At 33.0% G+C, this 72089-nt stretch overlaps 1 protein-coding gene across 1 annotated transcript; it reads left to right on the top strand.

Annotated features, from left to right (window-relative positions):
* The first annotated feature begins 18914 nt into the window (after positions 1 to 18914).
* LOC143239326 (homeobox protein engrailed-like) lies at positions 18915 to 49946 on the top strand. Its single transcript, XM_076480296.1, has 2 exons — positions 18915 to 19642; positions 47345 to 49946. The coding sequence occupies exons 1-2, from the start codon at positions 19219 to 19221 to the stop codon at positions 47674 to 47676; spliced, it is 756 nt and encodes a 251-aa protein (XP_076336411.1). The 5' UTR covers positions 18915 to 19218; the 3' UTR covers positions 47677 to 49946.
* The last annotated feature ends 22143 nt before the right edge of the window (positions 49947 to 72089 follow it).

Below are 72089 nucleotides of genomic sequence, written 5' to 3'. Positions count from 1 at the left end.
GCCTATGAAGCTAGGTTTATTTTTTCTTCGGTTATTGTACCTAACAACAACATAGGTTTGTGTTAAATTTTTTTTACAATTTATACAGTAATACGGTATACCAGCTGTACTGCGTTACTTGGTCGGCAGTACAGTAGATAAACAGTGGTTACGTGAGTAGATGACGTCATGAAATTCCTCTTTACTGCATTTTTATCATTTTGTCTGCATTTGGCACAATAAATCACAATTCTCCTTGTTCTTAATGGACTTGAGATAGAATTTTCCTTTGTCCATGTCTTGTCAGTATCTCCATCATTACACCTGTTACCACCCATTATGCCATACCAGTACGTAACACTGACTAAAAAATCAGTATTTTTATGGTAGGTAGTTAAGAGTGAATCAACTTTTTTTACACTTTTAAACTTTTTTAAAGGTTTGTGGTAAATATGTTTGGTGGTAAAAAATATTGTAGATCCTGAAGTTGGCATCTCAGTCATATAATAATCACACATTTCTAAGAATAGCATAATGAAACATTATACGTCAAAATCAGTAACTAGTATTACTAAAATAACGAAAAGGGGAATTTTTGCTCAAAACGTAAAAAGAAAACAAGACTAGAAACAACATTCTTTTCCAATTTTAGATTGTAAACGTTCATATTAAGCCTAACAGCATTTTCTATGTAATTGAATAAGTCAATATTTTAAAACGAATTAAAAAACGGTGAATTTTAAGTTCTGCATTACTTACAGAAATGAAAAAACTTAGCACACAATCAGAATAATGTGTACAATTAGTAAAATAAATGAAGAACAATCAACACACATATAGAATAGTGTAAAATTAGTACGATGAATGAACAAAATTAACGCATATAGAATAATGTAAAATTAAAACGATTAATGAACAAAATTAACGTATACAGAATAATGTAAAATTAGAGTGATGAATGAACAAAATTAACGCATATAGAATAATTTACGATTAGTACTATGAATGAGAAAAATCAACACGCATACAGAAGAATATATAATTAATATGGAACATATGTCAGTACATTTTTTTCAGTGAATATCGTAAACTACTATTGTTCAGATTAAGAGAATGTTGTTATGCTTAAGATAAGATGGTAAAAATTCTGATTACCATGTTCTTCACATACAAATGGAATTTGAATTAGTAGATATATTATTATATGAATTTAGTTTATTTCATATTCCAGTTATTCTAGTGTTCATGAAACACTTATATTTTGACTGCAGTTCATTAACTCCACTTATGGTAGCTGTAACAAACATACTAGAAAACTATTTTGAATTTTTGATGAAATTGTAACAGCATTGTATTAAATAATGGCAGACAACTCCTGCTTTATTTATTTCAACACGAATATCACCACACGCTTTGACCTGATAGGAATATATCAAAATATACAAAACTTTCAAGACCCCGAATATTCAACTGAAAGAGGGTGTTTGATCTAAATGTCGTGTTATAAAAAGTTCTGCTTATGCACAGTAAACTTGGGTTTATTTTTATAATTTTGAATATATCTTTTATGATATATATTTTAATTTACCAGTTAGGACTAAAACTTTACATAGCTTAGTGATGAACGGATTTACTGAAATATATTAACAACCAGATTATTTTCTATGTATATTTAAGTTTTCGTGTTTCAAACGTTTAATGTTAACTAGCACAGTTGTTTCAAATTTATTTAATGTGTTTTTTTCATAGAACAAAAGCTACACCTCACTACATAACCTACCACGTCGAACTTACTAGATATATATTGCCTTCATGAAGAGATGTGGTGAAAACTATTTGGCCCGGCATGACCAGGTGGGTTAAGGCGTTCGACTCGTAATCTGAAGGTCGGGATTCGAATCCCCACCGCACCAAATATGCTCGCCCTTTCAGCCGTGAGGGCGTTATAATGTGATTGGCAATCCCACTATTCGATGGTAAAAGAGTAGCTCAAGAGTTGGCGGTGGATGGTGATGACTAACTGCCTTCTCTCTAGTCTTACACTGCTAAATTAGAGAATGCTAGCGCAGATAGCCTTAAGTAGCTTTGCGCGAAATTCAAAAGATAAACACTAAGTTACATAAAATAAATATGAAGACATTGACCTACAGAAGGTAATGTCAAGATTATAAAAAAAATCAGAAGTATCAATGTTTTGACAGCTGAATGAAGAAGAGTAAAATTCTGAAACACGACCTGTAGTGTTGTAAAAACAGTTTCATGTAACCTTCCGCAACAAGAAGTGCATGATAGATTGCATGGTCAAGACACGCGCTAACAGTAACAAAACTTTGAGTACAGATCTTTTTTGTACAATATACAAAGGGGCGCGGCTATGGATCGCTTCACATAATACAACACTCAGCATGAGTTACAACTTTTCTCTAAAAGGAATGTAACTTGTTTCATAAATTACTTAACAATTAACAAATAATAAACATTTAAATAAATGTTTGTGTATCTTTGGCAATTAAGAATGTCTTATATCCAAACGTAACTGTTTTTAAATGTTGGAGTATAAAAATGTTTAGTGTGTCAAAGACGAAACTGAAAACTGTCAGCTCGCAGCCCAAGTAGGAACTCAGAGGTGTAAAGCGATGCATTCGAATTCTCATTTTAAACATATTTTTATTCAGTGGTATTTGCTAGAGTTAATAACTTATAAGTGAACGTCTGTATATGCTAGATATTGAAGCTTAATGACATTTGGTCAACTACATTTTTGTCTGTGAAACTTGTTTCAATATTTTAAAGCACAACAGTACACCATGATAGACAAGTCTATTTGCGTGGATGCTTAACTTTGTGTATGAAGTAATTTCTACAGAAGTTATGAAAATATCTCACATTTTTGCCCACGCTTGAGTAATTAAATGTCTTAATTGTATTGTATAATTCTCTTATTAGTTATTCTAAACCGACATAAAATACCCACGCTATGCTCCAGATTTCACAGGCCTCTTCATGATTCACAGAGGTCCCAAAGTAGCGATCGACTTTCTCTACTATACACAATTACTTCTGTAGCTACCTCATGGTGGAGGGGCGTATCCGAAAAATCAAAACAAAAACAGTTGGAACACCAGCCCGTGATACCTGTGCATATCTGTTGAGTTTGGTCCCACTATTTTATGAGTGGAGTTAGAAACAGAAATTCAAATATGCCCCTCCCTCAAATCCGAGAGAACTAAAAATTGGACGCCCATTAGATTCAGTTTTATGCAAACTATTTAATTGTGACACAGGAAACGTTTACTTTGCAACCAGTTCTAGCTGGGCCGTTTCGCACACGCTAATAAAAACTAGATAACTTACAGCCTGTAAGAATTGACATAAATCTGAGTAACAAACTAGCATATGTAACACATTAAGATTACCAAAATTAAATATTCAATGAATAATCTAAGTTGTACTATAAATATTTTTGAGGATATAGGCGTACCAGCTTTTTACGGTATTTAATAAATTCTCAAGCTGTCTTAAAAATAGACATATGCGTGTTAATCAAAGCATAATATTAAGAAAGTGCATCGTTTTATATGTTTAATTTTTTATCACAATTTGTTAAATTATGTTTTTATATAAATATATTTATATAATATAAATATTTATCAATTTATATATTTAATTATGAAGATTGTACAAAGTTAGATCAATTTCAACATCAAGAAGAAAGACAGCATACATCGCCATCTTTTCACCTTTGATGGTATTTACAAATAACTTTTTAGACGACAACGTAGTGTCATTTAGTTTTTTTTATTAAACCGTTAATATACAGTTAGTAATAGTTTGAAGCTCTTTAAACATCCGACAGACTTAAGATTTGATGAACATGCTTATTACCTAAGTTTTTATATAGAATCCCTGATATTATTTTGCAGAAGGTAGTTCCTGTAGCAACAGATCTGGTTCTTCAAAATGATACAACTGTTAATGAAATAAGCTTTCACTGAGTTATTAAGTTTTGATACTAATAAGTCGAATTTCAATATCAACACGTTGTTGCTATTTCGTAATTAACATCTAATTTAGCGAGCTTTTATGATATCACGAATAACAAAAGTTGAATAATTGCCCAGTTTTGATTCGGTACTTAAAAGAAAAAGAAAAAAACACAAAAGGGAATCCTGAATAGCCGCGGCTGTGATAAGATCTCGATCGCTCAAGAGACAGAGATATGAGTTAAAGTGTATACTTGAAAAAAAATCTAAAGAAACATTCTATGAGCCGCTGTGCCGTGATTAATAACATGTGAATTTGTTTTTAAGAGTATTTAATAAAACAATAGCTCTATCATATTTCGAATGATTGTCGTTATTTTAATAAAAAAATAGATAGTGTGAAAATAGTTTTCATTGAACTTTATTTAACAATTTTTAATATTTTAAAATTGTATCTACACCCTCATCAAATGAGATATGATATTCGATACCTACAAGTCTATCCCAGGCTCCTACTTAGGAGGTTAACTCAACTCCTGAAGCGGGCATTGCTTTCCACGTAGTTATCCCATTTCTATATAATTATCATTTTATTAATAACTAAGTAATATTTTGAAACTTGTCTCGTTGTTTATGGCTTAAAAATACCGAAAAAATGTTATAGGTTGGGTTTGAATTTCGCGCAAAGTTACACGAAGGCTACTTGCGCTAGTCGTCCTTAAGTTAACAGTGTAAGACTAGAGAGGAGGCAGCTAGTCATCCTCACCCACCGCCAACTCTTGGGCTACTCTTTTACCAATAAACAGTGGAACTGACCATACATTATAACGCCTTCACGGCTGAAATGGCGAGCATGTTTGGTGGGACGGGGATTCGAACGCGGGACCCTCAGATTACGAGTCGATAGCCTTAACCACTTGGCCACGATGTGAGTCCGAAGACATATCGCTGTACTACTGGGGGACAATGTTATGGGAACTAAAGTTATTTAGACGATTCAAGAGATACATATTCGAATGTTTTGTAGAATGAGTAGAATCTACACCCAGTCTTCGATTTGTTATAATAAATATATGTGCACATTATCAACAATATCATGCAAGATTGGTATATACTATCTAACAATAACGTTTACTTTGGACACAAAGAGATGTTGATTCAGAAACACTCAGTCGCCCTACTGCTGTTTTACATTAATTAAATTCTTATCACATTTCTCCGCACAGGACATTTATTATAAATTAAGTATGTAGCTAAACACGCACACATACACAGATGCATGTTGAAAAACCAGTAGTCCAAGGATTTTACACACGTTATCGACCTGCTAGCCTTCCGATAGGATCAACTGAGTTCTTTCAGCCTCAGATCAATAAACATGAAGATAAATAAGACGTTAAATGAATACTGCACGGAAAACTCTTTAGAGTTTGTATTATTGTACCTTTAAAAATCTACGCACGTTTATTTAGATTTAAAGTGTCTGTTTTCAGAGGAAGTTCTGAAGTCACCGTGTTAATTTATATGCAATAAAATAGTTCGTATATGTAGATATATGCATATAAAGGAACACCTCTTAAAAGAATTGTCACAAATTTTCGATATTATCTTTATATATTGTACTAACTGTCCTATACACACAGATACCTCATGTGACAAAGCACGCCATATATAATGCCGCGTGCCACATTTATTCAAACATTACGTCACGTGACAGTGCACGAATCAGCATGAGCTCAGGTTATCGCACCGGAAGCTTATCACGTGACTTTGTTTAAGCTAATAAGCTGTTTATTTAGCAAGAATGATAATATAGATTTGATGCACACTAATAAACTCATATTTCTTACAAATCCATTTATTTAACACTCCTACGAAAAGACGTTCCTAGTCCTGATTTCTCCAAGCCCGTTCCCTGGCTGTGGTTTCGCTAGATAGTAGACAGGGACAGTGGGAATCTCGTTAATCCATTCATTAATGGATTTAAATGGCAATTTCATTTAAATACAAAATTATTAGCCTAATATTAATAACCTTTTAAGTTGCTCTGGGGCCTATTAGGCCCCACTTTTCGTAGGAGTTTTAAAGTATTTTAAACAGAATTTACACGCCTAAGACCGAAATATTATAATCAATACACTTGATGTGATAAAGTGTGAAAAACAGTTATTGTGGAATATAAACATACATCGTAGTCTGTACATAATACGACTATAAATTTTCGTATAAATGTCAGGACTCTAGTTCACGTACAACAAAATACGATTACATTTATCACTCTAACTTGTGAAAAGCGAAGAACTTCAAATCAGTTCTAGCTTTTCATAAACTGTAGAGTTATATCCTGTTGTTGCTACAGAATTTACACAATATTATTTTGTAAATGATTTGTGTTTTTTTTTGTTTTTTTTTGCAAAGCCACAGCGGGCCATCTGTTAAATCCCCCGAGGGGAATCGAACCCCTGATATTAGTGTTGTAGATCTGAAAACTTATCCTCTGTACCAGCGGGGGACTGAATGACTTGTATAATTATTGAAGGCAAAACAAAACCTTTTATGCAAAATATAAGTTGTTAAAAAACGTAATAGTAATTCACTTTCTTAAAAAGCTTAGATTTATTAAGTTTTTCACGTACACATATTATTAGTGTGATTTTAATAGGCAATGGAAGAGGGACCAGTAAAAAACAAATGTCCCTGCACAATTAATGAACAGTAAGAGAGGTCTTGCAGGCTGCAGAGTTCAGTCTCAAGAGACAATAATATCGTAATAATACAGGTGATGTCACTATAACAAATAGTATACCTTCAACAAAAAAGACTATATAATTATACGTATGAATACTGTGTGTAAATAAAGACATACAATTTAGAACTATTTAGTTTTGTTTGTTTAGTAGAATTCCGCGCAAAGCTACGCAAGGGCTATCAATGCTAGCCGTCCCTAATTTAGTAGTGTAAGGCTAGAGGGGCGGTAACTAGTCATCACCAATCACCGCCAACTCTTGGGCTACTCTTTTATCAACGAAAGTGGGACTAACCGAAACATTATAACGCCCCCATGGCTGAAAAAGCGAGCATGTTTGTTATGACGGGGATTCGAACCCGCAACCCTCAGGTTACGAGTCGAGTGCCTTAACCACCTGGCCATGCCGGGCTAATTTAGTAAGGAAGAGAGATCCATACATAAAAAAAACAAGAAAAAAAGGTAGTTCTCTAGTCAAATACACAAACTACACTAGTTTTTGTTTACATGGTTTGTTCATTACGTATAAAACATGGATCCTATTAATATTTTCCAGAAATAAAAGTGGCAAACGATTTTTTATTCTCCTAAATGTTACGTCCGTCTAGAATAAATCTGTAAAGTTTCATTCGCCGATTTTGTCTACTTTTGCTTCCAAAACCACGAGAAGTTTTTCAGAAATTTTTAAAATGTTCAAGACCACATCTTTGTTCGGCAATTAAGAAAACAGTGCAGCTCAGCTTTTTTTTTTTTAAATATCGAAACGAATGTTCACACTTTTATAAAGTTTGATGGCCATAAATGTAAAATCTGATGGAAGAAGATTTCAAAACAACCCGCGTTTCGCTGGTAAAAGAAATGAAATATGGTGGTTATCAAGGAAGGAAACACTGGACTAAACGCTTGTAATGCGAGCAACGTGAGAAGACGTCCAATGAATCTATGCTTGAACTCTCGCAAAATTTACGAGTTTACGCTAGAGTTAGCGCCATGGAGTGATTACAATGCAGGTCTACTGAGCTGAAGCAGTTATCTATAGTTGTAAATAAACATTTATTCCTGAAAACATGTCACATCAGATGTAAGACAGAAAGAGCATCGATTAATAATAATAATAAACTATCTTCATTCGGTCACTATCCTTCCCAGAGTTCCTTTTACTCATCTCAAATTAAAGTGTTATCCGGTTTCATTGTTGCTTGTACCCCGCTGGCATAACGGTATGATTTTTTATTTACAAAGTTAAACTCATGGTTTCGATTCAATTCGGTGGGCACAGCAGACAGTCTGATGTTACTTTGCTATAAGAACACACACACACACTCATTGTTGCTTCAGGCTTTTAAAGGTAACGTTTTCTCAAATATCATGTACGCTACTTGATAATTGTGTATAATATTAGTAATATTATTTCCTTTTATTAATGTGCTGTAAAAGTAATGCAAATTAAATTTTACAGACTAGGAATAAGATGATAACGTGAGTAATGCCACATAACTTTATTTTACTGTGTCTATATGGTACCACCTTCTGCTTGGCCTAAAACAAACTATTTACTTCTCTCAAGCACCCTGATGGACTAATAATGACGAATATATAGTTTAATAAGCCTATGAAAGATAAAAAGACTATAGCGTAAGTGTCACGTGCCATGGTTAACTGTTCGCTTTCCAAACATTCCGGTGTGATCCTTTTATAAGAGTGCAGTGTGATTCTTTGGTTGTAGAACAATACACTGTGATTATTCTGTGCATTACAGAATATTGTCATTGTATACTTACAATAATACTGCGTGACCTTTCTATATATTCACAGAACACTGTAATGTGATCCTTTTATACACTAATAAAATACTATAGGGCGGAGGTTGCTAAACTGTGGTCCTTGAATAGTGCTAAAGGGAGTCCACAGACTTTCAGAGTAACGAATTAAATAAAATGCTAAGACATTATAAAACTAATATAGTAATACAAAAAATACCAAATTAACAATTGTAATTAACATAAATTACACTGCACAACAAAGTTTTGCTTCTTGAACACTGTTGGGTGTTCCTTATAGATCTTTGGCTGCTGTTCACGAAAATCACATCCAAATTTGCCCATCACGTACCGTTTTATCGAAATCGTCAGTTTCACCAGGATATTACTACAATGGAAAAACGATGTCAGGGCAACTGAAATCCGTCAATGCTTGCTGACCACTGTTAGACACTGCAACGTGATGCACCGGACATTGAATACAAACGAAAATCAGGAGCAAAACACTTTTAATTATGTTGAAGTTAATAGCGTATTTAGAAACATAAACGCAATTAAATACGTTATTGCCATTATTAAACGTTATTCTCAGAGTTTCTACGTGATGAAGCAAAACCAAAACTATATTTGTGCATACCCACCAGGTACCTGTCACAATCAGCAAAAACTTTTCAAAAAAATTGTTGTGCAGTGTTATCTAAATTCGCTGTGCATCTGGCACCATTGCCTGTCTTATAAAAAAAACAAAACAGGACAGTTAATTTCCAGTTGTATTGACGCATATATAATCAAAGTATAGAAATAAGATAAACTTGGAGCCCGGACCTTCGTTTGAAACTATCAGTTATTGACCAAGAAATTCGCAAGACTGTTTAAGCAAAGCTGTATGATCGTTCACATTAAAGTAAGTCGTAAGATTAAAAAAAACAAGAACTTTTTCCATATTTCAACCTCTTTTCATTGTTCGTTTCTTAAAATTAGAATCAAACTGTAAAAGTAGTAAAATACGCATGTGATTCACAAGTACTTACGATAAAAACTATTTTTTTACGGGAGGGTCCGCCAATACAGTACAGAAGTTGAAGGGGTCCGCTGGTTGTCAAAGTTTGGGAACCACTGCTATAGGGTGATCATTTCCTATACTTGTACAGCACTATAGCATGATTCTTCTGTGTATTTACAGAACGATATATCCTTATGCATACTCACGAAACACCGTGTTTTGGCTATGCGCGTAGAATAGTGTAAGATAAATAAGGACGCCAGCACAGAACAATATACTGGTATGTTACATGACTTTTAGTTTAATCATATACAGTGTTTTCACGGATAACTAGTAGCTGGTATAATATAATCTGGAATGTTATTACAGAAATCTTCTTAAAATTTAAAGAGACTTTAAGCGAATTTTTTTATACATAGTTACACTTATCGATTAATCGGTAGACAAGCTGACAAGTAGATATAGATACTTAGGTAATAACTTCAGTTATATATTTTTCTTCTTAGCTTAAGGACTATTAATTAATTAAAATATAAGATACCCTGAAATACCTCGGTGGAAATTAATTTTCTCCTCTTCTCCCACGTACATTCTTTTCTCGAATATGCCCCAGGATAAACAATATCTATGAAACTTTGACTTTTAATGCTTTCCTCAGAGCGACGTTATGTTTGGAGTTACAAATACTCCATGATTAAAACATATACAACTATTTAAAGCTCAGTAAAAGTCGCCATAGGAAAACCACGTTCAGGAGAAAAGGTCAATTGTACCGTAAAGAACAACTTTACTTTTATGGAAGTTTATTTACGAGAACTGTTATGAGTTATTCTTTGTGATGTTCTTTATGTAGGGATCCTATCTGCATGCGGTTAACCATGGCTCAGGATATCACGATAGTCGCAATCTAGATCACAAACACGCTTGTCGAATGAAAGAAGCCTATATCCTTCGCATAAAAACAATACAACTTGTCTTAATATACTTTTCTCGTGACGTCAGTGCCTGACCATATGGGAAGTTACTAACGCCAGCGACTACACTAACTACTTGAAATATACGATAATTGTGTGTATTTCAAAAAAGGTTTGAGTTACGAAAACGTTAAGGCTTTGTTTGATTATTACATGCCATGTATTCATGAGATAAAATTGTATTGTATATGCAGGAAAATTTTAAAGAAAGGTTTAACTTTATATTTTGTTCCATTTGTTCTAATTAGTTGCTGTAATAAGAAGGTTAAACAAAGAAAGGGTAATGATTATTGGAATGGTAAAACAATGGGCGTGTGGTTTAGGAACATTTAACAAAGTTCAGCATTTGTAAGAAATTTGTCCTTATACTTCAATGTAAAAGATGGCGCTGCTGTTGTGTTGAACGTAGGTTGAGTTCGTTCTGTTCGAGGAAATGCAAACTTTGCTACATATAAAGTGATATAAAATTTATTTCATCATACATCTTTTTCACACATTTTTTGGTTCGTGTAATTTTGTACAAGATTGTGCATCGTGGAAGTGTCAGAACTAATGCTGAATAGTTACAGACACTGTGTAGTGTTGTAGTGTTAGCTGACTCATATTTAAATTATCCAAACATATTTTTATATGTACATTTATTAATAAAACAAACGCGACAAACTTATTTATTACAGCTTATGATAAATAAATATTTGACAAATACGAAAATTGATCAAAAAGGTGGTCACAGAGCTGATGACTGTTTCACATCGCTGTAGTGTGGAGTGCAAGGGGGTGAGTTCATGGTGCCACACTTCGATTAAAGCTTCCTGCAGTTTCAGGATGCTTCTCGGTTTTTCCTTTTACACTTTGTTATTCATTACCATATAAAAGTTTCGATATCGTTGTGATATGAGCTGTTGTCTAGTTATTGTAATGTCTTGATCTTCTCCCTTAGAAGATAGTCCTGAAGCCATGAAATGAAACGTAGGATGTCTTTTCAATACACGTAGAGTGAAATTTTCTCTTTATTTCACGTCTATCGCACTCAGTACATAAATACTGCCAAAATGTTTAGTCTTGTGTTGTGGAGCAGTGTTATCCTGGAAAATACACTGGTTAGCTCCACCGAAGCGATCCAGAATTACTGGCTTTAACCAAGACTCGAGGATCTGGATGATTTTATCGGTACTATAGCGCCTTTCATAAAATGTGTGTGCCCCACACTCTGGCTAGTGATGTATCCCCTTGTCACATGACTCTGTAACCCTGAACGTGCATCACAGTTGCAACTAAACACGTCTTATAAAGTACTTTTCATCAGACCCGCGCAGGTTGAGCTTTGTCTGAAAAGATCACCTTGCTCCACATCGTTTCAGTCCAGCCAACATCTTGTTTTGGTCGATGGAGCTTCATATTATTGGTGAAGAGGGTTTATTGTGTTGTTTTTTTTTCTTGACAGTACTGCTGGGAACCGCAAAAATCAGATTGGGTCAGACGACGCACGCTTCTTGACTTTTCAAGTCACTATACATTAATTTAAACAAGATGGAAATTTGATATCAAATTGCTGTATTTTATCATCAAATAACTGGTGATTATGTACATGAAAACATAAACAGAAAAAAAATCACTTAGTCTCAAGATCATACCCATATTACAGCCAACTGAAAACTACAATTTTACTGTAAAATAACTTTTAGTCAAAACCAGTTAATTGGAACTGGGTGTTTTTGTATCAATTGGAAATTTTAACTTCTTATTTCAAATACTCCTTCATGGACGTATCAACAAAAATTTATCATAAATAAAACTTTTGTTTTAACGAATATTAATGATGTGTACATTCACTTCAGTTTATTACACAGATAATTTTATTAAATAATAAAATTCTTTAAGAAACTACTGAATATTATTGATGTTAACGTCTTATGAGCCAGCTTTAACTATCTTCTCAACTTCAAAGTTATACACTGTTTTGAGTTTCAATGTTGAATATATTACAAAAACACTAATAATTACGTAATAAATAATTTTCTTAACTTAGACAAGTTTGTTTTCACGATTAAGTATATCTGTTTTTCCATGAAGGAAATATCAAACCGGTTCATTTTCTTACACTTACCTACAATCTCTCCTTACAAATACCTAAAATTTAAAATAGAATTTGTAAATAAGTGTAAGACATCTCTATGTAAACTTATTTCCCTCCAAACTGGACAGGCTTTGACTCGTTTTGTCGAGAATCTAAATTTCAGGAACATTTCCATGAAACGCACTTTCCTGTATTCGATATTACCTTTATCGATTCTGATATTATTACAGGTTTTAATAGAGTCTATCTTGTTTGTCTTAATATAAGCAAGATCATATATTTTTAAAACCGACTCACTATCTATGGATCTAGATATTGAAGTTTATTTCTCACGCTAGCATTATGTTTTAGTTTCCATATTAAAATAAGTTTCTTGCTAAATTTGTTAAAACGATATTTTGGCAATACTTTAAAGCAAGAAAAAAAATAATCAGAAAAGAGTCATAAACTTTATTGTTTAGTCTAACAATATAAATAGAAAAAATGGGAATTTAAAAAGACTGCAAATATAGATCATAAAAAGTAAGAAAACAAGACTGGAGATACTTTAGACATTATTTACTGAAACTACAAACCCTTTGTTTGGCTCAATGCTGTTACTTAGAATTATATGTGACGAAGTCAAAATAAATATTTATAATTTAAGTAAAAAATGTCTACAGTATCTCCGGCCTTGTTTATTTACTTACTTTACGAGTCCTATTTGCAGGATTTTAAAATTCCTAATTTTTTATTTGTTCTGTTTGCTAACTTTCCCATGCTTAACTATGGGCAAAGGTTTAATCGATGTATGATAAATGGTTAAGTTGAAAAGGGGACTAGGTATCGTCAAAACATTCCAAAGCTAAATTGAATCAAAGATTATATTTTCAAGCCTACAACTAGGGACTAAAACAGAGTAAACAATATAGACTGAAAATAGTGTCTACATTATTTTCTCAAGGAACAAATTCTTATTTTGACTCCATGTCTACTGTACTTATCGATTTTAGTATATTATATTAGAACTTTAGTGAGATTCCTGGACAAACCCTATTATGAATCACGATAGTGGTTCATGATGATAGTTAACCTTATACATTTTAATGATAATAAACATAGCTAATAGCTAATTGGAACGGTTCATGTTGATTTACTGTCGCTATGGACTGTTTGATCGTATTCTTCGAGATATAAAATGTTAAGCTGCATCCGAAGATTGCTATAGAAACTTATTTGAGAATATATTAAACATTTATAGTTTGCCTTCCGCCAGTACAGCGGTAAGTCTATGGATTTACAACGCTAAAATCAGGGGTTCGATTTCCCTCGGTGGGCTCAGCAGATAGCTCATGTGGCTTTGCTATAAGAAAAACACACACACACAATTTATAGTTTATGTGTGACTAAACTGTCTATAAAATAATGCATAACAACAGGCTAATATATGTTTACACTAAGGCACAACTCCCACTAAACGTGTATCAAATTTAATCAGTAGAAAAGCTGCCTTTTCAAATAAAATGTATACTCTACAACAACGCTTTAAATAAACCGGTGCCTTTTAAAGTAATTACTCTATAAATGTGTATAATAAAATTCAATATTATGTGTATTGATGTTTTTCACTCCTTCACTTCAATCATAATACAGGGGTTGGCTTCCTAAAGATACCGATTGCATAGTGTACAAAACACTGCGTATCCACATACTACAGTCATCTAACGCTTATCTATTATTGAACGGTAATTCCTGTTTTACCCTGTTCTTGTGCTTTAAAAAGAAATAGTGGTTATTTCTAAAAAGGCTAATTTCAAGAGGTAACGATAACATCCTTTACACTAGAATTAGGTAAATTATAGGAAAAACAAATAAACTTTTCAATACACTTACGACGTTCACAATACCCTATTTAGCATTCTACAGAAAGTTTGGGTCTACTATGTTGAGCTATTTCTATTTTAGACTGGTAAAAGAATAATAAAAATAATTACATACTGGTTGTTTTAAGCTGATTTTCTTTTCATCCCAAGTCTAACATGTATGTTTTTTGTGTGAAATTTTATATGTGAATAGCCTTAACAATCAACAGTTCATATTTTAATGTGTTGTTTGAACAAAATCTTTACTGTTCAAGCTGATTTTTGCCCGAACGTTCTATTAGGGTTTAAGGTTTTATTCAATTCCTTCCGATCGATCTCTATTATGAACCACTATAATGATTTGCAATGTCCTTAATGTTGCAGCAGTTCGCAGTGAAATTTGGCTACAGCGTGTCCAAAAATTGTTTCATAGAGCAGTATGACAAAGTAAAGATATGCACCTAAACGTTGGTATGTTTATTGATCTTTTTAACAACTGAAGTGATAGTTGTAGCTGCATCACATAATATTATCACTCAAACTATTCTTTAGAAGCAAGTTTGTTCTTTCAAACTATGTTCTTACGCGTTATTTAATGGAAACTGAAACATGATAGCTTGCTTTGTTCGGTGGAGTACGAACTGGTCTCTTTTCTTAGGTATGACCGACTGTTCAACTCAGACAGGAGATAATAAATATAAGATACGTTGTACTTGTCAAACCCTTCGCCAAGTCGCAGATGATTAGACTTCCTAATTCGAAGTTGTCTTTATTCCACTTCTCAAATTAATCTGGTTATTTCTTTCCCCTGGTTGTCACTTTGTATTGTTAGGTCTAGCTTGATTTCGTCTGACTGGTCGGGTATGCAAGACAGACAGTACGTTTACTGTGCAGAGACGTTTTGTCTCAGAACAGAGCACTAGATATCTGGTATGTCTTGACATGTAACATATACTTAAAAGCACGTACATTTTAAATTTTGGTTGTCTTCGTAAATTAGAAAAATATTCTTTATCTTAAATATCACAGTCTTAACAATATAACAAGCTATCACCAGTGCGTTTTAAATCTTAAATTAACCAGTTTATTTTATGTTTTACTTGGAAATGCAACCCCCCATTTAAAATAAAGCTATGGTAATTAAGTCCTTGACTCATATAGACCTATCTTATTGGACAGTTAGCAAAATAGTAAACAGGGTCACAAAGTAAGAGTTACAAGTTTCAGGGTCACAAAGTAGAAGTTACAAGTTTCAAGCCACACTTCGAAACCTGCAACTGCTTGACAAAAAGATGACGGAAGAGCCTGGAATCAGAGAACCTAACCAGGCCACACATCTGTCAAATCTCCTAATGGAAACCTGGAATCAGAGAACCTCACCAGGCCACACATCTGTCAAATCTCCTAATGGAAAATGTTCAAATGATTTTTCGTGTCTATAATTCACTTACTTGTTGTTTGTTATTAAGTACAAAGATACATAAAGGGCTATTTGTGCTCTACCAACCAGGCGTATCAAAACCCGATTTCTAGCGGTAAAATTCCGCAGACACGCCGCTGTGCCACTGGAGGATGGAGGCAGTTTGCTTAAAAACAGCCTTGTAAGTCAAAGATTATGTAAAATGTGATGAATGTTTGTCACGATGTGTGACTTAACATTCGTCTTGTCATCTTTCTCTGTTACAATAGTAACTGCAGTGTCGATCCATCACAATGAGCACGGTTGATCATGGAGAAAGTAGTTCAAAGGGCAGCTCGAGTCTAACACATCACTTTTATAGTGCGACTAATCTTGAATATTAGTTCAGGAAATGAGCACACAATTTGATTAATTAGTTACTAGAATTTACATCTTAAGTCTTGGTAATAGCCTTCAATTACTCCTGTAATATCTTGAGACTTGGTAATAGCCTTCAACTACTGCTGTAACATCTTGAGACCTGGTAATATCCTTCAAGTACTGTGTAACATCTTTGAGTCTTGGTAATAGTCTTCAAATACTGCTGTAGTTAATTTCAAATACATAAAAATGCAATACAGTTTTCATTCTATATATGATTTATCTAATGATACTATCACAAAACTGACTGAATCTCTTTACTAAGATGCCATGCCACGACAAATTAGCCAACATTTCATGACTTTTAAGCTTTAGATAACATTTCAATTTATTATTAATTAGAACCTCTTATACACCATACATTACCAGAGTTTCTAGTTTATATAATATTTATAAGTCTTCAAAGAAAAATAATAACCTTATGATAATTTAAGTAAAGACATAATTTCACTTAGTACAGTAAACAATAAATTAACCTTATATTCATTTAGTTCTCTCTTCATGCTGAAAGTCTCCTATGAGAGAGGTCAAATTGTCTGTTAACAATTACATGCAACTCTTTAACGGTCTAGAACATGAAGGTAACAAAACTAAGCCAATTTTAACTCAGTTATAATGCTTTCAATAATTTTTACTTGTTAACCTTCAAGGAGGAGATTCAGTTTAGTAGGGAAAACATTAAATCTTACCAGTGGTCCAACTATAAAAGATGCCTCCCCAGCATGAAAAGTAACTGGGCCCCGTACGTTTACTTCCACTTAAATTGTGGTTGTGATTCTGGTTTGTTCCAGCCCCCTACGCAATTGTGGGGGATAATTAAGTCACTATATACCACTAACTTTTAGGCCAGCTTAACAACCTGAAGCCTTCGACTCGTAATCCGAGGGTCGCGGGTTCGAATCACCGTCACACCAAACATGCTCACCCTTTCAGCCGTGATTGTGTTATATTGTGACGGTCAATCCCACTATTCGTTGGTAAAAGAGTTGGCGGTGGGTGGTGATGACTAGCTGCCTTCCCTCTATTCTTATACTGCTAAATAAGGATGGCTAGCACAGATAGCCCTCGTGTAGCTTTGTACGAAAGTAAAAAAAGAAACTGAACGTTGTCTTTGATCCCCCAGCTATCACTATCGCCATTATTTAACTAATTAAATAAAAGCTTATTTTTATATAATTTTTAGAGTAAGGGCTATTTCAAATGAAACAGCTCTTCATAATTTTCAAATTTAAGTAAACAATTCGAAATATACGCGGACAAACACCACCTATCATATCATCTTGTAATAGGAGTAATTACATAAAGCTTTAGCAGACAAATCATTTCAAGGCTAGAATTATTTCTTATTTCAAATCAAATATAACAGTAGCATTTTATAGAGCTGGTACTTTTTATGATGAAACTAAAGTGTTTCACCTTATAAGTAAAAAAATTTTAAATTAAAATAAACTCTTTTAGTTTACTAACTACAAGGATTTTCTATATTTCAATTACTTTGTTTGATCTGACAAAAGACATTTATTTTTCGTAAAAAATGAAGGAGGTTGGTGGAAGAGGTTTACTTTTAATAATGTGTTAAAATGTTTGATATAACGAAATGTATTCATTCTTATAGGGAAACTAAATATTGTTTTAACGTCACTGTAGGATAAGAAAACCTTAAATATGAACTTGATTCTACAGTAGAATAACAAAACCTTAAATATAAACTTGGTTCTCCAGTCTGTAAGCATTATTATTATTATTATTTTAACATCAAATTAAAGTGTTGAAATTTACGAAAGATATGTGTTCGTAAATCTTCAAGACAAACGTCTGGTCTGAAAAAAAATCATTCACAAATAACATACCTTTTCTTTCAAGTTGCTGTAATCATAACACATTTTATACTGAAATGTCATTAACATTTAAAACCAATTTCAGAATGAAGTAACTTTTACTCCTAAAATCTGTTCGTTGCTTTCTAATGTTTCGTTTCATCTATATTCTAAGAACTTATGAGTGAAGGTAATATTGCAACTACACTACAACTCTCGACGAGGCCTTTCGCTCAATATCAGAGCTCATAAGGCCAACTGATATACAAGAAATATAGTAGTGGTCTAGTCGCTATTCGTATCACCCAGAAGAGCTTTCAATATTTAAGTTTCTGGTGCATAATGAGTATTTATTTAAATATATTCTATAACAGGTGAGAAATACTTCACAACGTTAATAAAACTTCCAGTATTGCGTACAATATGCATATATAATAATATAATAGAAATATATTTAAACAGTGTTTCAAAATAAAATTTGAATTTCGGTAAAAGTTTCTAAATGACTTAAAATAGCACTTGATTTAAAACAAATGCCATTTGAGTTGAAAAGGGATCAGTCAAGATTCTAGCGATTTTATAAGTATTAGAATTTTCAGAAACTAGTTGATGATACGTATAGTAATACTATTGTTTGTTATTTCCTTTCATTTCCAAATTTTGACTGTAATAACAGAAGGATCTGGGATTATCACATTATTACAAAAATTAATTAATCATACGAGGAGTCCTTTGCTTCAAACATGATTATGCCTCTTGACTAACAAGTTAATAACGAGAACCAACACCAAAGCTAAAGCGCAGTAAGCTGAAAGCTGTCTTCATTTTGATTGGTCAGTGTAAGTCGGCCTTCGCGCGCAGAGGCGGACTCTTAGTTTTAAGATTCAAGCAGCCCACTACAAAATCTATCTTTAGTGACTCTTGGATATAAAATGCACTCATCGTTCTACTGCATTCCTTATAAATACACTGGCCGACAGTTCTGACCTTAGGATCATATGATACGTGACACTTCTGTGCCTGCTAAACGTTTCTGTCATTTCTCTCCACCAGTATTTGATCTAAGCCGCTTCACCGTGTCTTGACGGCTGGGGGTCGGCTACTGTCAACTGTTTTGCTTGTAACGTTTTAAACAAGACGTGCAGAGAATTAAGTTCGAATATAAGTTAGTTGGACGTAAGATAGCAGCGCGGTAGAAATGGCACTGGATACTAATCATCCCCATTCCAGTCCTATGCCGCATGAGCTGACAAAGAACACTGATAAATACGATGGAAAAAATGATTTGCATTCCGCCAGTCCTAGTAAATTTTCTTCTCATGATAACAACTATATATTAATGCCATCCGCAGGTACTGTGAAGTCGTTGAAATTTTCCATTGAAAATATTTTATCTCCAGACTTTGGTAGGGGATCCAAAGAACGACGTAACACCTCTATTGATACCCCTTCTTCGGCCAGACCGAAGAGAGTGGTTATCATATCTCAAGGACCACTAACCAAACATGTAGAGACGACTGTACCCACCTTTCCAACACCAAAAAAGAGGACCAGTATTGATGGTACCTCACTCTGGCCAGCATGGGTCTTCTGTACCCGGTACTCAGACAGACCGTCTTCAGGTGAGTTTCATATCTAAACTGTTGTATATGTGTGTGCGCGTAAGTAAATAGTTAGTCTCTGCGTGATAGAAGTGAAAATTGTTAACAAAACCTTTGAATCACGTTAACACCTTCTGTTACGATATCTGAAGAAAAAATTAAAGAAACATGGCTTCACTTCAGTAGTGTTTACGTACTTCAATGACATTGAAGATTTGCGGACTCGCGTACTTATATTCACACTGATGTGAGATTACTTATTAATGGTTATTAGACCCAGTAGAAGACGCTCCTGTTTCGTAATTGCAAGCAACTATTAAAATCTTTTGTCGTCTTTGTGCAAGAACATTCAATGTAAAAAAAGAAATGTTTTTGATTAACTCTAGCAATATTGTTTTATAATCACACTCATACAGATTCATATATAAAATTAAAATATTTCGAATATTTCCTTAAACAGTCATTGGATTTGAAACGATTTAGTCATTGCGAATAAAATTTATTTTTTTGTTTGTTTTGAATTTTCGAGCAAAGCTATACGAAAACTATCTGCGCTAGCCGTCCCTATTTTAGCGGTGTAAGACCAGAGGGAAGGTAACTAGTTATTACTACCCACTGCCAACTCTTGGGCTACTCTTTTACCGACAAATAGTGGGATTAGCCGTAACTTATAACGCCGACACGACTGAAAGAGTGAACCCGCGACCTCAGATTACGAGTCGATCGCTCTAACCACATGCCCATGCCGGGCCGAAATATATTTACACTGATATTTGGAGCGGTAATATTTCAACAGAAAGGTCCATCAGAGTGAAACTAGTAAAATTCAATATATTTACTGAGAGAGTTAATTCATTCTGTGTTAAAATATTGTGGCCTTAATGCATGAAAATTAACACAATTTTTTATATTTTTTATATTCTATGGTGTCGTGTTTTAAAAATTTTTTATTTATTTTTTGTAGGTGAGGTAGCTTTTATACCTTAGATTTTGTCGTTCGTATTTATTAATAGAATAGAGTAGGTCATAACGAACCTTCTACTAAAGGAAAATGAAACTACAAGTCACAATAGGATTAAGCTGTAATAGTTAAATAAGTGTCACGATAGAAATGTTCAAAGTGTCCAAACCACAACATTTATTAAGCTGAGGTCGCTAAATCAGTGTTACGATAGAAATGTTCAAAGTGTCCAAACCACAAGCCACAACATTTATTAAGCTGTGGTCGCTGAATCAGTGTAACGATAGAAATGTTCAAAGTGTCCTTTACGTTATCATTACACGATGAACATCTTTAAAACGTCCCATATACTACAATAGAAATAGTATTTTTACTATTTGTATCGTGACATTAGTTAGGGTCTAGCTTATAAATGCAATATGTATTAATGAGATACTATTAGTGGAAACAAATTTCAGAACTTTTTACAGTGAAAGTCAGTCCATGACGTAAAGGTTTTGGCATCTTTCGTACATCACACTAACCAGATTTATAACACGACAGAACTGTTAACAAAGATACATGTGTTAAGTTACCTGTGTTGTACAACCTATAATTCAGAGACACCACCTCTTCGGAAACACGTTTAGCCTGTTTCGTCTTCTAGCATATACTTGACAAAGTTTCTGAAAATTTTTAACAAAATGTATGCTGTAGTTAAATATCTTACTGCTTCTTCTTGTATTGCTTTTAATATCCAAATACCTTGTTGTAGTACTGCCGTGTTTATTAATTATTGTGCTGTAAAGCAAATAAATATCTATTGCGACCATGAGCTCGAGCTTAAAGCTCCCGCACGCTCAAGACAACATGTTAAAAGACGGTTACAATAAATTTAATAATATACCTGACTGTGGTATATATATTGAGGTATACTTCTACACTGCCTAACTTATCGTTGGCTTGCAGAAAAAATGTCTGGGGATAATTTGCTTATCTCTTGTGAGGTTAATGCTGGTAAATGTAACGTTGCAAAACACTAGTTCCTATAATAGTGTTTAAACTTTCAAAAAAGTTCACATTGTATTTAAAAAAGTCGTTTTCGTCTTCTCGTCATTTATCATACTGTTATGGAGAAATATATATTTTGAAAAATATAAACTTTAAGGGTAAATTATCTACACTTTGTATTTCTATTTACAAGTTTAATGACGAAAATAATTCAAAGGGGTGCAACTAACGTTTAGATGTGTTTTCACTGTGGATATTGCTGTAACTTAACAGTGTACCTTGTAGGATTCGATCCCTAGTCAAATGTGGTGAGAAATAGGTTTAAGGTTACTTGAGTAGTAAAATGTGTTTCTTATTAGTGGTAGGTAATTAGCATAGAAAATGCTAATTCGAAATGTGTAACTAACGTTTGGATGTGTTTTCATTGTGGATATTGTTGTAACTCAACAGTTGTACCTTGGAGGACTCGATCTCTACTGAAAAGAAGTGAGAAATATGTTTGAGGTTACTTGGGTAATAAAAGATGTCTATTAGTGGTAGCTAATCAGTTTATAAAATTGCTAATTTTTTCTCATCTCAAGAGAAACAGCTGTTTCATGAATACCACAAAGTACATGCAGAAATGATGTATGTATAATACATAGTTTTCATCACAGAAAACATGTACAGTTGTAAAACTCTTTCATAAAACTTTAAAATCAAAACAAGAAATAAGCTGGTATTTAAGATGACTATGATGTCGACATTTATGATTAAGTTGTCAAGCATTGAGGTCATATTTAACCTTAGGAACAGCACTTATCGTCAAGAATATCTATAGTCCACTGTTTAAATGACCTCAAAAGATGCTAGTTTCATACTCTATTTTTTGGAATATAATAATTTGCTCATTTAACTGGTTAAGTATTAATGTCATTTAATTTAAAACAAAAAAGTCTAGAGAAGTGAAAATATACCATACTTCAGGTTCTTTTCATCTTCTTTCTTCTGGTACAAAAATCCTAAAGCAAGACAGTCTATGTACATCGTCTGACAGTTTCCAGTTATCATACATGGAATTACGGTAATAGAGGTGTTCGACTGGAGTGATGGATGTTAACACACAGACACACATATTTAATGGATCATCTGTACAGTAAGAACTTTATCTTATACATATGTTATAAATCTCAGAACAATTACGGTTTTCGTACTTACTGTCAGCAGGAACACGTTTAAATTCTAAAAGTTATTAAAAACAAGAAATGTGTTTAAATGGCGTGAAAGTACTCCATATCCATTTCTTCTTCCAGATTTTACATTAGTTTGTGTTCACCATACTACAGTGTGCGAATGTGCAACTACTGTGGAAAATGGCCATCATTATGGCGTGGTAAGAACACACATCTTTCACTTTATTTCACTTTATGTCCCTCGCTGGATCGATTTCCCTCGGTGGGCTCAACAGATAGCCCAATGTGACTCTACTATAAGAAAAACACACACACTTACACTTTATACTTATAAATTCCCATAAAACATAAGAAATATACCACCTACTATATTGTTTTATGTACAATTTTATAATTGTTAAGCTACAATAAAAAGGTTAAGTTCTTTTTTTTAAGTGTTAATAATGAAGTTTAAGTGTGTTGTTCTTTCCTTTAATGTTTTATTGTATTTTATGGCGGAATAAAACCATTCGATATTAATTCTTGCATTAATATATTTATTTTAGGTATGAATAATTGTATAATATCACAAATCTAACAATGTCCAAGAAGTTATGAATGTATGACAAATAGTCCGTGCAATACATGTTGCAACATTATAATTTAGTGGGGAATATCCATATATTTGAAACCTGAAATAATTGCTTTTATAAAAAAAATGCTAATACTACTAAATTTTCCTAATATCAATACTTAACAATTTTGATTCAATGTCTAACAAGGAAGTATTTTTAATGTGTAGAATATCGAGGCAAATATTACCAATATAATTACTAATTTGTAAATTATTAACACTGATTAGTAGACTAGTAGTATTAATACCAATTAGTAGATCTATATATATTGTTAATATTATTAACAACAAGGTTTGATTTTCTACTTTTATACATACATCAATAAATTGATTTATAAACGAATTCACCACCATTATCAAATCATTAAGCGGTATAGTTTTAAATAATCTACTGAAATCGTATGTTTGAAATGCATTTGATTTTGTGCTATATTTAATTTTTCAAGGTTTTGAAAAAGATTCATTATTTTTAACTATCCAACAATTATATTTTGTTATATTTTAATAAATATCTTTTTCAGTAATTTACTTAATAAAACCACAGATTGTTTTGTTTGTTTATTTGTTTGTTTTTTTGAATTTCGCGCAAAGCTACCGAGGGCTATCTGCGCTAGCCGTCCCTAATTTAGCAGTGTAAGACCAGAGGAAAGGCAGCTAGACATCACCACCCACCGCCAACTCTTGGGCTACTCTTTTACCAATGAATAGTGAGATTGACCGTAACATTATAACGCCCCCATGCCTGAAAGGGCGAGCATGTTTGGTGCGACCGGGATTCGAACCCGCGACCCTCGGATTACGAGTCGAACGTCTTAACACGCTTGACCATGCCGGGCCCCCACAGATTGTTTCAGAATAATTTTCACCGAACTAGAAATTTGATGGAAGATTCATTACTCTTATTATTATTTTTAACAGAAAACTAAATATAATTAAGTATGTATGTAGTTTTCACACACGCACTCATTTTTCCAGTGTACACAAATTTGATTTTTACGCTTGCTTTGTGAAAATTATTTCATTGTACACGTTAATATAGTAACCAATTCTGGTATTAACTTTAAATACGTTTCTCTATAAACTCTAGAGCTCAGAAATATCCGAAAACATGTCCATATTAAACTTCATTTCTAAGATTTTGTTTTAAAGAGTAATGATTATAATAAAACATTTTTTTTAATATTTGCTTAGGCATGCAAGTATAATTGTTCTATAGAAGAAAGATATTTACAGTAAACTGGTTTCAGTTTTAACCATTTAACCTGTTATAACATAGAACATTAGTTTGCTGTTAACAGATTAAAACTGTACAACTACAGTAAATGCTAGGCTTAGATTTAAAGTTTGTGTCAACTAGTTTTAAGAAAATATAAGTCTTACAACCCTATAAAATATAGTACTTTCTTTTTATAAGCCTTACAACATCATAAAATATATTGCTTATCTTTGATAAGCCTAACAATGTTATAAAGGATATTACGTTAATAAGCCTAACAACTTTATATAGGATATTACTTTGACAAGCCTAACAACGTTATAAAGGATATTACTTTGATAAGCCTAACAACGTTATAAAGGTTTTTACTTTGATAAGCCTAACAACTTTATGAAGGACATGTGCATGCTTGCCGATTTATAAAACATCAAGATAACATACTAATTTTCTTTACATGCAATTATCAATTAATTGATTACTATTATTAAAAAGTTCCTACTGCTTACATTAATGTTATATTACGTCTTTCCTGCTACTTTTAGGTTATATATAAATTAAATAGTACCTACGGAACATGTTGATTTCCTTTCAGCAATAAACAAGAGCTATACACGTTCGAGAACTGAGGTTATTTATAGATAATGCCTGCCAACCATTTTGATAATGGTGTATTAATACTAATTTATATTTAGATTCATATAGAATTTAAGAGATTTATTTGACTGATGTATTTAAACAATAACGTCAACCTTGCAGTTTATTCTGTCACCATAACTTTGTATTTATTTCATTAATTTTTTTGAATCACCAGCGTGTGTATATATATATATATATACACCTAAAGGGTTGACCAGTGATATATGATAAGCTATTTTACCTGGATATGCGCTCATGATCTGCGGTAATGAAGATGGAAGGAGGGGAGTTAAGAAATATAATTAATGATCACCTGATTATCGTAACTCATACATAACGCATCAGTGATGAGAAAGCGTTTCTAAGACAACATTTGTAAACAAGTCTTCTTTAGTCCCTTACCGGCCGAAGTTACGATATTGTGTAGAACACAGTTTAAACTGTATCTACAAACTTCCTACACGTTTCGAATATTCAACACTATAAAATCTTATTTGGTATAAAAATACAATTACATCCTGAAGAAAGTATTTCGGAAGTATATATATACATAATTTTAAAGGAAAACGAAATGAGAGGTAAGCCGAATGTATTCTAGTTGTGTTGAAAATGAAGTCCCAAAACTTTCAGTTAGATTATGTTATACACGTGTTTCAGAGTGAGATATAGTTCTATTTATGTAAGTTTGATCAGGAGTTTATATAACGAAAGTAAAATATCGTATTCCTGATGATTATGTAGTAAGATTTGTACGTGTGTGTTTTCTTATAGCATAGCCACATCAGGCTCTCTGCTGAGTCTACCAAGAGTAATCGAACCGCTGATTTTAGCGTTCTGATCGGCAGACTTACCACTGTACCAGCGGGAAACAGTAATATGTCGACACATGTGGAGTATATGAAGCTCTTCCCGGTCTCACAGTAACTTATTTCATCGTTATACATCAAATTTTCATGTAAAATAATTTCATTATATTTTGAGACTGGAGACAATCTCTTTGTTAAATATTTATTCTAGGCTGTTAAATGATGGATTTAGGTTTTCATTTTTAATCTGGGTTTTATGAGGCTAAGATTGCTAACTATCTTTCCAAAATAGGTAAAAGAAACGTACAAACCCTTAACAAAAATACCACAAACTCTCAGTAAGTCTTCTACTTTGTTTTATATAATAAACAAGAAGTTATGATGAATTTCTGAAAGGGTTTAATTTCCATCCTTTCTCACTAAACAGTGCCGTCCATTTTAGTTCTCGTGTCTTCTTATCTAAGTGATATGTAGAAAGGTTATACTTGTGGGTTTTGTCCGTGACTTTTCGCTCTATAAAGACTGTAAAGTTTAGAGTGCTCTTTAATCACTGATAAAGATATTATAATAAAGCTCAGTTTTTGCCCGTCCTGAAAATGTGCGAGCACCTTACTATATAAGTGAATATACGCGCGCAATTAGTTCCAAAAAATATAAAGAAACGATGGATGTAAATATACTTTACTAGACATTTTGTACAACAACGTACTGATAGCATATTACAATTTTTTTTGTAAAGACTAATGTTTGGTCGTACAGCAACATTGTAAGTTTATCCAACGATAGTTTTAAGAATGGTATAATTTATCCATAACTAAATTAAAATGAAAACATACACAAGCTAAAGTGTTAATTTATCTTTATATCCAATAAAAGTCGTACTTGATAACGACTTAATTAATACTAGTTTGATCAGAAAGGTTTTAAGGGTTTCTGCTAGCATATTTATTATTTGGTAAATTTCCTTCCTGTATTTGTGGAATAACAGGGTGTTGAACTAACGGAATAAATAATTTATTCATTGGCACAAAGTCCCGTTTTTATTAATCTAACTATCCATTTAAACGCCCTCTACCTGGCTATTGTACATTTATTATGGTGCCGTGTGCGTGGAAGTCACTAATGTCTTTTACAATACACATAACTTATCTAATATAGTTCGTAATATAGCCTCATTCCTTTTCACTGATTTACTGATATTATAGCCTGAATGTTTTGTTTTTCTTTCTTATTTTATAGATCTTATCATTTCTAGAAGTATTTAAGGGACATCTTCCAAATTTAGCAAGTGTAAATGCAGCTCTTTGAATACGTCGAAAATATCTAATGGAAATTGAAACATTATAACCAATATTATTAGACATAATATGTAGATATCAACAGTTATGAATAATACCTGTACTTTACTGTACATTTCTGATGTGGAGATGATAAAACTATTACGTTGTAGAAATTATTTGCTCTATTTTAACACTTTTCATAATCACATTTCAATATTAAATCAAGTTCAGAAACTTAGCTATTTCGTTTGCTTTTATACTGACACAATAGAACTGTTTCTTGTAAAGCAGCTTAAAAATGGATATAGAATAGTCGGACTGGGCAAACAACACCCCAAGTTTTGGAATTTCAACGACTTTTTTGTTTGTAGTACGATAAGAAGTAAACTCATCATGTTAGCTGGCGTAACTTTCTCGTTTCTTTTTAAAATTAGCACAGTTCGGTTTGGAAGTACCACATTCATTCGAAAGAATGTTTTCTTTTTGTGGAGATGGAACTGAAACTAGACACTTTCTTCTCATTCAAAGAAATAAGCAATTTCTGTTGAAAATTATTTATATTTTCTGGAAGGAAATTCTGAGACATAAAAGTATATTACATCTTCTTCGTTTTTATTTCAGTAATAAAGAGAAGATTTTGTAATTTGTGTTTATGACTATAGCTTTTCGTTTACTAGGAACAAACTGGACAGGTGGTTTTGTAATGTTTTTCTGTGTTTTTAGAAAGTGAAATAATTCATTGATATTTTGTATTAAGAAAGACATTTCCTGTTATTTTTTTATTCTAGATTTGTTTTTCTTTATTACCTTCAACAGTAATCAATATCCCTAAAAATCACAGGAGGTCCATACAAACACACATTTATATATCTTACTTATAAGGCACTATTGTATTTTTATAAGCGTAATTTCATTTTTTGTAAGCCATCTTTTGTAATTTAAATTTGTACATTTTGTACAAAATTACACATTAAGTGTTGTAGAACATTATTATATACTTACATATATATGTCTACAATACTGTGCAATACGTTACTTGTTCATAGACGATTAAAATCAGCACTATAAAACAAAAATGAAGTTAATACAAACCAGAAAAAATATAAAATTGAAACTAAAAATTATGCCTCTATTATTATTCCTTGTTGACGTCATTAAGTCATAAAGGATAATGCTTGTTGTCATAGCACCCAAATACGTTGTGGATATTCAATCTATCAGGAAAATCCAAACGCCGATATATCAGGTTGTGCCTGATAGATTAAATATCCACAACGTATTTAAGTGCTATGACAACAAACATTACTCTTTGTGACTTAATGAAGACAATAAGGAACGGAAACATAATTTTATTATATTGTTTCTGGTTTATATATATATATATATGGCAGAGGATTTATTTAGGACATGTTTTTATTATAATTGGTTTCTTCATTACTAGCATAGCTTAGAATGGGTATGCCACTGTGTTTGAAAATGATATTTTTTGTTTTTAACAAGACTTACTAAAAAACCAATTATTGCAATATTATATGCTGTGAGTACTAGCTAATTTAAAAGTAATAATTATATCTGATTTGTAAAATATCTTTCGTCGGTATCTCTTCAAATAATAAGTGATGATTGATCAGATGAAAGTTTGATTTAAAGCAAACTTAAGTATGATAACACGCTATTTTCTTAACATGAGGAGAACTTGCCATCAACCATGCTGTTTACTTACAATAAGTTTCTACACATCCTTAAGATGAACTGAATATACATGTTTATGACATCAAAATGGCTAATTAATCTGTTTCAGGACTATGGAAATGAAGTTTACCTGCACCAACACCATCTCTTTCTTTACAAACAGTAAACTTATTTTTCTATTTTCCTCTCACCAATACATTATTGTAAAAATTTAACATAAACAAGGTAACACGCGGTGAAACGTTGTGTTCTATGTGTATAAATTACAAAAATGTTGTGCTGATTACATCGTTTCTAAAAGCTGCAGCAGCTCGAATAATGTTCGAAACGGCGTATTTGTTATCGAACTTTTTAACTAATAAAGATTTGTAATCTACTATATAATACACGTGAATAGTGGGATACGCCCTAAGAGGCTTTGATTGAAAACCGTTATCGAACTGTCTCCAGACTGATCCGGCCCGGCATGGCCAGGTGGTTAAGGCACTCGATTCATAATCCGAGTGTTGAGGGTTAGAATCCCCGTTACACCAAACATGCTCGCCCTTTCAGCCGTGGGGGCATTATAATGTGACGATATGATCTCTTTTTTCTACTTCTGTGTGTATTCAATACTGTCTAAGCTTCTGCAAGATAACCTTGAACAATAAAAACTGGGCTCGTAAGCCACTGATGTTGCTTAAGTTAATAAAAACAGCTGAACATGTTTCACCAAGGAAACGAGAGTTATTAAATCATGAGATATGGTGTGCTCAATTTGTCTCCATCGAGTTAAAATATTTATTTGGATTAGTCCATGTTAGTTGTAGTGACGTCGATACAACGAGGTCATTACTTTGTGCAAGTTTGTCTAGTCCTCGGGGAATACCGTGCATTATTTGTTTGTTTTTTAATTCTGCGCAAAGCTACACGAGGGCTATTTGCACTAGTCGTCCCTAATTTAGCAGTGTAAGACTAGAGGTAAGGCAGCTAGTCATCACCACCCACCTCCTACTCTTGAGCTACTTTTTTATCAACGAATAGTGAGATTGTCTGATACATTATGACGTCCCCATGGCTGAAAGGGCGAGCATGTTTGGTGTGACGGGGATTCCAACCCGCAATCCTCAGATTACGACTCGAGCGCTTTTACCACCTGGCCATGGTGGACCCAAATACCGTGTATCTAGGTCACTCTTTGTGTTTTGCTGCTGTCCCTGAGCTTAAAGTGCTGAGTTCTAGACAATGAACCTTAGTGAACCGGAGTCATTAACTCACAGTGTCTGAAGATAAAGCTCTTACAATTTACAAACTGTCAATATTCAACTAGCCCGAGAGAAAGAAAACACCTGGTTATTTTGAGTTTTTGTAGATTGTGATTTCTACAATGTTACATGCTTCTATGGTTACCCAAGATACTGGAATGTCGTACGTGGCTAGTCTGACAGCAATAACAATAAGACTGTTCTAATCCAGATGATATACGACTCTTACCTCCAACGCATTATGCACTGTTAACTTAACCATTCCATTTGCCACAAAATATTTGTTTATTAAGGATTATTCAATCCAAACAGATAATTTTCGACCATACTACCACTGACTGGCAGGTTCTTTTCTGAAGGACACCAGCAACAGACTGTTCAACCAAAAGTGTATTCGCGGGAGGTCGCTACGAGTAACCCAGTCAGTGAAAGGAGGGGCGGTCTTCTGTGGGTGATTTTGGCTAATTGTGATAAATGACTCTTTTCAGCAGTGAACGTTCACAACTTTTATCTCAAAGCTACAATCTTTATAGGTGTAACTTCCACTGAAGTGGAATACCAAATTTAAGTTTACAACTTTATTTGTTTTATTTTGTAACCAGATCAATGTCGCATTTGAACATTTTAATAAATGCATTTATACAACTGTTTCCTCATTTTCATCATAGTGTTAATAAACGTAGATATGCTTTAATTTTTATGTTATGTTTTGCAGAAACAGTTTTAGTGTACTACAGAACTAAAGTTAATATTTTGTTACTGTAACTGTATATTGCAAATTATGCATTTATTAACTAATTCATTTTCGTTTGTTTTAACTGAAGCATATTTAACATATTTCCTTGACTAATAACATTTTATCACGACTGTTCTTAGGTACAAAATATTTACTGACATCAACGCTTTGTTTCTGTCTTTATCAGAACTTCTTTTTTCGCTGTCATTGCAGCACATCACAAAGTTTAAGAAATGAGCTGAATGTTGCGATGTATTAAGACATAATTTAAAGAAAAACCTCATTCTGAAACCACTAAATAATGAAAGGTTGACATCATTAATGACATTATTTATGGATTAGTAGTATTTGAATTTTGAGGGAAAAAAGTAATTCATTTTGTTCTTAACCTTATTAATGAGTTACTAGTCAGTGGTATGTTTAATTTACAGTTATTTGTAATATTCTTTACTGGTTAATATGTTTTGTTGAACTTAACGTTTTTCCATACAAAATAATATTGCTTTCAGCGTAATTAACTGAATGGTCTAGTTTTATAAGAAATGTGGATTTTCCGGTGAAAATTATATCATTGTTAAGTATTTACTTAAATGTTTGCATGAAAAATTTTAGATTTAATTTGTATATGATAAAAGAATGAGTAATTATGTAACTCTCACCACGAGCTCTTGACAACCATCAGAGAAACTTTACCATTTTAGCCTCAACCCCAGGGTCTTTGGAAAGGTTGCTACACAAGATTGCTCTGACTTGTGTTGCTTGTTTAAAGGTAGCAGAAGATTGTAGTTGACTTTATGTTTCACTTTGAATATGCAGATAGATTATGGCTAAAGTTATTCGAATGAACTACATGAAATATCTGTTTTATAAATAATTTTGAAAACTTTAAAAGTCACGTTTAATCGCCAGAACTTGGCGAAACATTAGGAACCAATAAGGCTAAAATTTGTAACATAAATCACATAAACTGCAGAAATGTTTTTCACACTTTCTCTTAAGGTGGGTCTTAAGTCTTCGGATTTACAACGCTAGAATCAATGGTTCGATTCTCCTCGGTGGGCACAGCAGATAGTTCGATGTAGCCTTGCTGTAAGAAAAACACATAAACATACCGTCCATTTCGGATTCAAAGTAAGAGGAGTGTTGTCACCTCAATCTTCTGTCTTACAAGTCACTGCCATAGAGACCTGAGGTATTGGAATCCATCAGTTGGGCCGGATGATAAAAAATAGAAAATTCACTAAAATGCTATTTATATATACAGTATAATATTTTAAGTATAATATTTCAGACTAAAATAAAGAGCTGGGTGAAAATAGCAATTCAAATTTACCTTTTGTCCTCACAAGTCACTGACCAAATGGTCTCTTGGTTTCTAATGCTTCTTTAAATGTTGGCATTTAAAATGTAACTACATCATGAAGAGATGTGCCCTCAGAAGTATTGTGGACTAAATCTCTAAAAGTTATTATTAGCGAATCTACTTAACCAAAGAGTCTTATTTTCACTATATGTTTCCATTGTTAAATCGGCTGTTGTTGTCAAATAAAAACTACTTATTATTACGAGCCTTTTTGATGGTGTTTCTTCTCTGGAGTATAGTGTGTCGCGACCCTGATTAAATTTTAAGTTGTTTTTACCATCATTTTACTTAATAATTTTCTTAACATAATATTTAGGGACAACAAGAGACCTGTTAGTCCATCTCGACTATCCCATCTTCTAAGATAGCCTAAAGCTACTAAGTAATAAAAAAGAATTAAAACCAGCCCTAAAACCCATATATCTTTCAAACTTTAGTTTAAACTAGCTCAAAATTGCTGCCTCCTCAATACCCATAGGCAATTCATACAATAGGCCTACTACCCTATTTGAAAAATAAAGTTGTCCAAGTTGAAGACAGCATCTACCTTGCCTAAATTTATATTTGTGTTTCTTAGTTCTATAAGTCTCGCTGTTAACTATGAAAAATGTTGATGCATCAACATTATAAGTTTCTTTGAAATATATTGAATGTATGTTATAACTGTGTTTGTGAGGTGGTATATTGTACAACTACTTTAATTCATATATTTATTTTATTAGTGCTCTTAGAAAAAAGTGGACTGTAGTTGCACGGCCAAATTGAGCTTCAGGAATTACTTGTGTTTGTCAGTTGGAGTTATTGTTAGTAGAGTACATTCACAAAAAATAGGGTAGATTTAAGAGTTTGACTGTCAAGAAAAGTGCTGATGAAGTTAAACCTCCGTACATTCCATGAAATGCACTTACACTACACTACACTTCAAATCTGCGTGTTTTCTTATAGCAAAGTCACATCGGGCTATCTTCTGAACCCACCGAGGGGAATCGAACCCCTGATTTTAGCGTTGTAAATCCGTAGACATACCGCTGTACAAGCGGGGGCCAAAAATTAATATATTTCTTTTGTTTGAATTTCGCGCAAAGCTACTCGAAGGCTATATGCGCTAGTCGTCCCTAATTTAGCAGTGTAAGACTAGAGGGAAAGTAGTTAATCATCACCACCTACCGCCAACTCTTTGGCTACTCTTTTACCAACGACTAGTGGGATTGACCGTCACGTTATAACGCCCCCACGGTTTAAAGGGCGAGCATGTTTTTGGTGCGACCGGGATTCGAACCCACGACCTTCGGGTTACGAGTCGAACGCCTTAACACGCTTGGTCATGCCGAGCCACACTCCCTTCAAATCTAAACTATTAATCGTAGGTTTAACCAGAGATGCTGGAAAACAAAATATCTTCTTCAGTGTTATAACCCTTTGTAACCACAAGACCATATCGTTCCAATCACATATCTTTTGTACTGCGAGCTTTTGATTCGTGTTTGTTCACGTTAGATGCAATCTGAAGCTCATCTTTTTTAAGATTTATGGTGTAATTTCTTTCCATAAAACTAACAGGAAAGTCAAAGTGCTTTACTTAGGTCCTGGACATTTTCTGAATATTATAGAGCTTTATCTTGAGAATATTCAAGTAGAAACTCAACTGACGTTGATTCTACTGTACCAGATATCTCGCTCCAAGGCTGAAAAATTAGAATACAGAATACAAGTGTAGAGTTACCATCCAACGGTTGGGAAAAGTAAACAGTGATTGAGAAAGCGAAACTGTTATTAATCAAGTGAAGAACAGTCAGGAGAAACGTTCCATTTGAGCCAGAATTATACGAATCTGAAGATGAAGCGCCACAATAGAAACGGTAGAAGCTTTGACTTCACAACTTCTGTAATGAGATGTTGTGAAGAAAACTATTTATCGTGTACTGAGAAGTTGTTTGTTGTCAGTTGTCTAAATATACATCCAATTCAACACAAACTATTTGCTGAAGTGCAAATACGCTCCAAGTGATATGCGTAGTATTAATAAAAATCCAGAATTATGAAGCGGCTAGAAACAGTGGAAGGTGAAATTACGTTAAGTGAATGAAAAGAAATATATATTCTTCAATTTCTTCAGTTTTTGCGAATAATAAAACTATTCATTAAGTTTTTTGGGTGGCCTGAGTCAACTTCCATTTACACTGATCGCAATACACCATATTAGTTGTTACGCATAAAGCACAAACTACACAAAGTTGTATTGTCCTGGACCGATGCTGAAACTAAATTCTCTTTACTTCAAGACTAAACTTAAACAGAGCAAGCAATAAATGCCATAAAACAAGATGTTAATACAACTTTGATTAAAACGTACACCAGTTTTGTTTTAAAGTTTTCACTTCATTCCCATTTTTATATCAGGTTAGAGACCTTAGAAGGTCACTGTGATGGATTTATTATTATATTTCGATGTTTGTTTTAATCGAATATATATATTTATTTAGAAATGTATGTAACGTATGTTGTTAAACGTGCATTGTGAAATTCTCACCTATTCACTAAATTTATAGAAGATTTTCGAGCGTAAGATTCAACAATGTATATATATATATGTGTGTAACTACAAACTAGTATTTTTGTCTTAGCTGAGCTTTTTTAAAAAATTTCCTCTCAAACTTAAAAAAGCTAACCAACGCAACGCAAAGAGACAATATAAATATTGTTGGTTTGCTACAGTTGTTATACTATAAACCTCAAAGAATATAAGTATAATACTCATTGCACTTGGGGATATAGCAATTTTTCACCTAGTGACAAAATGGGTGTTTTTTAATAGCAAAGTCACATCGAGCTATCTGTTAAGTTCAGCGAGGGGAACCGAACCGCTGATTTTAGCATTGTAAATCCGTAGACTTACTGCTGTACCAGTGGGGGACAGTGACGCTGCTTAAGAATTGCTTAGGAGCATTAATATAAATGAAGCAATGTTGGAGATACCGACGTATTTAGTTTGAAAATATAAACGTACAAGCTCTGTATATGAAAGATATATTTCGTTATGTTTTCACTGCTTTGTGTATATAAGAATACTTGCAACGTTGAAAATAACTGCATGTACTTATAAATAACATGTACTTAAGACACAATTTTTCAATTTGTTTTATCTGATTATCCTAATTATATAAAATATTCATAAGTGTCTAAGTAAGAAAACGTTATGAATTTTGATGTAGGTTGTACATGTAGAGTTTCGGATGTCTTTTCAAAATTTCTTGACGTCATGAGGCCAAATAAATAGCCGCCCCATGTGGGTTTGCTATAAAAACAAGTTAATAATACATTAAAAACTCGTTACTGTTAAATTTAGAGGCAGAACATAAACCGTTAAACAATTTTATAAAAATAGATACAAAGATTGATGTATCAGCGGTTCGGTTCCCCTCGCTGAACTTAACAGATAGCTCGATGTGACTTTGCTATTAAAAAACACCCATTTTGTCACTAGGTGAAAAGTGAGATTTTCAAGAGAGGTTCTACTGATACTAAAATATTCACGCAGATTTGTGTCCTTTCTCACCATCTGACAACAACTGGTTTCATGAAACAAACCGATACTGTGTTATAACGAAACTGTTACTAGTCTTAATTTCAAAGACTAATTAAATTAAATTTAGGAAAGGATTTCTGTAATTATTAGTTCTAGGAAAAATACAACAGTCGTAGAATTACTATTTGGGAAACAAGACGAGATAATGTCTTGCCATGTTATTTTACTCCATAACAAAATCCACTTATAACGTATATATCTCCAATAATCGCTGTTACCTAGAAGTCAGTTACTATACTTAAGTAAATTGAACGCGTACACCTTAAGGGTTTTGATTGTCTGTTTTGAATTTTGCGCAAAGCTATATGCAGTTATCTGCACTAATTTAGCAGTATAAGACTAGAAGGAAAGCAGCTCATCATCATCACCCACCGCCAACTTTTGGACTACTCTTTTATCAACGAACGTCACTTTGTAACGCCCAAACAGATGAATGGGCGAGAATGTTTGGTGTGACGGGAACTCGAACACGCAACCCTCAGTTTATGAATCGAGCGTCCCAACCACGCCAGGCCGTCGCCTTACGGGTACTAAAAGTAATGTAAGAAATGATACGCAGATACGTATGTATCTGTTGAACATACATACTACCTCACAGATAGTCATTTACTATTCTGAGATGTACGACTTAGTTGAATAGACAGATAACCCAGTTATACACGTATATCTTTATAATAATTTCCAGATAACAGTTATTCCACAATTAATTAATTAATTTACTCAGTACTAGTTCGGTCGGTACACCAATATAACAAGTTTCTATACACCACCTTGGTTGGATAGAAATGTGCTCTATAACTTTGAAACAAGTACCATAGTATATTTTTTTTTACATTTAATTTTCTTGATAACTGAAGTGTTTTAAGTTTTATCAACTAAAATGCTCAGTTTATTTCTTTTTTGATATCTGTTGTCTAGTTAATGAAAACAAAGGTTTGTTTGGAATTTATCTTTTTCGTTCTTAACTTTCGTTTGTTTCTCACTCGAGAGAAATAGACCTACGAGTTAATATTACTGGTTGTAATTTATATCCCTTTATGATTTTGTGTATTTGTAGCTCATAATTATGTAGGTTTATTTTCTTACTATAGACCAGCTGTGTCAAGTAATAATTAGTATCCAGTAACATCGATTATCTACAGAATGCTTTCACAAGTAAAATGTAATCTTAAAAGTACATAATGTAAAAAAAAAATTGCATGAAATTGTTTTCGATACAATTTCGATATTTTAAGTATTTATTTCGAATGATTGAGATAATCGAAAAAGCAACTGAATTTTTGTACTTTCAACATGTACATAAGTGAATGATTTATTTTATATGACAAATCTTTGTAAAATTTGTGTCGAAACTTCTAAACTTTAACGTTTTGTTACTATCAAATTAAAGAACAATATATAGTTATATGTGCAGTTATTACAAAAAATCTTCACGAGGATTCGCAAAAGTCGATTATATGAATAGTCACAATTGAATAAAAGAATAATTTCAGTTTTTGTCAATAGGATAAATCCGCCAGGTCAATCATGGATTAATCTTAGCCAGCTGTAGTGGTCGAGATAGACAAACATGTAACTTTAACAGGAATCTTTTCAGAAAGTGAATCATGTGTGAAATATTTTGAGCATGCTCAGTGATTTAAAATTAAATAGAAACTCTTAAAAATAATGAACTAAAACATAAAAAAGTGGAGTTCCTATGTTGACAATAATATATACTATTCATTCACCTGTTAAATATGAAAGTGCGTGTTAGTTAAAACTTTTGCTCAATGATAGAATAACATCAGTGTTATTTCATACGAAACAATTACATATCAGCGCCACCAAACATTATAGTCATGAAAAAATTGAGTTCCTTAACTCAAATTTTATTACAAATTATAGAAACTTTTAACATAAAAAGGTTATTATGGCTACTCATTTTAAACACAGTGAGCCATACTGGATTATAGCAGTCGGTAGCCTCGATCGCAATGAAAAGAAGTTAGATTACAATGACGTATATCAGTTAGTTTTTCGTACTTCAACCTATCCAGCCAAGTTTATTACGGTCCACTGAGGTTACCTGTCCTGTCTCGTTTACTACAACACGACGATATAATCCTCTTGTCGGTAACCGGAATACAGGGAGATAAGACGGGTCACGGTTGTGTATGGCCGGCTATTGGCTTCGAATAAAGAATCGTCATGAACCGATAATGGCATAACGAATGCTGGCTGTTTGAAGACAGTGATGATAATACTAGAACACCTCTGGATAGCAAGGATTGATTATTATATGCAGCACCACAACCACAATTTAATAGAAACTGTAATGATGAAGTCCACATAGAACTTCATCTGCACAACTTTCAAAGCTATGAGATTATTATACTTGCAGTTGTTATTGATATTAGTACTAGATGGCGCTTTAAAGCTTATAATTATCTGTGTCGAAGGCTAAAGCATGTGTACTAAAGTCTATGTGTTAATGATAATTTGGGTCTTCAATCTTTTCTATAGTTATATGTGCACAAACTTGGCTGCAGTAATTTATGTAAGTAGCGCCAATAAAATTAACTGTTTTTTTTTATCTCTGCGAGATAAAGTCACTAAAATATTTTGTATAAAGTAGATGAATTTTCTGTTACGTTTTGCTTGGGCCGCCCACATTTGTATCCTTTTCAATCATTCTGTGTCTCCTACTTACATGTTATTATTACAGCACGGTTAGACGGCTGCTAACTACAATAATAATAGTTATTTTCATTTCTTAAGATTTCAAATTCAAGTCTAATCACGTTTTCACTGTTTCCCAAAACTTTCTTATCTGTATTTTGGTAAAATCTGTATAAAGTTCAGTCTACGTATTTATCTTTTTTTTAATAATTCAACCTGTTTTTCTGTGTTTTGATTTTGTCACATGTAAAACTTATTTGAAATAATATGAAATGTACAGAAACTTGACATTAAAAAATTATATTGTAGAACTATGCCATTATTTACCTAGTCATTAGTGATCAATTTATCATGTTTACTAAACTTTATGTTTAATACGAGAATTTTTTTCGACTTCCATCACGTTTTTTTTCTGAATACCATCAATTTCAATCAAGTTTCATCTTTTTACTTTTTTTCGACTTCAATAAAATTTTTCTTTAGTGTAATAGTTTTTGGTCTTCCAACCGTTTACACCTCTCGTGAAAGAATTTTTTATTACGAAATTATTTCTTACACGTGAATCACTCGTATCCTCTTTTTACAGCCTTTTTTTACTTTTTTAAAGGTTGATATGTTATTGAACTGTTATAACTTCTAATTTATTATCTAATATTATAAAATGTCACTTTCCTTACCAATTCAGGCTGTCAAAAATTCATCATAAACCATTCTCCTCTTTATGTTATTTTTCACCAAATCGAGAAGTGGATCATGCCTCTTTTGTGTATAGAGTAAACAAACTGAAACAGAAAATTTAAGCAGCACAAAAATAACTACCAATGGATGAAGCTTCGAGTCATATGTATTTTCCTAAATTATTTGTATGTTTAGAAAAATTAACTTCATTTGCTGTTAATACATTTCTATATCCCTTTCTTATGTTACAAATAAACATCCACACATTTAGGGTTGATGAGCGAGAACCACATAGTTTTTAATTCTCGTTTTAGCTTCTATACTTCTTTTTCAAAATTCTTCCAAACATCAAGAAGATGAAATTGTATCATCAATATCTTCAATCTAACAAGATGAATGTTACAGCCCATTGTTCTATGTTATTCTTCTTAAAATGTGTAAAACAAAAGACACAGAACATTAGTAACCTTGATGAACTTAGCTTTGTGAATTAAAAAGTGGTAATAAATAACCGACTCTGTCAGTTACACAGCTAAAATTTTACAAGCTTTCAACATGGAGGATATACGTATAAAAATCAAAAGGAATTTAAACTGTTTTCAAACGTAATAACATTTTCGTAATTTTTTTATCAAATGTTACACTTTTTCTTTTAAAATTAATAGTTTCCTGTAGAAGTAAAAGCGGCTAATTTCAATTTTTCCCTGCTCTGTAAAATACTCATTTAATTAAGTGACACATTTATACGTTCAGATAATATTCAGAAAACAAACAAACATGATGGACAAGATAGAGATGATTCAATGATTTCGAAGAGCAGTTTTCTTATTTACGTTTTCCTGTCAAACAAGGCCCGGCATGGCCACCTGGTTTAAGGCGTTTGATTCGTAATTTGAGGATCGCTGTTTCGAATCCCCGTCGCACCAAACATGCTTGTCCTTTCAGCCGTGGGGGCGTTATAACGTGTCGGCCAATTACTAAAAGAGTAGCCCAAGAGTTGGCGGTGGGTAGTGATGACTAGCTGCATTCCCTCTAATCTTACACTGCTAAATTAGGGATCGCTAGCGCATATAACCTTCGCGTAGCTCTGCGCGAAAATTCAAAAAACAAACAACTATTAGGAAGGAAATCACTGACAATCAATGTTTTAAAATCTTGACCCGGTCTAAAAATGAATGCGAAATTTACGAGTTATGAAATTTCAAAATAATGCATTTTTATTATTTCTAGGCATAGTTAATATTTCTATAAAACTGTAAATTGTATTGTTAACTTTTATTCTATTTTATTATGATTCATTTTTGTTTTACAGAATTATTGTTCGTAAAAAGGCAGAAAAAGCGGTTATGAATGTTTTATTCGAACCTAGGCCAACCTATTAAAAACACCTGTACAGGTCATGTAACTATTTTTATGTTGATTCTTTATGAAGAAGAAGAGATTTATCAGTTTTTCATCATTACTGGCCAGGTTTCTTTTCAAAGCCATTCAGGCATTAAAGTACTAAAACGGGTAGATATACTGCTCCAAAATCTATGCACAGCTACTAAACAAATCTTGCAAAGGTTGAAGGGCTATTTCTAAGTCGATTCTTGAAAGTTGAGATTTCTACCCTCTAAAAGTTATCAAAGTTGTTTGTTACTCACTACCTACATAAACTTTTCGAAGCCATTTAAGTATTGCAAAAATCTAGAAACAATTTAAACACCGTTATGTTGGTCGAAAATGTTTCATTTTAAAACAGTTGGAAACGCTTTGTTTTATTTTATTAAACAATGTGTATGTTTATAACAGTGTATCCAGCCTTATTATTACTGATTATAGTTTTACAAGCCGCTATAAAAAACAACAACAAACGAAAATATCTGCAAATATCTTACTAAAACCTAGACAACAGTAATAAATGCAGAATTGAGTATGTCATTAGGTAGTTTTAAAATTAAGCCAAGCGTCTTTGTTTTTTTCGTCCGGAAGAATTTATCTAAGTTCTTCACTTTATGTCATTGAAAAAAAGATTTGTAAAGTTGTAATAGAAAAAGAGAAAAGACGGATCGTCAGAAAAGCACAGAAACAAGTTGAACAAACATTCGAAGGTAATATTTTCAAATCACTGTTTTAACTCCGTATTTACAGTACTTATGAATTTTAGTAGAGTCGAAATAGGAATTCATAGCTTGAGAAGATAAGGAAGACACTATTTCCAGTCTAGATTATTTACTTGTTTAGAACCCTTAATTGTAAGCTTGAAAATATAATAAGTATAATAATAATTACATTTTGATTGAACTTGTTCTGTACCTTTTTAACTATCCATATTCCCTCTTTTAAATTAACAGTTTCCAATTATCTTATGTATGTGTGAAGTTTGAAACTTTATCAAGGGCTCATGTAATTCATTCCTGATGATTAAATAATATTTTCACAGAATTTGTTTTTGACAATAATCGAAAATATTCGGAGACCTGTGCAGTTTATAACATAATAAGGACTCATTTCATCTTTACACGCGTGTAACATATGTAATTGGTTTGGGCGGTAGAATTATCCTAAACATATTGAATTTCACACAGGTTATATATGCTATCCAATTGGACTGGCAGGCAGAATTATGCTTAAAGTATCGGACTTCACATGGTATTGGTGCACACTATATGATTGAACTTTCAGGCAGATTTATCCTTGACATATCGGACTTCGTTTTTGATGATACTTTTCAAAATAAATGATGGTAAAAGATAAAAACGTCATACAACATGTAACAGAAACCAATCACATTTTAGTTGTAATTACTGGTTTTAAGAGTGCATATATTCAACAGAAGATTTGGAGCAGTGTATGCGTGTGTTTGTACAAACGGTTAAAAAAAGAGCTTTTTAATTTCCATAACTTGTTTTGCATCACCTAAAGAGAAACGTAAGTCACAAGATAGGTAAAAGAGGGTTTGTATATTTTTATATATAAAAATATGAAAAAGAAACTACACACTTGCAACGTTTCACTCAAGTTAATCTTTACAAAGTTACCTTTAAAAGGCAGTTGAATCAAGTGTTTTAATAAGCTACTAGACACTCGGAACTAAACAGAGCAGGATCATAATACTTTAAAACGTGTTCACTGTGGAACCAACAAAAGTGATAGGACAGAGAGCTTCTTTGCTTAAGCTGATGTTCATTGCTATTAAGCACAAAGTTGTGCGAAGGGCTTTCTGTGTTCTGCCCACCACTGTTATCGAAACCCGGTTTCTAGCGGTATAAGTCCTGAGATATACCACTGTTCCACTGGGGGCGTCTTTGTTCAAAAGTAGTTTTCGTGGGTAATGGAGACAATGTCATCAACCTTCTTATATAAAATTATCTTATACTTTGGAAATTCAAAGTTAAGCCTTCAGCAGGTTCCTGGAAAGTTTTTGTTTTTAGTGCTATTAATATTCGTTGATGACCATTATATAGATATGTAATGGGCACCTGCTTTAAATAGTAAAGTATTTTGAAAATAAAAATGCACGCTTCACGCTACACAATTAATGCGATTGTGGGTAAATAGACAGTGTCTTCTCCTGTCAGTTGTTATGTATATTATACAGAATAATGGTAGTGTCAGTTATTGTTTTATTGTAGTGTCGTAATTTTGACTACATAAATCATGTGGGAATAAACGAGATAACTTAGTATATTTACGAAATAATTTTGGTTTGTTTTTGAATTTCAAGCAAAGTTCATGAGGTTTATCTGCGCTTGCCGTCCCTGATTTAGCAGTGTAAGACTAGAGGGAAGGCAGCCAGTCATCACCACCCACCGCCAACGTTTGAGCTACTCTTTTACCAAAGAATAGTGGGATTGACCGTAATATTATAACGCTATCACGGCTGAAAGGACGAGCATATTTGGTGTAACAGGGATTCGAACCCGCGACTCTCAGATTACGAGTCAAGTGTCTTAACCAACTAGCCATGCCGGGCCAATAATATTGGTAGCCATCGTTTTGTGGGAGGTACTCATATTAAACATTAAACAGTGCATAGAAACTGTGAGGTACTTATAATAGTTGTATGTTATGTGGATAATCTTAAGAAAAGGTGAGAACATGATAACATGTGAGGTTTTCTACATAAAATAAGCGTGTTTATAAATATGTAAATTTGTAGTAAATATGCTGATACAGTCAAAGATAAAGTTAATTTTCTCTTATAATATTACGCTTTTGCTATTATTGATCTCTGTTGTTAAAGATATTACAAGGAAATATACGACAAAATCAATATATATCATGGTTCATAATAGAGATCCGATTGCACAGGAATTTAATCAAATTATAATATAACATTCATGCAAAAAAAAAACATTAAAAGCACACTTATTCTTGAAACAACACTCAAAACCTCCCTTTTCAACACTTAAGACCACCCAGATATTAATAACAAGCAAAATGAGCTATTTTACGATTATCGACAATATAAAAATGAGTCCATTTCTTTATATTATTGTTTCGCAAATCTACAGAAAAATCTACTGGGAATTTTGCACCAGAACCTAGACAGATATACTATATGTAGTGCTGTGAATGTCCATAACATACCTAAAAGTTGATTATTTTTCATTTAGAATTGATTTACATGGATATAAATAAATAATAGATCCGATTTTGTTCCGAGCGGCTGGTTTAGTGCTCGATGCGTGTTAAACGCAATTTTACACAAAACCTCAGGCACAAAGCCACTTGACTCAGTAAATAATCATTTCAAAAGACACAAAGCTTTATTTAAAGCGATGTTTAAACGTATTTATTTTATTTGAAGAGTCTGCTTTTCTACAAGTAAAATTTTATATGCATTTAGTGAGGGTTGTGTCTTTCTTTAGGAATATGTTTCCCATCACTGTGCGTTAATAAAACCAACATGCAACTTCATTATATACTGAGAAATTAAAACCTTACAAATAGGGGTTGCAAAAAAGAAAGCAAACAAGACTGGAAATCTACTGTTGACAGTTTAATCAACCTACGAGCCCCTATTATTACTTCACTAAATAATTATTATAAGTGATATCTACTATAGTGTGAAATCAAAAATGAATTTTGCAAAACGTCGAGAAAGTAGTTTTAAATCGACGTCCATAATTTTGTCTTGATGCGAAATTTTTCAAGTTCTTCACTTTCCGCCAAAAAAAAAATGATGTTTTCCTAGCGCATTAATTTGAAAATACTACATAAAAGGTACCTATTCTGCTTTTATTTTTCGTTATTCGAGTTGTTCTTCATTGTTAGTCGAGTTTACTGTTTGCACGTGAATTTCTGCGGCAATATTTTAACAACTTTTTAACAGTGAATGATTACCATAGTAGATTTCCTTACTAAGTCGACGGTGTTGATTCTTTCGACTGTTTTTTATACTTAGCTAAAATCAAGGGTGCATACTCAGTATTTATTACCACTGCATATAGTATTATCTCATTTAGCTATTGCTATTTTTAAATAGCTAGTGTAAAGGTAGAGATTTTAAATATTGTCGATAAAGGGCGACTACGCTAAGTGAATCGTTGTTGTCTATTTTTCATGCACTGGTTTGGTTTGTTTTGAATTTCGCGCAAAACTACACGAGGGTTATCTGCGCTAGCCGTCCCTAATTTAGTAGTGTAAAACTAGAGAAAGGCAGCTAGTCACCATCACCCACCGCCAACGCTTGGGTTGCTCTTTTACCAACGAACAGTGAGATTTAGTGTGACATTACAACGCCCCCACGGCTGAAAGGACGAGAATGTTTGGTGTGACGGAAATTCGAACCCGCGACCCTTAGATTTCGAGTCGAGCGCCTTCATACAATGTTGGTGGCGCTTTATTCTATCAAACGTTCGTACACAGCAGGTTGTTGAATAACAAACATATTTGTTAGGTAAATCTAACAAGGTAAGCATGTTAGTGAGTCTGTTTACATTGCATTTATCAGTGTTGTATTAATTTAGAAGAAATATTATTCTAATTTGATTAAATTGATTTTTCTATTGTTCATATCTTGTTATATTACACTTTGACATTGATGGAAATCAGTCATTAAATCTGTGTTTATACAATCTTTGTTTTCAAAATGGTTCTTTGAGCAAAAACTTTACATTTTGTTGGTGTCACTTTCAACCCCCGCTATTATAGCGGTAAGTTTAAGGATCTACAACGCTAAAATCAGGGGTTCGATTCCACTCTGTGGGCTTAGCAGATAGCCCGATGTGACTTTCTTAAGAAAACACACACATTTAGTGCAGTTTCATACTAGTATTTATAGTTATTCATTGTTGTACGTTTGTTATTTATTTTGAATAAGTTGAGCGTGGTGGTTTCTAAAAAACAACAACAATAAGCTGTAAACAGTTGAAAAACATGTAACATTCAACTAAATGCAGCTTTATTTTAAACTCTTTAAATGAACATAAAAACCTTACAACTAGATTAGTAAAAAAATTAATTTCAACAGACTAGAAAAACAAGTTGAATCCGCTAAAATTTTTAAGTACTGTAGAGATGGAGTCAAAAGAGAAATTTGTAACTTACAAAAATAATGTAGACACTAATTCCAGTCTTGTTTGTTAACTTTTTTAGAGTTCATGTTCTCTTTTTTTAAATTAATTCCTACTAATCTTGTAAACTTATACACTTATTCACCTAACTCTCCGATAGTTGCGAAGAATAGCATTTTTACAAGTTAAGATAATTTGTTTTTGGCTAAAACCTTTCTTAGTTAAATCGAAAAAATGTAGAGAATCGGACCTAATAGTTAACACATTGCTGTCGTATGCATACTCACTGCAAATTTAAGAACCAATTTATCATTGTTATATTATACATCTAAATTAAGGTACTTAAATGAATAGATAGGAATTAAGTTTGAAGCAATACATTACTCATCGACTTAAAGTTAAATATATTTAGATTATTCACGTGTTTATTCGAACATTTTTTTTGAAAAACATAAATATCACTGAGTACAAGCATATGATACTAATACTTGAAGAGTTTCAAATATTTGTAAATGTTAATACAAAGTTAAAAAGTTCAATAAAACGGATTTCTTGTTTTTCGTTCATGATTTGTACTTTGTTAGGCTCATTTTTCTTTAAGCAAAAACGTAGCCCTGAAACACACTTTCATTGAGAAAATGGTACAAATAAAAATATGTAACCATCTATGAACACGTTCCACCGAATTGACAAATACTAAAAGAGGAGATAAGTACTATTTTAATTAGAGTTTTCTGGATACGAGATTATTTGCTCCCGTGTGCTCTTACACTCTACCCCTTTTTCCCTGAAACTACGCATATATGCTAATTACGTTTATACTTGTATATCATTAGTTCTAATATACACATGTTACTTTGTATCGTGTAGAAGATATATTGTCTTGGACTATGCTAACATTATACGATCTCAACACTTGAAAACAGACAAGAACGTCCATCATTAAGGAAAGTGATGGTTAGAGTTGTAGAATCTGACAAGATGTTATGCGACATGCCACCCACAGTGTAGGCTAAAGGGTGACAGGAAACGAATGCAGTGCTTTCACAAAGATTCTCTGCGGACTTATTTGGTGGTGGGACTTTGTATATTATTACCTTCCTTTTGCGACAAGGCGAGAAGTACACAGTGACGTCACTGTTGTCATCTTACTGCTATACCATCTGTGATACTTTAGTTTCGTCCATGTAATCTGAAACCAAACTGTGTAAGGACAGTCTTCTAGTTTGCAATACTCTTCATTCAAATCCATTAACACAAAGTCCATTGCTAGAAGATAGCTTTTCACTTAATGTAATATATGTAACATAAATAAAAATATTTTACATTAAGATGGTTTTATAAAATATAATATTTTTAATTTCATGCAGCGGAATATAATGTAGGATAAATTTAATTGTCAGAACAACGACAATTTACTATCAGTTTTACATTTTGGAACTTGAATATTCTTAACCTCTGTTACTGAATATAGTAACTCAAATATTTGTCTCAATTCATATGTTGAACATTTATACTAATATCAGTAGAAACATTATAAGAGATATAAAGTGACTTCTGATTTACTTTCTCTGTTTACATTTCAGGACCTCGGTCACGAAAACTGAAGGCTAAAAAGAAAACTCCGGACGAGAAGAGGCCAAGAACTGCTTTCACTGCAGATCAATTGGCTCGTTTAAAGCAAGAATTCCAAGAAAACCGCTACTTGACGGAGAAACGACGTCGAGAATTAGCATTGGATCTTCAGTTGAATGAATCTCAGATAAAAATATGGTTTCAGAACAAGCGTGCTAAAATAAAGAAAGCCAGTGGTCAGAAAAATCCTCTGGCTTTAAAGCTGATGGCTCAGGGCCTTTACAACCATAGCACTATTCCTGTCCATGATGGAGAGGATGGAAACTCAGACCTTTCCACGTGAGATTAAAAATAATACGTAAAAACAGAACTGCTTTTTACACGACACGTTTTTGATGTACACGAAAGGAAAGAAACGTTTTAGTCTGTTAAATAAAATAGTTGACATTTTTTTGTACGTCGTCGCTCTCTTGAATATTTTCATATTGCAGAACTGAGGTGTATCTGTGGCGTAAAATAATTTAGTGCAACTGGTCACTGAGTTATAGTTGATGGTGGATTTTTATACGACTTGTGTGAACTGTTAGGTGAATCAAATTCTGTTCAGTTGTATTTCTACTCTTGTAATGAAGTGTATGAAGAAACTTCAACAAGACTTGACGACGTGGGTGAACAACGATTATGAATCAGGATAAAACTGAATACATCTTATTTCTCAGAAGAGTGCGAAAGAAACATATCTAAGTCACTAAATGATAAGCCTAAACACACATACATGTACATACTTATATCTTTAATGAGAAGAAACAGAAAACAACTTTAAAAACGAAGCTACCCAGCAAACACCCAGCACGGGGACACAAACCATGGGGTTTTCCAAGTCAATGTGTCTTTACTTCCGCCGATGGCCCGGCATGGCCAAGCGTGTTAAGGCGTGCGACTCGTAATCTGAGGGTCGCGGGTTCGCATCCCCGTCGCGCCAAACATGCTCGCGCTTTCAGCCGTGAGGGGCGTTATAATGTTACGGTCAATCCTACTATTCGTTGGTAAAAGAGTAGCCCAAGAGCTGGCGGTGGGTGGTGATGACTAGCTGCCTTCCCTCTAGTCTTACACTGTTAAATTAGGGACGGCTAGCACAGATAGCCCTCGAGTAGCTTTGTGCGAAATTCAAAAAACAAACAAACTTCCGCCGATACTTCAAAAATTTTAACGACCCACATTATGGTTTGTGTTCCGATGTTAAGCTTGTTTTGTGGCTTAGTTTTTATTCATTTGTTGCTATATTTTTCTTCTCCACAAAATTAAATCTATGTTTTGTTTAAGATTAGGATGTGTTGCTCCTCTTACTTTGGATGTAATTTTACTAAGGTTTTGTAGCTTGTTTAAATAATTATATATTTATGTAATATTATTGTATAGTGTAAACAAGATGAACGTTCTTGGTAGGTTGTGATTGGATATACAAGCCTATCGTCACCATGTTCAGTCTTAGCACGCTTGGCATCAGTATTTATTGTGCAACAGGTTGTGCCGTATACAAGCTAAGCCTGTATTTTTAAGCACTAAGAAACAGCTTCAGTTTCAGACGCGTTGCCCCAACAAACGTTGTGATTAATAAGGAAGACGTTGAGCATAAAAACGTAATATTTATTATGTTGTGTTGTAAAGCATTCTATCTTTGCAAATCTTGTTGTGTAGAGTGACACGTCTGTTTGATTTTCTCAACGTGTTGCGAAAACGACACTTACATAATTATAAATATTACCAGTTAAGTTACCTACTAGAAGTGATGTTATTTTTTTGGTGTATAGCAATATTTATAAGTATCACCAGCGGTGCTAAAAGAGCTTAGTTCGGTTTCTGACAGCTTTTTAAAATTTATCTTAAGAATAAAAAAATAATGCAAAAAACATATGACTTACTGGTCTTTTATATATAAATATAAATCGGTAAAAGAGATGAATGGTGTTGTCATATTCGATACACATAACTTGATGTATTGAAGCCTAATATCTTAACTTTGTTCTGAAACTTTACAAACATATCTACGTGGACTGATGAACTCTGGCATTTAAATATTGTCAACTTGTATTTCTGTCCAGATCTCATTATATTCACTTTATTACAAATTATGCATTCATCATAAGAAAACTAGAATAAGCCCCTATCAAGAAATATTGACAAATGAGTGTTGTACAACTGGAAAGTTTAAACAATGGTAAAGATTAGTAAATATTAAATACTACACGGTTTTTGTGACTGAATGGTAGGCGTTTTATTCTTTATACAAAGTGTACTTAACGAAGAGTTTTCCAAACTTTAATTTTCTTAGTCTGTATTTATGTGCTATAGTGAAAGAAGGGTTAAGAAATATTTGCAAAATATCACAATAATTTCATAATGGATCCTTTATGCATAAGTTTTAATAAACAATATACTTTACACATGGTTTGAACTGCACATTGTTTATTTTAGTTCACCTTACACAGATTTGTTCAGGCAAAGCATTGTACATAGCACACTGTTTTGAAATGTGTACTAAATGTTGTGAGCATTTTAATAAACTTTCGAACAAGTCAATAACAGTGCATGTTTTTTTAAAATATAAGCATGAGGTAACTCGTGAATTTACTGGAGCATGCGTGTATACGGTTTCTGCGCGTGAGCTTTTCTAGACGTAAATTCACAAAATTACCAGTAGACAAGCCGCATCAGAAAAAAACCATACTTGCAGACGTAATTTGCAGGTAATTTTCTATTATTGAATGTAAGATATGTTAATCACCATCCATATTACCAATTAGAATAGGCATACTCACCCAGTTTACTAATCAGAATTTAAATCACAAATGTGCATTTCAAGAAGCTATCCAACTCAGTCGATTGTATGCACCATCTGAAAAAAGATGTGTATAAGGTTTAATTGATTATGAGTTGTTTTTATGCTTTTGGTTTTTCTGTAACTGTAGTAAAAATAATTACTGTATCTCAGAAAGGCTGGTATGGGTATTAACACTTGTGTCAGTAAAAGTGTTAATACCCATACCATACCATACCAGCCGTTCAGATATACATTTTTATTTCAAGTGGGTTTCTCGTCATCAAGAAAAATAATTACTGTCAGTAATATACTGTTAAGTGTGACCGTTAATATTCTTGCTTGTTGTTTTTTATTAGCAAAAATACTAGAAACAAAATAAATATTATAGCGTGCACAATTATCACTTTTATTTCATATTTTCCAAACAACGTAAACATAGTGAAGGTATTGGTAAATAACCCGAAGTACCGAAATTCAAAATGAGTTTTAAACATTTAGGAAGATTAAAACATTGCGGAAAGTCGTTCACAGCTCTTAGAAGAACACAACATGTTCGATATTGAATATCTATTTGTACCACAACTTGTGGTTCCAACTAAAGATCTGTCATAAATTATTTATATTTGAATATCACCTCTATAATTAACTTTACGAACGAAGATAGAATTTGATAAAAACCAAAACAGACATTTTCTGAAGATTAAACCCCAGCTTCTCTTAAACATGCATAATAATATTATTTTTTTGTAATGGGAACTCCAACGGATGTTGATTTTGATGTTTATAAATTAGTAAAATATTTCAAAATAGTTTCAACTTTTCGAGAGCAACATTCAACATCTGTTCTTGAGTTTAGTGATATTATTATCATTATCTTTAAATTTAAGATTCACCCTAGATAAAAGAAGATTAGGCCCGGCATGGCGAGGTGATGAAGACACTCGACTCCTAATGTGAGGGTCGCTAGTTCGAATCCCCGTCACATCAAACATGCTCGCCCTTTCAGCCGTGGGGGCGTTATATTGTGACGATCAATTTTATTTCAACTTATAAAGCTGAAAAATGCGACGCTAAATATTTCGTACTCTATAGCTGTAACCTCCACACTCTGAATTATGCTGAAAACAAAAAATATACGAAAATATTCCCAACCATAAAAAACCGTTTTTAATATCAACACCAACAACATCCTTGAATGTGTTAATTTATTTTCTTCATCAAAACAACAATGCTTAATCTATTCTTTGATTTGCTACTATTGTTGTAACAGATTAGCTTCACAGAATTCATGGTTAATTAATGCTGCTGGGAAGACCGAACAAAATAAATGAAGTAGATGGGAATGTTAGCAGTTTGTTTGATTTACGAGTGTACCTCGTAATTAAACAGAATGTATTATATCCATGTAATCAGTATATAAATGTTTAACAACATTTACAAATTCCATAGCTTTAAACGAGACATGAGTTTGTTACAAAAATACAGTATTTATTTGGAATATAATTTATGTGTGATTCATTATTCTGACATGACATATTTTTTAATTTAATTTTTAGCTTCTATAATCTTTGTGATTGATTTTTTTTTCTGTTCCTTGTTAATTTTTGCACGTTTTCCCCACGTATATTTCAGTTGGAAAGAGCATCAGTTTTACGCATGCGCTTCTTTGCCCTTTAGGATTGCTGTCAGAGATAAAAATTCAAGTGCAAAAATTATTAGTTAATACAAAATACATAAGTGGCCTATCCCAGATCTAGATGGATTACGATCGAATGAAGAAGAACAGCTTCATGCACGTGTTTCAAAAAAGCTACTTTTTGGAACTCTTTGATATTTGATTTGAAATAACATTTTGTTTGTTGTTTTTTAATTACGCGCAAAGCTACACGAGGGCTATTTGCGCTAACCATCCCCAATTAAGCAGTGTAAGACTAGAGGGAAGGCAGCTAGTCATCACCACCTACCGCCAACTCTTGGACTACTCTTTTACCAATGAATAGTGAGATTGACCGTAACATAATAACGCCCCCACGGCTGAAAGGGCGAGCATGTTTGGGGTGACGGGGATTCGAAACCGCGACCCTTATATTACAAGTCGAGTGCCTTAACCAACTGGTCATGCCGAGGACCCTTTTAAAGTTGATTATAGACTCTGAAAGTAAAGTTGTAAGTAATTATAAAATAAATGTGTTGAAATACATGTATGAGCAGAAATATAGCTTTGGGACTTTGGAAGAAAGGTATCAGCATATACATACATACATACATACATACACTTTTACTTTGTTTGAATTTGTTCTTTTCTGATTTTCAGGCTATATTTATAGAGTTCATATTCTTACTTATAAAGTTTGATAAGTTAAGTTTTTAAAAATTAGTTGTTACTGTTTAATTTTGTTGACATATAATAAGTGGTTTAGAATGCTCGGGTCAGTTCAACGAAAGCGTGTTGGGAACAAAACGTTCCTACTATGAGACGAGCTTCCATAGAAACTCTTTCACAGTTTCTAAATAAGTAAGTGTTTGCCTTTAAATAAAGCTAAACGCCACTTGAAACTTCATAAAATAACGATATTTAAAAATATTTTAACATAAATCGCAATAGTTTATTAACATTATTTTTAAATATACTGTTTTTTAATTAAAAACTGAAAAGATACCATTGTTAAACACGACTGATCAATCTCGCTGTTTAAGAAAGTATTGCATGACGTGTAATGTTTTAGATCGTTACTATTCTTAATTGAAAAATATTTCATTAAAATAATTAAAAAAATTGATAAGTTACGTTCACAAATCTTTAAAAAATGTGATTAATAAATCATATAAATTCCAATTAATATAACAGACCATCCGATGTGTTCTATAGGATCTACATGTTCCTGATACATTGTAATTGTAAGATACTATATAAGTCGTTCTTATCCAAGTACTTCCTAAGATAACTTTTGAAACTACTTAGGAGATATTTTACGAAATATTCAGGTTTCATTTCAAAAAACTACGAGAAAAACCTGAGAGGTTTGCGTACAACTGGAGTCTGTTTTATGAGAAAAAATACCCGCCATATATACAGTTATCAAATTCTGTAACTCGTTAATAATAGATATATTTATTTGACGTTTCGTTGATTTATTACGTATATTATATAGACGAATACAAATACACTGCTACTCTCAAATACAAAATGATAACAAACAAAACTTACCAGTTATGTAATTTGTTTACAACAGCTAACAAATCTGGTTCCAAAGGTTATAGATTTGACTTTTAAGTTACAGTTCAGTATTATGTAACGTTTAGCACACAGCTTTCTGTTCTTTCTTATTGAAAGAACGCCTAGGGATATTTTTAAAAGGGTTATAGCTCTCAAGTTTTTAAATCACATTGCAGTGGTTTAAATTACAATATGAAGTATAACTGTTTATATTAAATAAAAAAATTCATCTCATGAGAAACTAAGAACTATACTTTTCACTTATATCAATTCTTAAGAGCAAACTTATGTCGATGGTAAAACATGTTATACCTAAGAAAGTTTGTCTTAAAACGCTCGTGAAATGTGAACATTTTATTTTTTCATAATTTGTGACACCTGTACCACTTTCTTAAGTTGAAAGGTTTGCTGGTGAAATTTCGCTCAAAGCTATTCGTGGGTTAACTGAGTTAGCCATCCCTAATTTTGAAATTATAAATTAAAGGGAAAGCAATTATTTAATATCACCTCATGCCAACTCGTAGGCTATTCTTTACAAAGGTTAGCGGGATTAACAATAACATTATAATGCCCTTATGGTTGAAAAGGCAAACATTTTAGGTAACAGATTTCGATCCCGTAACTCACACGTTGCGAGTTGAACGCCATAACTTCCAAGCCACACTAGACTCACCATGAAGCACCTAACTTCCAAGCCACACTAGACTCACCATGAAGCACCTAACTTCCAAGCCACACTAGACCCACCATGAAGCGCCCTAACTTCCAAGTCACACTAGACCCACCATGAAGCGCCCTAACTTCCACACTACAATTAGGACCAGCACAGATAGCCCCACCATGAAGCAAAACCAAACTCCAAGCCACATTAGACCCACCATAACTTCCAAGCCACACTAGACCCACCATGAAGCGCCCTAACTTCCAAGTCACACTAGACCCACCATGAAGCGCCCTAACTTCCAAGTCACACTAGACCCACCATGAAGCGCCCTAACTTCCAAGCACACGGCCCGGCATGGCCTAGCGCGTAAGGCGCGCGACTCGTAATCCGAGGGTCGCGGGTTCGCGCCCGCGTCGCGCTAAACATGCTCGCCCTCCCAGCCGTGGGGGCGTTATAATGTGACGGTCAATCCCACTTTTCGTTGGTAAAAGAGTAGCCCAAGTGTTGGCGGTGGGTGGTGATGACTAGCTGCCTTCCCCCTAGTCTTACACTGCTAAATTAGGGACGGCTAGCACAGATAGCCCTATAGTAGCTTTGTGCGAAATTCCAAAACAAACAAACAAAAATCCAAGCCACATTAGACCCACCATGAAGCACCTAACTTCCAAACCACACTAGACCCACCATGAAGCGCCCTAACTAGATTTATTTCTATAATGTCGTTAGTAGTCTCCTACACATTACACTCTCTCTTGAATATTTCTTTGGTACTGGTATAGTTTATCACTAACTTGTAAAATGATTTCTTTTAAAGTATGCAATTAATTAACATAAAGGTAGAATAATATATATATATATATCAACGTTGGGAAAATAAAGAAACGACCATTGTTCAGTAGTCACTCGTGGGTTTATAACTAAAACTTGAATCTTGATACATGCTGTGAGCACAGCACATGCAGGTAACGTATCGTTTAGCTTTGCACCAACAAAGAAAAACAACTGTGCTATTTGTATTGAAAACAACAATATAAAGTTTGACATTCTAAATTTATTACTCGATATAATTCCTAACAACTTCTTGATGTAAAAGTCACTAAAAACAAAAGTGACTTTTCTTTGTGTTGTCATATAAGTGCTCAGTAAAGCACTTTGTTTCTTGAAACAAATAAAAAAGAAAAGGAAATGAATAGGTAGAACTCGAAACAAAGTTCTGATGAACATATCTGGTGATCCAGAACATTACTTCAACAGCTTTAAAATATCATTTAAATAAGTAACACACATTAACTACAACTTTGAACGTGAGAAATGGTGAAACACGGACTTCTGAATGAACAAATATCTGTTACAGTACCATCCATCAAAGTATTAATCTAATCAAACTTCTATACTTCCATCTTCATATTTCAGTAGTTCGAAGTATATATACACTGAAATCAACAAAACATGATAATTAGCTAGTGTAGTGTATAAAAGCGATTACTCAGATTTCGTAATCTAAAAGCGCAATAAATTAATTCATTGTTTCTCGACTTGAAACTATAACTGTAACTAATCTAATTCAACGAAAATATCCTGAAAGCGTGGATCTATGTGATAGTTTTTAAAATTAAATCATAATTTTTTTTCGATAATAAACGGAATCTCCTACTGCACAGTTTTATCTACGTAACGAAAATGAAGCATTTATTTTTAAATTTATATCAAAACTGCCATACGTGTTTTTATTGTTTCTTACGATTAATAAGCTTATTCTAGCCATAAGTTACTGATTATTGGAAACAAAATTTTTTACTGGTTTCATTCATTTTACTTCATATTTTAAAGCAAATGCATTTGAGCAATGTATTAATCTTACCATAAAAAACAGTATCGATGCATTTCTTGTGGTTACAGAAAATTTGGCATTCTAGCCATTTTAGAAAATAATATAGGAAAGAAAAAATATATTACTATGTACATAAACTAGGAGAAACAACCTAAGTGATCAGACGCAGAGAAAAACAAAATACAAAAAACTCTGTTAGTATACACAAATAACCAATTTATGTGTATGGTTAAAATATGTTTTACAGAAGACACCAACAGATGTTGAAATATCATATGTCAGAAAGGAATAAAATTTAACTATTCTTAACATTGTTCAGTAGTCAAAATGTCCCGTTCGATAAACAAACAGCTATGGATATGGTTTTATGTAATTAAAAAAATATCTTTTATCATTCTTCAAAACTCTTTATGTTTGTAGCGCAGGTAGCCCTCGTGTAGCATTGCGCGATATTCAAAACAAAACAAACTTTATGTTTATAAAAGTTCAAAGTGCTATAATGTACTAGTACTTTTAGAAATGTTCAAAATGTTATAGTGGATTAATACTTCCTGAAACGTTCAAGATGTTTTAGTGGATTTATACTTGTAGAAATGTTTAAGGTGTTATAGTGGATTAATACTTCTAAAAAATGTTATACTAGACTTATACTTTCAAAACTATTCAAAGTGCTATAGTAGAGTAATACTTTTAGAAATGTTCAAGATGTTGCAGTGGACTAATACTTTTAGAAATGTTTAAGATGTTAAAGAGGACTAATACTTGTAGAAAAGTTCATGATGTTATAAAAGATTAATACTTTTAGAAATGTTCTAGATGTTTTAGTAGATTAATACTTGTAGAAATATTTAAGACGTCATAGCGGATTAATACTTTTAGAAATGTTCAATATATTGTAGTGGATTAATACTTTTAAAAGTGTTCAAGATGTTATAGTTGACTAATACTTTAGAAATGCTCAAAATGTTGTAATGGACTAATACTTTTAGAAACGTTTAAGACGTTATAGTGGATTAATACTTCCACAAATGTTATAGTAGACTAATACTTTCAAAATATTCAAAGTGCTATAGTATAGTAATACTTTTAGAAATGTTCAAGATGTTATAGTGGACTAATACTTTTAGAAATGTTTAAGATGCTACAGAGGATCAATACTTTTAGAAACGTTCTAGATGTTTTAGTGGATTAATACTTCTAAAAATGTTATACTAGACTAATACTTTCAAAATATTCAAAGTGCTATAGTATAGTAATACTTTTAGAAATGTTCAAGATGTTGTAATGGACTAATACTTTTAGAAATGTTTAAGATGTTATAGAGGACCAATACTTTCAGAAAAATTCATGATGTTAGAGTGGATTAATAGTTTTAGAAATGTTCAAGATGTTGAAATGGACTAATACTTTTAGAAATGTTTAAGACGTTATTGTGGATTAATTGTTTGTTTGTTTGTTTTTGAATTTCGCACAAAGCTACTCGAGGGCTATCTGTGCTAGCCGTCCCTAATTTAGCAGTGTAAGACTAGAGGGAAGGCAGCTAGTCATCACCACCCACCGCCAACTCTTGGGCCACTCTTTTACCAAAGAATAATGGGATTGACCGTCACATTATACACCCCCATGGCTGAAAGAGCGAGCATGTTTAGCGCGACGGGAATGCGAACCCGCGACCCTCAGATTACGAGTCGCACGCCTTAACACGCTTGACCATGCCGGGCCGATGTGGATTAATACTTTTAGAAATGTCAAGATGTTTCAGTAGATTAGTACTTTTTGAAATGTTCAAGACTTTGTGGAGGATTATTACCTTTAATTTGAGAAATACTGTTTTTCTCTATAATACGTAAAATTATGAAGGGAATCACAATTGTTACTGAAGGTTGTTTAAACGATTGTCGAGTAGATAACTGATTTATTTTGGCACCATCTTCATGATGTTTTCTAATAATCGTTTTTTTTTTTGTAGTAGTAGTAAGAATCATGGTACAGCGACTTATAAAACACATATTTTTGCATCACGTTAGTGATAGCTAAAACTTTGTCGTAATGAACAAGCTTAGCTCAAAATATTTTATTTATGAATATTAAATACACATTAAAGAAATCACTTGTTAATATTATCTTTAAGTTTTGTTTGTTTTTTAATTTCGTGCAAAGCTACGCAAGGGCTATCTGCGTTAGCCGTCCCTAATTTAGCAGTGTAAGACTAGCGGGAAGGCAGCTAGTCATCACCACACACCGCCAACTCTTGGGATACTCTTTTACCAACAAATAGTGGAATTGGCCATCACATAATAACGCGGCCACAGGGGAAAAGACGAGCATGTTTGATGTGACGTGGATTCCAACCCGCGACCCTCGGATTACCAGTCGAGTGCCTTAACCACCTGGCCATGCCGGGTCTTTATCTTTATGTAACAAGTTTGACTTGAGCTTATAGAAAAAAAAAATGAGATTGCACTTGCAGTGTAATTCCACATGACTGCAAATAAAATTGAAATTACATGAATAGAACAATTTAGATCAAAATAGAAACAAACAGTAACAGTACTAATATGAAATATACAACAATTTAAATATGTTTTAATATAATAATTGTTTGCAGGTTTACATACCATAATAAATAGAAACAAACAGTAACAGTACTGATATGAAATATATAAGAATTATTATTTAAAACATATTTAAATTGTTGTATATTTCATATTAGTACTGTTTGTCTCTATTTAGATCTAAATTGTTCTATTGATGTAATTTCTATTTTATTCGCACTCAGTGTGGACTTACACTGCAAGTGCAATCTCATATAATTTTTTTCTATAAGCTCAAGTGATATGAAATAATACCAATATGAAATATGCAACAATTTAAATATGTTTTAAAATAATAATTGTTTGCAGGTGTACATACCATTATAAATAGAAACAAACAGTAACAGTACTCATATGAAATATATAACAATTTAAATACGTTGTAAAATAATAATTGTTTGCAATTTTACATACCATAATAAATGGGATAACTCATGGATAATATTAATGGTATATATATATATATATATATATATTATAACAATAATAAAAACCCTGTAAAGCTTTCAAAAGTTGGGCTTTTATTAGGCAAACTGAAAATGGTGATGTGACTGAATGAGTGATATAACAAGGGAGTTTAACGACGTCAAAGGTTACCTGGACTTTCAGGAAGTAGTTTTGTATATTTTTCAATGAACTTTTGGTGTGTCTCATTTCTGGTGCAACCCTGATAGTGACGACAGCATTATGTAAAATACAATGTTGGAAATATTGTAATGTATAAATTTCAAGAAAAACGATAAAGGAATAGAAAACCCATTAAATATGTTTAATGCATTTAACTTATTTTTAGTCTATTATGATGTATTATATATATATAGATTATACTTGTATATTATATTTGTAGGTTAAATATTTTTAATTTGTAAAATTGTACCTAAAATGTTTTTTATAGATTTTCTATAAAGTTACGTTATCAAGTGTCTTTGGAAATTTACGAAAAGAATTGAATGTAATCCAAATCATATCATAAGAAGTCGAAAAACAATAAAGAATGAAAAATAAGAGACCAAGTATTGTCGTGTTTTTAATGAGTGTGTCTTTCTTATAGGAAGACCACATTGGGCCATCTGCTCTGTCCACCAAGGAGAATCAAACGCCTAATTTTAGCCTTATAAATTCGTAGATTTACCGATATACAAACATAGCTTAATAGCACATTTTATTCCTTGTCTTAATATAAACATGGAAATACATAATTCAGCCAAAAGGTTATTATTATTATTTTTTTTATAATAGGAAGGTTATAATGAGAAAATGCTTTTGAAAATAAGTTATCAAATGTTTAAAGTTTTGAAGTAAACGTTGAAAACGTACGCTATTTTGTAAAAAATGAGTTATTATGAAAACTTATTTCTAAAGTAATCTGGAATACCGATACAATGATTATATAAGGAGAAATAGATATGAACGATAACATGAAGGAAATGGAGGTTCGTGTTGTTTTATCTTAGCCGAATGTTCTCTGGCGAGCACCGCGAGTAATTCTCTCAGTTCTCCCGAGCAGTCGGGTGAAGCAAGAAACACCAGGCACGCGGTAATCCAGTCACTATTGCTGTTGTAAGCGGCACCGCCCACGGAAAAGTAAACAAAAGTTAAGTAGGGAGTTTTATGGATAATAGGATCCGGAAGTTTTCGCCAATAAAAGTAAAGATTGGTGATTTGTTTGTTGCGTGTGCAATGGTTGCTCTATATTTTTCAGGCATTGCTAGAAATTTATATTCAACAGAACAGTAATGGAGGAAACGCCTCATAATCTGTATGATTGATTTTATGCTTGGGGGCGTTTTGCCGTTCTTAGAGGGTCAATCAGTGATTTTGTAGTTGAAAATGAATGCTGGTAGGTGTCAACATCGTAACTACGGCTGAAATTTATTCGTTAACGTGTGAGAAACACTTCAAAACTTGGTAACATATACTTATGTTCTGCGTAAACTTCCTACATGCATTAGATTTGTTCCCCAGTTACATTTTCGATATTGATAGCCCATTAAAAACAAACAAAACAAAACATCAGTTTGTTATTATTACATTTGGATGCCGCAAATTTAATTCAAAAATCAGAAAATTCGCAGTATCCAATTATAATAACAACAAAATAATGTAATGTTTAAAAGAAAATAATAAAATAACCAAAAATAATCCTGATAGTTACCTAGCAGACAACGAACCTCGAATTGTATTGTTATAAGCCTTCAAGCCCTTTCGGAAAAGACACATGCATACATAAAAAGTAAATTAAAAAGGTCGATTTTGAGACAAACTCAATCATAAAATAACGTATGAATTAGATGGGGACACTTTTAATTTCTACTTACTTCTTAGTCTAAATATTTTATCAAAATTATTTTGAATTAATTTTTTGTTGTTCTTGTTTCAGATTACAGTTTTCTATATTTCTTCTTATGTATTTGATGTGATAAATCAAGCACACACATAAACCTTTCAACTACAAGAACAATAGTAAAACAAAATAAACTTATAAGAAACCGAATCTTTGAATGAATTGTTCCACAATAATACAAAATATCATTTTATTTCACAATGTTAAATAACATGACGTAGAATTTGTTAAGTAGACGATAATTCCTAGCAAAATAATTTTCTTTTCAAAGTAGAATAGAATTAATAAGGCTTGTTGAGTCTTTTTTCCAAAAAGCAATTGTTCAAAAATTTTAAACCGATGAGTCGATTTTCTATTAGCCTACTAGTGATTTTGTATCCAATTTATTTAATGTATGAAGGTTAACATTATAACTGTTTAACACTATATATTTTACCATTCATCTTGATCTTGTGTATATTTGTTAGTGATTGTTACGACACGTAACTTTGCTGTTGTTTTTTCTACAGTTATTAAACATACTTTGTCACGAAGACCATTAACTACGCTGATTTTCCATGAACGATTTGGTTCAGTTCATGAGTTAATCCTAATTGCACGTAAACAGTGATTATACGGTTAATTTAAACTTTACTGAAAATGTTCTTAACTTCATTACCATCCAGATATAGAAACTTTATATTCAATATTACTCATTTCCTTGGTCTTTACTAAATGACGATTATTTATACTGCTTAGTGAGGTAAAACAATATATCATAATTTGCGTGATTAAACGAAAGACATGTAATATTAAGGTGTATTATAGTAGTTGCCATTTAGTGAGAAAAATTGTAAAACAATATCTCAAGCCGGGCGTCAACAGAGTTTGCGTGTTTGAAAACATTGTCTTGCACACATTTTAACTCAACTAGAACCTCAATTAAATAATATGTAGAGTGTTTAAATACAGGATTCTATGTTCATTTTATTAAAGAAATGGTACAAAGAAGGCTGCAAAGACAATTTTAACAGAGAAAATAAAGTTTTAACCAACATTTGAAACTCATAATACCCAAATATCTATACACATTTTTAGTAAGTAAATAAAAATACCCAATTCAAATCAGTCTATTAATTTAGGCTCCACACACAGTACACAATACACAGTATGGGCTCGGAATGGGAGGGTTCGAACCCGCCTCACACCAAACTTGCTTGTCCTTTCAGCCGTGGGAGCGTTACAATGTGACGGTCAATCCCATTATTCGTTGGTAAAACAGTAACCCAAGAGTTGGCGGGGGATGGTGATGACTAGCTGCTTTCCCTCTAGTCTTACATTGCTAAATTATGGACGGCTAACGTAAATAGCCCTCGTGTAATTTTGCGTGAAATTTAAAAACAAACAATACAAAGTACTAACCACGTACAGTTTTCTACATAGAATCGTCATGACAGCACTAACGATTATAATAAATAATTAAACGACTAATAAAATATATTAAGTTAAGAACTATGTCCGTGTCATATATTTCATTACATTTACCCTAATACTGGTCTGCCTTATTTTGTGCTTTATGACAGATGTCGTGCCATGCCCATGGCATTTTAAGTTCCGGACATAGTTCACTATACATAGTGTGACGGATTTACTATCATACATCACTATTAAAACCAGTGTTTTTAAAGTTAAATTTATATTTAAAAAGGTACATAACTTGTGCTGTTCAATATGTATTGCGAAATTCTCACCTATTCTCTAAATTTGTAGAAGATTCTCGAGTGTAAGAATTAACAATACATGTGTGCACGATTACACTAGTGTATCGTGAATACTGTTGTGCAGGCTGAAATTTCTATTTCTAGAAACTCTCATCACACCTATAAATGTGACCAACGCGACGCGATAAGATACAGTATACATATATATTACTGATTTGTTATCATTAGTATACTATAAATCTCGGAAGCTATAACTATGAATAACGGTTATTAATCGAGAAACTTCAGATATTTGACCAGGAATGTTTATATATCTCGAACATAACAAACCATTTATTCTTCAGCAGATTTACATCGGACATTAGAAATTTTACGAAGACATTTTATGAATTCAGTGATGAAAACTTTGGTGCATAATAAGCGAAGAACGAAGGACGCAAAGCTAGCTAGCTAGCTTTCTGTTAAGTGTATTGTTAAGTATGTTCAACATCGCTTGTAAGTGTTTAAAACTTTCGTACATATATCATTATTTGTAATAACCGTTGCTCTGACTTGTATTATTGTTTGTATATTAAAATATAGTTGTATTAAAAAAGAAACTGTGTCATAAATTTGATACATATCGACATTTAATTAACTTCTATATTTAAATTATCGCTTAACTCAGTTTCATGCTGTTCGAGGCAATGATACATAATATAATAAATAAGGAGTTCGTGTCCGAGATCAGAATCAGAGACAAAGTTCGGTCTACGTTACCATTCAAATCACAATTCAATTTATATTTTCAATGTCAACAATATTTGATCTTGTTTGATTACCAACATTTTTTTAATCACTCTCTCTCGAACAACTAAGAAGATATAACAAAAGTGAATTGTTCTAAATTGCCCAAGTTTAAGAACCAGAGGTTAAGGAATCATTTGGAAAAAATGAACTGAAAAACCCACATTATTAAAATACTAGCCGATGATTATTTGTTGTCGGAGAAGGTGCTAGTGGAATATTCTAGTATCTCCACTAGTCAATCAAAATTGAATAATATAGATAAGTTAGAGATCAAGCTTGCATCAAGGCCGAGAAAGAATGAACTTGTATCAAAGATGAAAGAGAAAATAAACGTGTCGAGGCCGAACAAGTTTCTATTAAAGCCGAGAAAAAATAAGCTCGTATCGAAGCTGAAAGAGAAGATAAATATCTCGCAACCGTAAAAGTTAGCATTGAAGTCGAAAAAGAAATTAGGCTGAAAGAAATGGAACCTAGACTCAAATAGAATCAACCAAAGTAAAATGAGAACTTTGAACTCAATGTTACAGTACCATCATTCACTGAAAATTAAGTTGAATAATATTTCCAACATTTTAAGAAGGTTACACGAATCAAGAAATGACCGACAAAAATGGTCATTATTATTACAATTGATTAATGGAAATTAAACACAAAGCTACACGATGGACTATCTGTGTTCTACCCATCACGGGTATCGAAACCTGGTTTGCAACAGTGTGATTCTGCAGACATACCTCTGTGCAACTAGGGGTTATTTTACAAAGAGTTTTAATTGATAAAGCACAAAAGTTTATGACGCTCTCTCTCCATCGCTAAATATTGTAAGAAGTTTGATGAGGTTAAAACAGCTATTCTCAAAGCACATGAGCTTATCACAAAAAAATTCGAGATTATTGCAAGCAAGAGAATCAAACGTATATGAAACTTATCCCTGAACAAGGTGGTTTATTTTGATCGATGGTGTACTTCTATCCATATTTTGACAAATTAAGACAATTTAATTTAGGAAGTTAAACGTTGTACCTGTGACGATCTTAAAACTTACTTGGATGAAGAGAAAGTTGAAACACTACAGGAAGCAATTGGTTTTTCTGTTGATTACACTTTAACAAATAAACTCACTTTTCATAAAAAGAAACCCCGACCATCTCAAGAAAAACGTGTATCTGTTCAGTCCAATAAACTTGAGATTCTTCTAAAAACACAGCTATTTTAGTTCGAAATAATCAAGTCCTGTCTGCCATTTTTTGTAAAAACGCCTGACTGTTTGTGTTTGAAAAAAGAAAAAGAAAATGAGGCAAGATCTAGTGTGTTGATATCATAAACCAAAAATAAATGATATACGCGTATGGAGAGGACGATATTATAGATTTGGCTAGATATTTTTTTGGATCTGACATGGATGTTGTGGTTGATGTCTTACTGTCGATTCCTCGGTGAGTGATAATGATTGACATACGTTCCATTTGCTAGAAGTGAACTGATTGCTGAACAAGAAAACAAAAGGATCCGTAGATCTCTACAATATTTAAATGTGCACTCCCAAAAGTTGAAATGTAAGAAGCGCCAAATTATTTTTAAATGGTGCGCTTATGACCAGACGTGCTTCAGAAGACTGGGCTTTAGTTTCTCAAATCGTTGTTACAAAAGAACATCATTCTGAAATACTGAAATTTGCTCATAAACTCTCATTGGAAGTCATTTAGGTGTCCATAAACATGTGAAAAAATTGTGAGACGTATCTTTTACGCAAAAATTAGGCAAAATATTTCTCAGTTTTGTAAAGCTTGTAATTTCTGTAAATTGGTTGTAAAACCAAATCAGAAAACTTCTGTTGCTCCTTTGAAATCTCTCCTAGCTTTCAAAGAACCCTTCAGTCATGAGATTGTTGATTTTGTTGGGCTTTTCTCAGAAAATCAGTCAGGGAACCAGTATTTGTTGACGATTACGTACATATCCACAGCCCCAAATATTCCTAAGGCTCTGATTAATTTATTTACTTTTGTTGGCTTGCCAAAATAAATTCAGTCTGATCAAGGAACATATTTTATGTTGGGATTGTTTAAACAGGTTATTTACCACCTCGGTGCTAAACAGATCAAATCTAGTGTGTTACGATCCAAAATAACAAGGTGCTCTTGAGAGATGGCATTCTACCTTCTTACTGTTATTCTAAATTGTATTATTGTTTATATATTAAAATATATTTGTATGAAGAAAGAAAACTGTGTATCAGTATTGTTGGAAAGTGTCATAAATTGGATACATATCGACATTTAATTACCTTCTAAATTTAAATTATCAATTAACTCAGCTTTAGGCTATTTGAAATTGTAATATGTAACGTATTTTACATGGATTGCCACGTTTGTTAACATATTAGAACTCCGTATGTAGTTTACTTCCTTACACGCACGCTAATGAACAACATCTGCTACACACACAACTGCCAGTTTGTGCATAAGGTGTAAGATATAAGGTGTGAAGAATTATGATCCTGAGAATTACACACGCTAATAAAAATCATTTATCAACATTTCACGCTCTTACATGAAACCCAGCAACGTCTGCGTGTTCATTATCAGATATCAATTTATATTATATATACGTATGTTCATGCCTGATTTGTCCACGTTGAACTGGTCTGACTAGTGAAACCAAGTTGTTTTCAGTCTTTACCTAATTGAATCTGATTGGTTAGGATATTCATGCCCAGCTGTACGCAAGGGCTATCTGCACGAGTCGTTACTAAGTTTACACTGATAGATTATACAATGGTAAGTCAACCAGTCAATATTTCCCATCACCAACTCTCATCCTGTAGTGATATTTGACAGTCACGCCTCTAACGCACTCATAGATCCAGACTGAGGAGAGTGATTTTTTGTTTTTGTAGCGACGCAAACCTTGGACCGTAGTTATCAATATGTTATAGTATTTAGGGACTGAAATTGCAAGTTAGCTAGGGTCATTGGTGATTATGAGTTAACAGTACTGGACTTAAAACGATCATACTTGAGATGTACAAGTAAGCCCCTGTTACCTACAAACAATACATTTTTTCAACTGAGCAGTTAAGTTGGTTTAGTCCAAGATGTATGAGAATAACATAATCACTCTCCTATCTATAACATTTAAACTTCAAATCATTCAATGCATTCACGATGAAAAACTTCAAATATCGAATGGTAATTCACCATTCTAAGTAAATAATGCCCTTGCTACATTACCTTTCATATTTCAACTGTGTTAAAGGTTCCAAAAATCTTGAACTTTACAGATATTCTAACAGTATGTTTAAGTATGGAAAATGTATTTTTCAACAAGTACGATATTTGTAATTTTTTTTAATGCTAACGTGTAATTCATGTTTATATTTCTTAGCTTGTGAAGAGAACTTCCGGAGTTTTGAGAAATAGTTAATTTCTTCGATAGCGTGAGTAATCTGGTTAGTATTATACACATAAAGCAAAAAATATGGTGCTCACGACCGGATTAGATTTGTAAGTTTGGTTTCAGTTATAAGAACGTGGTAAAAATGGTTAGTATATTTTATTAGTGTAATGGGTGGGTATTAAACCAGTGCTTATAAAATAACAAGGAAATAGCGTCCAGCAGTTTTCGTTTGGTTGTTGCCTTTTGGACACACACGATATCTATATTATACATGTCACTGAACAAATACAGCACAGGATGTCTGTACTATACATGTCATTGGACAAATACAGCCGGGGATGTCTATAGTACACGTCTCACCGGACACATGTATTAATCCAATCTTATTAAAGAAATTATATATAGAGAAATAGTACATATTTTTGTTGTTCAAATTCTATGAGACTTCATTGACATTTTTAAAGTTCTATATCATACAGTCCTTAATTAAGAAAGAATGGTTGCAATACGTGTCTGGTGGCACTGAGCTTTTATCGGAAATGTTTACATATTACACCATATAACAGATATATATATAAGTAGTTCGTGTTAAAGAAGTCCTTTAAATTGATATTTAGCCTTTTTGTTTATGAGTAACATTCTGTAGCTTCTATAAAATAATGTTATAATTATTTGCCCGCTGTCTGTTAGAAAGATTTGTACATTATTGCTGGTGTTTGCCTTTTCTAGGGAATCAGTGATGTAAGAATTGTCTGGATGGTCGACTAGTGCGACAACCATCAGTCAGAGATGATGAAGGTGCTATGAGACGACTTATTAATAATGTACTTGTATTTCGTGTACGATGAAGTGTGGATCATAATAACAGACAACTAGTGCTTCACATGAGTTTTGTATGTATTTGAGTTTTTATACTAAAATACTTCAATTTTCTCCATAGTCAGTTCTGTTGACTGTAAATCTTTATAATGACGTTTGAATAAACCTTATTATGATGAAAAAGTACTTATTGGTGTTGTTTGGTTTTTAATTTCGAGCAAAGCTACACGAGGGCTATCTGCGCTAACCGTCCCTAATTTAGCAGTGTAAGTCTAGAGGAAAGGCAGCTAGTCATCACCACCCATCGCCATCTCTTGGGCTACTCTTTTACCAAAGAATAGTGGGATTAACCGTCACATTATAACGCCCCCATGGCTGAAAGGGTGAGCATGTTTGGTATGACGGAGATTCGAACCCGCGACCCTCAGATCACGAGTCGAGTATCTTAACCACCTGGCCATGCTGGGCCTTATTATTATCGATTTTAAATACGAATAATATGAATTAGTTAAGCTGTACGATGAGTGTTAACACTAGAATACACAGTTGTTAATTCTCTTTGCTCTAACTTCTTTCTGTGTATATGGCAGGGGCCATGGCAAGGGCTGGTGGTTAGGGAGTTCAACTTGCGATGCGCAAGTTCGATTTCCGTCGGTATGTGCGCCCTTTCAATCGTGTGGGCGTTATAATTTTACTGTTAAAACGCTACGTTCTTCATATTCTTATCAAATTTCTCTACATCCTAACCACTTGGACTCATAATGTGAGAGTCGCGAGTTCGAATCTCTGTTTCAACAAACATGCTCGCGCTTTCAGCAGTGGGGGCGTTATAAGTAACGTTTTAATAAAAGAGGAGCCCAAGAACTGGCGGTGGGTCTATCACTGCTAAATTAAGGACGGCTGGATGCAAATAGCAGTCGAGTAGCTTTGCACGAAATTCAATAACCAACCAAACAAAGTAGCTTTCCTGACTCTTGATTGACGGTTCAAATGAACGATGACGCTGATATCAAAATATGTAAAGTTGATACTAAACGAAAGTGACGTTTACTGCTTTGCATAGCATGAGTATCTTTGTACATGATAAACATTTCATCTAGTTCAGTTAACAATATTGGAAGGGTGCATTCACGCTTCATTTATAGCATTACCTTTTAGAATCACTAACATTGCCGGTCCCTATTTATATTCTTACTGTTTAATTTATTACGTTATGCATCTCTTGTCACTTTGTCATACATCAAATTGTCTTTGTTAATTTGCTCACAACATAATAGAGAAGGATGGTCCTATGTTTATAATGCAATACAGAAAGAAGGTCTTATGTTCACAATGTAACACAGAAAGATGGTCTTATGTTCACAATGTAATAAAGAAAGATGATCTTATGTTCACAGTGTAATACAGAAGGTTGGTCTTATGTTCGCAATGTAATACAGAAAGATGGTCTTATGTTCACAATGTAATAAAGAAAGATGGTCTTATGTTCACAATGTAATACAGAAGGTTGGTCTTATGTTCACAATGCAATACAGAAAGATGGTCTTATGTTCACAATGTAATGCAGAAGATTGGTCTTATGTTTACAATGCAATACAGAAAGAAGGTCTTATGTTCACAATGTAATACAGAAGGTTGGTCTTATGTTCACAATGCAATACAGAAAGAAGGTCTTTTGTTCACAATGTAACACAGAAAGATGGTCTTATGTTCACAATGTAATAAAGAAAGATGATCTTATGTTCACAGTGTAATACAGAAGGTTGGTCTTATGTTCGCAATGTAATACAGAAAGATGGTCTTATGTTCACAATGTAATAAAGAAAGATGGTCTTATGTTCACAATGTAATGCAGAAGGTTAGTCTTATGTTTACAATGCAATACAGAAAGAAGGTCTTATGTTCACAATGTAATACAGAAGGTTGGTCTTATGTTCACAATGCAATACAGAAAGAAGGTCTTATGTTCACAATGTAATACAGAAGGTTGGTCTTATGTTCACAATGCAATACAGAAAGAAGGTCTTATGTTCACAATGTAACACAGAAAGATGGTCTTATGTTCACAATGTAATAAAGAAAGATGATCTTATGTTCACAGTGTAATACAGAAGGTTGGTCTTATGTTCGCAATGTAATACAGAAAGATGGTCTTATGTTCACAATGTAATAAAGAAAGATGGTCTTATGTTCACAATGTAATACAGAAGGTTGGTCTTATGTTCACAATGCAATACAGAAAGATGGTCTTATGTTCACAATGTAATGCAGAAGGTTGGTCTTATGTTTACATTGCAATACAGAAAGAAGGTCTTATGTTCACAATGTAATACAGAAGTTTGTTCTTATGTTCACAATGCAATACAGAAAGAAGGTCTTATGTTCACAATGTAACACAGAAAGATGGTCTTATGTTCACAATGTAATAAAGAAAGATGATCTTATGTTCACAGTGTAATACAGAAGGTTGGTCTTATGTTCGCAATGTAATACAGAAAGATGGTCTTATGTTCACAATGTAATAAAGAAAGATGATCTTATGTTCACAGTGTAATACAGAAGGTTGGTCTTATGTTCGCAATGTAATACAGAAAGATGGTCTTATGTTCACAATGTAATAAAGAAAGATGGTCTTATGTTCACAATGTAATACAGAAGGTTGGTCTTATGTTCACAATGCAATACAGAAAGATGGTCTTATGTTCACAATGTAATGCAGAAGGTTGGTCTTATGTTTACAATGCAATACAGAAAGAAGATCTTATGTTCACAATGTAATACAGAAGGTTGGTCTTATGTTCACAATGCAATACAGAAAGAAGGTCTTATGTTCACAATGTAACACAGAAAGATGGTCTTATGTTCACAATGTAATAAAGAAAGATGATCTTATGTTCACAGTGTAATACAGAAGGTTGGTCTTATGTTCACAATGTAATACAGAAAGATGGTCTTATGTTCACAATGTAATAAAGAAAGATGGTCTTATGTTCACAATGTAATACAGAAGGTTGGTCTTATGTTCACAATGCAATACAGAAAGATGGTCTTATGTTCACAATGTAATACAGAAGGTTGGTCTTATGTTTACAATGCAATACAGAAAGAAGGTCTTATGTTCACAATGTAATACAGAAGGTTGGTCTTATGTTCACAATGCAATACAGAAAGAAGGTCTTATGTTCACAATGTAACACAGAAAGATGGTCTTATGTTCACAATGCAATACAGAAAGATGGTCTTATGTTCACAATGTAATGCAGAAGGTTGGTCTTATGTTTACAATGCAATACAGAAAGATGGTCTTATGTTCACAATGTAATACAGAAGGTTGGTCTTATGTTCACAATGCAATACAGAAAGATGGTCTTATGTTCACAATGTAACACAGAAAGATGGTCTTATGTTCACAATGTAATAAAGAAAGATGATCTTATGTTCACAGTGTAATACAGAAGGTTGGTCTTATGTTCGCAATGTAATACAGAAAGATGGTCTTATGTTCACAATGTAATAAAGAAAGATGGTCTTATGTTCACAATGTAATACAGAAGGTTGGTCTTATGTTCACAATGCAATACAGAAAGATGGTCTTATGTTCACAATGTAATGCAGAAGGTTGGTCTTATGTCTGTACGGTAATATAGAAGGATGGTCTTATGTCTACAATTTAAGAGAGAAGGGCGGTATTATGACCACTAGGTTAATAGATAATTATGGTCATATCTGTAGAATATAATGGAGAAGAGCGGTCTTATATTCATAATGTAATATAGAAAGATGATCTTATATTCACAATCTAAGAGGAAAGGACGGTCTTGTGTGTACAATGAGATAGAAACGTGTGGTCTCATGTTGATAACGTAATAAAAATGGACAGTTTTATTTCTACAATGTAATAGAGAATTATGGTCTTATGTTCATAATGTAATATATAACATGTTAAAAAACGTCTCGAATAACATATAACCAACTTAAGCACCTCACTAAAATTAAACCACCTTATAAAACAAGTTGAAAATAAACCAGTTTAAGTAACACGTTAGAAATTAATACGTTTGAACAATAGTTTTAAAAGTAAAACAAACAGAGAAAATAGTATGGTATTCGTTTAATTTTAATTAAAATTTTTGTATATAAAATACTCCTGTTTGCTCAACTTTCGTTTTTAATCGCAAAGAAAAGAATTTACAATTATGCAATCAAGTTCGTTTTTAATAAAAATATGTATTGAATGATTGTTTGTTTTTTAAATTTCGCGCAAAGCGACACAAGGGCTATCTGCGTTAGCCATCCCCAATTTAGCAGTGTAAGGCTAGATGGAAGGCAGCTAGTCATCACCACTCACCGCCCACTCTTGGGCTACACTTTTACCAACGAATAGTGGGATTGACCGTGCCATTATAACGCCCCAACGACTGAAAGGGCGAGCATGTTTGGTGTGGCGGGAAGTTGAACCCGCCACCCTCGGATTATGACTCGAGTGACTTATCAACTTGGCCATGCCGGGGGCCGTAGTGAATGGATAGGTAAATGTTTCAGTATAAAGTTAAGTTAGTATTATGGTTTATGTCAGTCAGT

Source organism: Tachypleus tridentatus, chromosome 13 (genome assembly GCF_004210375.1).
Source record: "Tachypleus tridentatus isolate NWPU-2018 chromosome 13, ASM421037v1, whole genome shotgun sequence".
In the NCBI taxonomy this organism is placed as follows: Eukaryota; Metazoa; Arthropoda; class Merostomata; order Xiphosura; family Limulidae; genus Tachypleus; species Tachypleus tridentatus.
Note: the sequence above shows the minus strand (reverse complement) of the source record. Positions and strands in the feature narration are given on the sequence as shown.

Bases quoted from the DNA above. Each gene is read 5' to 3' on its own strand.
- LOC143239326 (XM_076480296.1), top strand. From the start codon at position 19,219: ATGGCACTGGATACTAATCATCCCCATTCCAGTCCTATGCCGCATGAG. The intron at 19,643-47,344 runs GTGAGTTTCATA...TTTACATTTCAG, and splicing joins CTCAGACAGACCGTCTTCAG to GACCTCGGTCACGAAAACTG.